This window comes from Malurus melanocephalus, unplaced genomic scaffold, assembly GCF_030028575.1.
Source record: "Malurus melanocephalus ecotype Western Australia unplaced genomic scaffold, MMel_1.1 scaffold_164, whole genome shotgun sequence".
Lineage (NCBI taxonomy): Eukaryota > Metazoa > Chordata > Aves > Passeriformes > Maluridae > Malurus > Malurus melanocephalus.
Window position 1 is genome coordinate 1,231,568 of NW_026623396.1, and position 72,089 is coordinate 1,303,656.

A 72,089-nucleotide genomic window follows, 5' to 3' on the forward strand; every position below is an offset into this window, starting at 1 on the left:
AGGGGAGCGAGCGGAGCGCGGGCGGCCGCGGGCGGGAGCGGAGCGGAGCGGGACGAGCTGCCCGAGGCYGGGGCTGCCCTGCCGGGCCATGGCGCGCCGGGACGGCGGCGGGACGGGGCTGCCGCGGCTGTGGCTGCTGCTCGGGCTGTGGCTGTGGGCGCTGAGCCCCGGCCCGGCCGCCGCCTGYAGCCCGCGCTGCCGGCACGGCGGGCTCTGCCTCGGCGACGGCTCCTGCCTGTGCTCCAAGGGCTACGAGGGGCAGCGCTGCCAGCACGGTAACGGCGGGGCGGGACACAAACAGTGCGGTCACTCTCTCGTGTCATCCCTCCGGGAATAGTCCCTCCGGGAAGGTGTGAGAACTCTGGTTTGGGTCTGGGCTGAGAGGCGGGTGGTGAGGTGCCGGGGAGGACCTAAAAAAGGCGAGTTGGAAGGAGAGTTAAGACGCCCTTTGTAAGATGAGGCAGTGCTAGCAAACTGATGGAGCACAGCCAAAAGCCAGCGGGAAGACCTCACGCAGGTGAGCGCACCCTGCGGGTTCCTAGAGAGCTTTTTGTCACTTGGACTTTGGGTAAGATGCAAGGCGTTTCATTCCTTCTATTGCTTTAACTKTGCGTGCTTAAACGCTTCCCTGGAAGTGTTTAAGGAGTCACAGAATCAGTCAGGTTGGAAGGGGCCACAGTGGGTCATCTGGTCCMGTATCCCTGCCCAAACAGGTTCTTTCAAACATCCTAGAGCATATGGTACAGGATTGCATTCAGATCGTTCTTGAATGCTTTAGAGTCTTGACAGCTTTCTATGCCTCAGCAACATTTAACTAATATTTCTAGGTGCAATTAGTTCAGGATAGCATTAACAAAAAGATCAAAAGAGTGTGTAGAAAGTATGTTATTTTCTGGATTTCCTTTTATTTAGAATATSTTATGCTTTTAAAAGTACTGTCGTTTACTTGGATGTTATCTGACCCACAGAGTCATTTGTATGTCCCATTTCAACATCAGGAGGAGTAAAGCTAGGGTGAATTGGAGTTCCTGTTGGTTTCCTTGGAGAGACAAAGTATTTTTGAAAATGCCACATAATATACAAGAGCAAACATCGTGGAGGAGAGTTCTGGTTTAAATCCTCTTCAAYTTAATATGTTAGATTTTTAAATCTCTTGTTTAAAAGTTTAACTAGAGCTTGTGGCTATTGCTAAAAAAATCACTCACTGTCMGTAGTTCCTTTGCATTGCACATTGTCCTATGTGAAGTGTCCAATATTTGCTCTACTTTTCAATGTCTCATTTAAAATATGTTGGACTTTAAGTCTGAGATGGGATGCTGAAAATTTCGTTCAGCGCTGTAATCATTCTTGGAGAGTTGTTTCATTTAGAGGCTGAGGCTAGCAGGTGGTGACAAATGATGTATAGCTAATGTGCTGTGTAGTGGAAATTAAAAACTATGCTGTATGAACTGTTCCAAACAACAGTTAGTTCCCAGACATTTTGGGGTGTAGGGCAGAGGTGAAATWTTTTTGGAGATGCAGATCAGTTCTTGAACTATAGAGATGAACTGCCTGGAATTGTTAGGGAAACGGCTGAATCCTTGTGCTCATAAGGTTGTCAGTGTAAYAGCTGGGTAAATGAAGCCTCATCCCTTGTTCAGTCAAGAAAACTGAACTGAAAACTGTGTCACAGAAAAATGACTGAAAAATGACACAGAAATAGAATTTTTCTTAAATTGGAAGTTCTTGTATGGCACTTCCAAAGAACTGAGCATCTGGTAAAAGTTAGGGAGAGCTGAGCACTGGCTTRTTCTTTCACATGTCTCTGTCCTTTATTTGCCTGCTAACACTCATTCTGCAGGTACTAATGTGAAAAGTCCTCTATTCTTTCATTGGGCTGCTTGAGAGTGCTATAAATATATGAGGACAAAATCAGSGTGGTGTTACTCACTGCTCATCTTTGCCCTTTTCTTTCCTCTGTTTCATACTTTTCATAYTGGACCCATCTCGTCAAAGGATAATTAGAGAACTCATCTCACAGAAGCAGCTAATTCAGATGAGACTCCCAGAAAATCACCTAAAATCTGTATGTGAATAAACAAGTGTTTTCTCAGACAGCAGTGTGGATTCAGGGATGATAGCAAAGAGTCTATGTAATAGGTAATTTATTTACAATCTGATTGTACATATCCAGAATTTTGCAAAATTGAGATTTTTATTTGAACCTTACCCAACCAGTCCAAGTTGTCAACAATTAAAAAGTTGCAGGCTCTGTGATGATCCTAGATGCTTTTCTCCCAGCAGATAATTACAGTTATGAGAAAAGTTACATTTATGTTTCTTGGATGGTTGCTAAACAAACACTTTATGTTCAGAAAGGTCTCTGAAAAGCCAGCTGAATGGAAAAAAAAAAAAAAGCATGGGAGAGAAGGAGATCCTGACTTACTTCAGGAAACATTTTGGAGAAGAAATATAAGGAATGGAGCATGTAGTTTTTCTGAAGAAAAAAGTAGGAATCCAGTAAAGAGTAAAAAAGTTTGATATTTTATCTTAAGAATCACAAGATGCCTCTCCAGTTGCAGCATCTTTTTATTAAAWAATTTCTTCTTATCACCTATTTTCTCACCTGTCATTTCTCCAYTTCAGTTATCAAAAGCTTTTTGGCAGTCCAGCTGTGTTTCTTTTTAATATGGTTCTTTTTTCTGCCTCTTCTGTCTGGGCCCAAAGCATTCCTTAGTTTAGAGAGCTMAAAATCTTAGTATGGTGGAGTGTTCCCCTTTCGGGGAAATAATTTCACCTTATCAGCAATGTAAGATGATATGGCAGATACATCTTAGAAAATATGAACGCAAAGTGATGAAAATATAATCATGTGCAAATTTCTTACATATTTAAGTAGTAATTTTGTTAAGATTCACCAATATTTATCCAACCTTTCTTCTGTTGTCTATCTTGCAGCTACATGTTATCCAAAATGCAAAAATGGTGGAGAATGCCTCCAACCTGGAAAATGCAGATGTCCACCTGGGTATGGGGGCAGATACTGTCATAAAGGTAAGGCCCATGCAAGCGGTGGCTTGGAAAGACAAGGAGTTTGAAAACAGACAAAATTCATTTGGGACTCCTCAAGTCCTGGATCTAATGCATTTTGAAATAATKACCTTAATTCTGTAAATCTCTGACCTTGCTGTCAAAACGCTGTCAAAACATGCATGGAYTAGAGGATTTGCATGCTTGCAGGAGGATGGGATGGAGTGCATGTACTGAAAGGTGACAATCTGAGTGAGTTTTTTTCCCTTGGAAAACACCCTGTTTATGTGCTACATACTCTACTTATCTCTATAACAGATTCTTTCTAAATAACTTACTGAGATGTTTTTATAGGTACGTATTTCTGCATTAAGTGGTTGAAACTTTTATGTTGTGGTTTTTTTGTGTTGTGCAAGATGAGGGCCACTGAAGATAYGTGTGGCAATGTATTGTTGAGAGGCAATGGGAGATGACAGATAAGCAGTAGCAAAGAGCAATTTTTATGATTTTGGGAAGCCTGTCAAATATATGCATGGATTGGAAAAGCCAATCCAAGAAAACACTGTTACATTGTACATGTACAAACTTGTGCTGTAAATCAATGCACTTTTATAGAATCTCACTGATATAGAATTACAGACTGGGCAAGGCTAGAGGGGACCTCTGAAGGCCATCATTTCCCAGCAGGGCTACCTAGAGACAGCTGCTGAGGGCCATGCCTAGATGGCTTTTGAATATCTCTGAGGACTCCACAAATCCCAGGGCAATCTGTACCAGTGTTTGGTCACCCTCACTGTGCAGACCTGATGATGATTTTCTTGTTCTTGATGTGGCTGGAAATGGTTTTCAGGATGAATTCTTGTGTTACCTCACCAGGGACTGAGGTGAGGCAGACCAGCCCGTAGTTCCCTGGGTCCCCCTTGCCCTTSTAGAAGACTGTAGTGATACTTGCTTTCATTTAGTTGTCATGCACTTGTCTCTGTCACCAGGATTGATCAAATACAATTAATATTAAATACATTAACTTATATTGTGTGACAAAGTAATACGCAAACAAGCTTTGAAGAGCTTTTCCTGCTGTGCTGGATTTGACTTCTTGTACGTCCTTGCATGTTCAGTATTTGTGCCAAAAATCTGTTAGCTGAAATKGGGCTCAAAACTTGTGGTTGAACAAGGGATTTGGACATTTTTTTCTACCAATTATCAAGCAAACATCCAAACTGTCCATCTTTATAATGAAGGATGGTTATTTCTCTTCAATACTGTGAAGGTGGTATATAATATACATTCATGCTTGTGAAAGGAAGCATTTGATTGCACAGACCAGTGATTGTGCTACTTTTCAAAGTTAGTGCTCACTGCAGTTGATACCAATCATATGTCTGGCTTAAATAACGCTTCATTAAAGAGGCCTTTGGGACTTTGATGTGTAGAACAATCCTGAAATGAGGAGGCTATCTTAAATATTTAGCCTGTGGGAAGGCACTGCTTAACTTTAGTCATGGTTTCATTTGTCTAAGTAATATTCTCCTCTTCCTCKTGTTTCATGTAGGTCCTCTCAGGTAAGGCAATAGATGAATCCTTTACCACGTTATTGGCTTACCAGCTGTGATTTGGCAAGTTTGATGTGAATATGCACGTTAGTAGTTCCTGTGGTGTAGCTGCTGAACAGTGGTGTTACTGGTGCAAAATTGGCTAACATTTGGGGAAGGAAGAGGCTGTGCCATAGCAACAATACACTCAGGCTAAATGCTCCATGAGCTTTTAAGCACATGCTTGATTTTAACTGCTTTTTGAGGTGTTCTATCATCCTCACTCAGTCCATACAGAACAGTGCCTTGCTCTGAACGATTGAAGTTTTAGTCTCTGCAAATGTGATAAAACAAGTAGTTAATGCCAGACCAGGTGTTTAAAGACAATTATTTTGAGTCTATGCTGCTTCTCAAWTGCACGCTGTATGCTGTCTTCCACAGTAAGCTGTGAAGGAGGCTGTCAGAATGGGGGGGAATGCGTCTCTGTCAATGGAGTGGTGAAGTGCCTTTGTGCTCCTGGCTGGACAGGATCAAGGTGCCAGGAAGGTGGGTATCTACATTGATGAAAATATTTATATTGTTCAATACTAAATTTGCAGTAACAAAAACATTTAAAAAGTGTCAAAAGACTAGTAAGTATGGAAATGTCATTGCATTATTACAGAAATAAATGACCTACATTATAGGTAAATAGATAAAATAGTGTGAAATTATTTTGCGTTAAGATGTACATCTGTTCCTATTCAAACCAAGATTCATAACACAGTACATATATTTGATTATTTTCATTTACATGGTCCTGGAAATGCTTTTGGAGTTTTACCAGTTGAATATCTGGCCTAGAAGAAAATGTGTTTTGCCATTTTGACTTGTATCATCCTGAATCTTTCAATTCTGTCAGGATGCTTTTACATCAGTTTTATAAATCCTGCTGACTTACCCCTTCTTTTTCTTGTAGCAATTTGTCCTCAAGGTTGTCGGAATAACGGAGCTTGTGTGGCTCCTGGGATTTGTAGCTGTCCAGCTGGATGGGTTGGTAGAGCGTGTCACTTAGGTAAATGGCTTCTGACATTTTTCGTTATTCTTTCCTCTGCTTGTTTGATTTACCAAWCAAAGTGTTCAAATCTTCAGTGCCTAACAAAGCTTCTAGGGARGTATCTTAGAATAACTTGAGAGCTGCTTTCACATACTAGGGCTCTTACATGTATGCATAAAGAGTAGATGGCTGTTCACTTTGGTCATAAACACAGAACTTCTCCACTTGGAAAGAGATTCAGATTTTGGTTGTCACCAAATTAATTACCTGGTATGTCTTGTAAACCAAAAATTACAGAAACATTATTGCTACTGGTGTGGGTCAGAAGCTTCATTAAATTTCATAGACATGAAAAATTGACACCTTTTTTCTTACTTTGTGAAYAAGCTGACAGAATCAACTCCAGGTGTTCTTAGAATGCTGAGTAAGAGAACGCTATCTGTAATCAGGATTAGTACTGACACTCTTGCTGAACAACCACTTCCATTTTCACAAACTTTGATTCACAAAAGCAGGTGATTATAAAGTCTTTAATCTATCCTTCTTGGGCCTTGTATGCTTGTAACTGCACTGCCCTGATGCTAAAGGCAATAATCCYGAGACTACAAAAGGAAAGGGTTTTTTGTTTGCTATCTGGGAGACTGAAGAAAAGCTCGKGTAAACATTGGTTTTGAACTGATCTCCAGATTAAGTCCTGTGCATCTGATATTTTGGCATGSCTGTGGGAATCTAAATCAGGTAGTGTTAGTTCTTCTACTATGTATAKGGTCAAGACAACATTAACAAGTAATATTTTGATGTTCCCATGGATCAAAATACTTGTCTTTTATATTCATCAGTATATTGAGATAGAGGGTGATATTAAAAGCCAAGTGTGGGAGTTGCAGAGAATTTAGAGAATGCTTAGCTCCATTCCCTGCAGCTGCGGTCATGGTGAAAGTGTTCAGATTCTTAATGATAAAATAATCACTGTTCCCACACTAACTAGATCTGTACCAAGTTTGACTTCTTTTGGTGTAGATGCTTATCAATAAATTGCAGCCCCTGGCTTGTCAACTGAACTGGTGGGTAGCAGGGGACAGCTGAAGCTGTGCCCTTGTGGGGGATGAGGAGGGCAGTGTGTGAGACACTGCTTGGGTATGGTGACTGTTTCCTCATGGGTGGGGATCTAAGAATTGTCTTGAAGAAGATTCAGCAGGAATTCTTACTGTTCTCTCACTTTTATGGGGGCATCCATCTCAAAAAAAGCTTGTGTCTTATAGAATAGAAGTTACAGTATTTTAAAAGGGAAATGAAGCATGAATAAGACTAGACATACTGTTCCTGTATTCCAGTGAAGGCCACARTGCCATAAATTGAGAGGCATTGCTTTTCAGTTCTTCCATTATGCTTGTATTTATACTGTCCCAGTGCAGTCACCAGGGAACAATTCTGCTACCACAGTGAGACAAAGAAGAAAAATGATCCTGTTYTGTGCTGAAGACATACTGTGTATCTGGTGTCTCATTTCAGCTGTATGTAAGCTGCCCTGCCAACATGGAGGCAAATGCATCGCTCCAAACGTGTGTCGATGTCGGCTGCCATACTCCGGGCCGCAGTGTACAAARAAAAGGAAGGAATGAAGCAACTTCAGCTGAGATAAGCTGCATTTTTTTTTTCATCCAGCTATACAGAGAGGAAGTCTGCAGCAGTGGGGGACCTTAAAATAAACATGGTGACTTGATTTCAGATAGCTTTTTGCCCTCAATATATTAAGTAAATGCTTTTCTRTATGAAAGGGAAGTATTGCTGATTGTAGCAAAGTTGTTATAAATATCCAACTGTGTGCACTGTATGACACAGGTTTTCTTCTGTTATTTTTTTTCATAAGCAGAAATATTATGTCTTGGTTGATACAGTTGACCTTGAAATAAAATTTTTCTTCAAATCAAGTACTTCAGAATAGGTCTACGCTCTTTTTGATTTTTCTCCCCTTTGACTAGACTTACTATGTTATATAGTTACATTTAAAAAAAAGCACATGAAACAAAAAGTCTTCAATTAAGATCATAAGAAGTGAATGTTAGTTCAAGTGTAATTTGCCTTCAATGAGACTAAACAGTTGCTAGAGGAAACTTGCAGGGTTTGCATCTTTCAGGAATATTACCAAATTGCAAAGCATCTTATTTAAATCATGGTTATCACTTTACGTCTACTTCCTGCCCCTCCCCCTAATCTGTTTTGGATCTCAATCAGCTAAACAGTACTTAAGAAAACCAAAGCAACCAACCACCCCCCATACTTGTTCAGACAATTCTGCTATTACTAATGATGTTCTGCTGTTACATTCTAAAAGCTTAATCCATGCTGATACTCTGAGAGTCCTTCTCTTGACTACTTCTACAGCCATAATATCTGATCATCTCTCAACTTCCGATTATTCTGATTATCTTCCTTATCCCAGTGGGACAGGGAAATGTGATTTTCTTCTGGATACATTGATAATTCTTTTCTATTCAAGAYTGTTGTTACAGGAGCAGTATAATGTGCAGCTACAAACTGCTTGTAAGGAAAAGCTGTGCCTGTCACAAATCAGGTGTGGAGGGTGTTGAGGCWTGTCTTCTGGAGGTGTTCCTATTTGGCTTCCTTTAGGTTTTGCAGCCTTTTGAATGGGCTGCAGATTGGACTGAGACTCCTCTGTTCATATCTCATTTGTGCTGTTGCTCAAATGCTGCAGTTGAGGAAGGTTTTGCCAAAACATGCAACTCGAATCAGTCAACTTTCCAAATGATGCTCAGAGCTTTTTTTTTTTTTTTTTTTTTTTTTTTTTTTTTTTTTTTGAGATATTGATTTTCTTCCAGATGAAACTGGAATCAGTTTTTTTGGGGGGAGAATTTTAGCTATGCATTACTTTAGTCCATTTGCTGGAACAATATTTGAATTGCCTATATACTCCCGTAGCAGAACATGGAGTTCTCATGGGCAGTGACTTATACAGACCTTTTTCTCCCGGGATTAGAAACCACTGAGCAAAGAGGCAAAGGTAATGGGGTCTTCTCAGTTGCCAATCTTCTGTACAAGAGAGAACCCAAACATCCAGAGGGCAATTGAAAGGCAATGGTGTAGTTCATGAGACTCCTGTTTCTGTTATGAGCCATTGCTTGTGTGGCATAGTTGAGCTTTCTCCTGCACTTGCTTTGGAGACTGTTGTCTTTGGTTCAGAGGAAGCCTGCTACAGAGATGTTGTGAAGGATTTCTTGCAGGGGCAGGGCACAACATAGGAGTAGTGCATGGATTTTGTGCTGCTTTTGCTGAGATAACACTGGCAATTTCACACCTGCTAGTGAAAAATGTGGTCCTCATGCATGGAACAAGACTATTTCATCAGTGGTTCTGAAGCAAGTTTGATGATGATGATAATGATGATGATGATGATGATGATGAAGTTCTGTCTCACAGTCCATTACATCATGCCATAATTTAGAAATTCAGGGGTTAGGTTGAATACCTTAGGTGACATACTGGTTGCAGGGAAATGAATGGTAAAAAAAATTACTTGCACTAGACCCAAAAGCGTAAATAATCAGAACTATGTAAATACAAAAAGGCATCATATCTCAGTATTATTCTGAAARAGACTGACTTATACTAGTAAAGACAAAAGTGACAGTAATAGTGACTAGATKCTGGAAGAGATATTGGCATTGTCAGGAGCAATAGACCAGGAGCAGTCATTGAGRGACCTGTAATTGGTGTTTCTGAGCAGGCCAAACCAAATGGTAATTTAAATAGTTTCCTGTTTAGAAATGATTGAAGTAAGCAGTAATTTGATGGCACACAATGCAATGGACTGTTTTCAGAACTACTTGAGTGTAGCACCATCTACTGGCTACAGGGTATTTTTTTTTTTTGGCTACAGGGTTTGCTTTTGAGAAATATTTCTTCTTACCATTCAATGAAATCTTAAGTGAGTTTAAAAGTGATTTTTCTAGTTAGTTAGAGTAGAACAGTCTTAGAATGTATTATTAATGACAAACAGTGTCCCCAGATTATTATTTCCACAGTTCAACATACAKTCACTAAAAGAACTGTCAGTAATTCTTGTCTTTTGTTTGTTTCCTGCTCGCTAGAGGATTGAACACACTAGATACAGCATGTAATTTTTGGAGATGGATGTGTCTTCCTGTGGGGAGCTAGTCATGCGTGCAGCTCAAAGGTCAAGGAAAGCAATACAGAACATGTTAGCGCCCTTATTCTGTAGAGCTGACTGTAACACCTCATACAGATACTCTGGTTTTCACTAAAACAACTGGAAAAATTTTAGGAGTATTGCACTGGTTGCATTTTTGATAGTCTGTCTTTCTAGAGCGTGCATGGAAAAAGGAGGTCTTTCTTCTCTTAAGTTTATCTGCGGGCACTTTTATGTTTTCTGCTCTAAGTGTTTCTGGCCAAGAATGGATTTACTTGGTTTAGCTGTRAATTATCATTTATTGGCTAAACTAAGCTATAGGAAGAAGTTGAGTAAAATGACCTGATACCAGCAAGTGACACTTTTATATGACTTCTAGTCATTAGTAAAACTTTTTAACCCCTACATTTGGGTTTGTATATGTACTCAGATGCCRTGTTTTTGGAATTTAAACTTTGGCTTTTTCCATTTGGACAAATAATGAAATGTGTGTAGCCWATTTGTCAAGTAGCTTCAGTTTGTATACCTAATTACTTAGGGTTTGTGCTGATTCTTTTTCATGAGTTTGATTTTGATAAATGGAAATGTTGACTTGTCTTCTCTGCCATAAAAAGATACAATTAACTTTTTTAACAAGAAAGAGCTTTCACATTGGGGGCCACTTGTGGTTTTATTTTTAAAATCATAGCCAGTGTGGCTATCTGTGGTATCTTCTGTGATACAAGYCCTTCCTTCTGGAAACATTAATTGTACTGAATTTTAAAGATCTTTTTGAGATYRGGGGCAAAAARTCAATGAGGACTTGGGAGAATTTCTGCTGGCCTGCAGAACGAACAGAGTTGTACAACCAGGTAGTGAATGGATGATGTACATAAGGTACCTTCCAGCACTCTTTAGGATCTAAAGAAACCATGCAAGAAGATTCAGTGAAGATACCAGTGTTCTGCATAGTGTGGTAAGAATCAATGCAAAATCTTCAGTTTAATACAAGCTGCCCTTCATTCCTTCAGAGTGGAACAGTGCCAACTCCAACCCTTCTCCCCACTCCAAAATCCCCTAACTCTTCTGGGCCTAATTTCAGGTTGCAATTCTAGCAGTTTGTTAACATCTGTACACAAGCCCTCTAYATGCTTCTGCATCTTGTTACACTGAGCAATTTTACTGCATTGTTGCCATRTGCTTTCTAATTACAGTGAATTCTGTTTCATGTGTATGATGAACAACGTAGTAACAAAATAATTTCAACTAATCACATAATTACTGGGCAGTTTTGAAGTAGCTATTTGGCATTTGGCACGTCCTAATTTTTCCGCACCATGTGCTTGCTGGAAAATAGCAAAAACAGCACAGCTTAGCACTGAGCATTTTTAGCTACTGTAGCAAAACTCTGGCTGTGCTTTTGTTCACACAGCTTGCATTTGGGAAATGTAAAAGAAATAATTTCTGTCTTTCAAAGCATTGAAAATAAATGGCAAATACTAACAGTTACGATAAAAAAAATCCCCTTTATTGTGCCTGAAATCCTGGAAATGCACATATATGTATGGATTAAGTTTTTGTGAAGGATATATGTATGGATTAAGTTTTTTAAGGATTGCACAAAGTCATTAATCAAAGTTCTATTAGCAGTGCTCCAGGCAGATGTTATCTTTTTTTTTTTGCACAGCACCTCTACAACTGAGACATGGAACAGCAGTGATTACAATATGAGATTCTGTGATATTGATGTGTTTTCACTTTAAAAATTTTTCCAGAACCACCTTAGGATGATTCAAACTATCATCCTGAGGCAGAAGTTCCAAGAGCTAGTCAGGTTTTGTTYATTGACATCTTTGTGAGGTGTGAGAAGGGAAATGGTCCAAGAGGAGTAGGTTTTAACTAATACAACAGTTCCCAGATAATCAGGTTATCAGCCACGTGGATACTTGATTGAAAGAAACTTATGGAAACACTTAAATTTAAAATGCAAGTGGGAAATTGGACATTTTTTAAATTCACCAATCAGGCACTTGGAAATCCAYCAGGTGTCATTCTGGAATGATGCTAACCTCTCAAAATGCTGGCTTACTTTCCAAAATAGCTTAAGAAGACTATCAAAAGGTGATGAGAAATGTAGGTGCAGAGCTGCTAACAGCTATGATTTGGCAATCAGCTTCCTAGAATGGCAGTAAATGGCAAAATTACCTCTGTTTTCTTTCTCTTCAGAATTAGAGTATATAAACTGAATATTTCTCAGGAGAACAGAAAGTCATGATGTTTATTTTTGGTTTAAAAAACCAATGCAGTAGACTTCAATGGCTTAGCTAAGGGRACGACTGTGTCTGTTACCAGAGCTCACTTTGTTATGGCAGGAACTGAAATGTCTTTCACAGTTTTAGGAGAAGATAGRCAGTCCCCTGTAGGCAACTTCAGAAAAACTGGAATTTTATTTTCTCAAAAACTATCTGGCAGCTGGTAGGTGCTAACAGTTCATTGGAGCAACAGATAATGATAAAGAAATCCTCTATGAAGTCTTTACAAATACTTTCTGATGTTATAAGGATGGATGGCATGACATACAACGAATTTCTCCTCTTATTAGTTGCTATTTTAAGATTCAGCATTACTGAAAGCATTGWTAAATTTCCCTAAGTGACTTGGGGACAAAATTTCCTTTTATTACTGACTGCCATTTTAGACAGGGACATAGAAGTCTTAGAGACACAGGAATAATTCAGTAGCTGGGTATTCAAAATTGTGGCTGTAATGAAATCAAAACAGAAAAAAATGGGATCTGGCTTCTAGCTGCAAAGGCTTGTCATAGATAAATCAGTCATTCTGCACCTAGCTGACTGTTAACAAGACAGGAGGCCTTGCCTTCATTGTTGGTAGCTCAGCCTCAGTTCAGGTTTCCCCCCTTCCTTGCTACTGGCTTGTCTTTATAACAAGACTCATGTAAATACAAAACAAAGAAATAGTTCTGCTTTTTCTTCTGTCCACAGCCAAATAATATGTATATTAACAATGCTTACAAACAGAATGGACCACTCACATGCACTGAAGTGCTGCCCTCCTTGCTAGAGTCACTCAGCAGCTGCTACAGTCTTGTTCCCTCAACAGAAATTCCATACATCCTCAAACAAACATCAACAAATGGCAGAATCTTGGGCTCAGTCCAGTAAAGATCTGCAAGTCTGTTGCAGCCAGTAAAGAGGCTGTGGGGCTTATGCATGAGGTAGCAAAAAATTRTAGAAACATATATATCTTTTAATGACTACAAGATGGTTGTTTTGAAGCTTGACAATATTTGTGACTAATACGAATCTTTTAAAATAAGGCTTTAGAATATTCCTTTCATTTAAATGAACACTGTAATTGCCTTCAACCCTTTTGCTATTTTCATGTCTCATACATCCATGCAGCGTTGCCACTGAATTGCCACACTTCTTCAACCATGATGTCTTTGTACCTTGGAGAGAGGAAAAAAAATATTAAAACCAGACTTTAATGATGCAACCCATTTTTATGATAAAGTTTATGAAACAATTTTAATGAATCTCTGCTTGCCTGATACACAGAAACACAACATTAACTTAAACTTGTGCATATAGGTTTTTTGTTTCCTTAAGGAAATGTGMCATTTTGATCAATATATGATGCAGCACTGTCTGACTGATCAACAATATATATTTTCYAGACTAAAAATACACTAACTCCATGCAGGACATATTTATGAAAACATTTAAATCAAAATTATTTCTGTCTTTGGGTCACATTTTGGAAATCCATATTGCAAACATTACAGTCTTATTGATGTAGGATGTGCAGTTTCATACTTTAATAATATGTTTAATAATATGCATTTCTTTGTTTCAATTGCTGAAACACATCTACCCCATCTCTCAATTCTGCTGGCACTAGAAACGTGTCTAAATGCACTGAAATTAAAAGATAAGAAACACCATATATGATGCAAGAAGAACAGAATGCTTTTACATCAGACATAAAAAAAAGTTAGTTTAACAAAATATTTAACTAAATTACTTCAGTGAGTGAGTGTCAGCACTCAAGCAAGGCAAACCAATAGAAAATTGCATGACAAAACAGAGAAATGGTCATCATTCCCTATGATACAAAAAAGTAAAGTTATTCCCAAGTTACACTTGGGGATAAGTCACATTTGTATAAAAAAAGGATGAACTGACTGGCAATGTAGTTAGTTGGGAAAAGATCAGGGCTTTACTTGATGCAAGCTGAGAAAGTCAGCTAAAATGGGGCCAGATGCTGAAAAAGAAAACAGTGGTTGTGAAGAGGATAGTTATCAATTCCTACTGCAYGACAAGAGACAATCAGCTTAATCTGAAACAAAGGAAGTTTTGTGTTCAGTGTTGAAAACAAATCTGTAAGTATGAGAAATTAAAAATTACTGGAATAGCTCTTAGGAATTTCATTAATTTTCCCTTGCTGCAGAACGAAAGGAAGCAATGAGACAAAATACACATTTGGCATATATCATGCTGYTTCATTGGACAAGGGTGGAATAGTTAGTTGACTCCCAAATCACTGTATTGTGATGGTGTCTTGACTCAACACGTACCTGAATTTTCTTCCCACAGAGGACTCCAGTATAACCTGGACGACAAGAACACATGTTGGGCAGTACACACTTGCCTCCAAACAGACACTTCTGGTYGCACACAGCTGAAACAGGAGAGGTACATATGTGGCTTTATTCGTGGACACACATTGGTGAAGGAAAAGTGGATGCTAACTCTCGATACTTATATATATATGTTTTCTTAGAGGAACTTGGAAGGTATTTTCACAGAGAAACACCCCTCAGTGTAAGGAGACTTAAAGGCCATGTAGAGCCAACAATGTTCTTACATCCATCCCATCCCCTTTTTGCTTTGATGCAGATGTAACATGAGAATGTAGCAAGGTTATGAAAAAGACTGAGCAAAGAACAAGAGTAAGGTGCTTTTTAGCACATCTGACTATTTCAAGCTACTGCAGTGRCCTCTGAGGGCTTGCAGCAGCAACAGCACTAGAGCAAGGCAACACATACTGCCATGGTCCCAGAGTGCCATCAGATCCTGGAGGGCTTCAGAAGGGGCAGAGCAAGCTCTACTCTTTATTCTGCCTTTGATGCAGACGTGGCTAAACTACAGCCAGGGTATGGGACTTCTGTGCGCTGCGTGTGGCTGAAGCGTTCTGAACTGGGCTGAAGGAAGAGGTCTGAGGTCACATCGTTCTTACGTGTTTGACACTGGATGCCTTCCCACTGTGGGGGACAGTGACAGGTACTCGGTCCAATACACTCCCCACCATTCTTACATTCCTGAAGACAGATTGCTGCACAAATATCATAACAAAACTTGGTTATATCCCATGTAGTTACATTGAGTTATTATTCACATTTCAGGATGCCCACAGGAGGGGGARTGCTTTTCATACACAAGAATCACATCATCCTCACTCAAATTACCATCTAAAACCAAAAGGATATTAAGAAGAGAGGCAACTAGAAACAAGAAGCCCTACAATCAAAACCCATATTGAGATATTTTGATGCATCACAGATTGCTACAAAACCCTGAAATACTGAATTAAATCAGCACCACTAAAGAGCTTTTTTCCAAATTTACCTTTCTAAAGCACATCTTGGTGAGAGATCKTTTGTGTCATGCAACTGATGAATCAGCTGATAAATATTTGATCCAATATTTGTTTATGAGACATTTGTCTGCACATTTGTCCCTGCTTATTAAGCTATGATCTATCCCACCATTATTTCCATTCATTTTTAGCTGACTATTTGATAATGAAATCTCTCTTCCACAGTGTTCAAGAATATCTCACCCCTGTACATACTGGTAGTATTTTTTAAAAAACAAAACAACCCCTTTCCAATAATTACAGAAAGTAATACAGGGAAATTTATTTTCCTCCATGCCACTAGATAGCTCATTGCCCACATCAGTTCTCAAACCTAGGATGGATACTATGACAGCCACTAACACTTAAGCTATGGGATTTCTACCAACCATCCTCATGCTGATTTTCATGCAGACTGTGCTATTATCCATGCTGACAACATTTATTTATGCACTATCAATRTCTCTATTAAGATATGTGACCCAGAGATGTGCAACCATTACAGTCCTATTTCTACCTGTCCTAAAGAGCTTGTGCCCATTGCACCTTTTATTCCCATCACTTCCAGCTGTTTCCAGTTTTCCAGTCTTTCACTGAACTTCTTTTTCTATTATATCTAGTTTTATATCCTAGAGCACAAGTTGTGTTTCTTCCACTTTTTTGACTCATCTCTTTGCAGAAATGCTGATGTCTCTTATTTAGACAAGAATTCAAAAAGAAACAAATAATATTTGCTATACGAGAATTTAACAGTTATTTTGGTCTCATGATTCAGCCTAAGAACTGCATGGTATTAATTCTCCATCCTAAATTTGGGTGCCACAATACTGACCACTATTTTTTCGATGTGTATATGTGTATATATTCTTAAGTTCTTTGGCCCTAGCTATGTATTACCTGAGTGGACAGAGTTGCCCTGAGTCATACATTATTTTAAGGTATGATTCTCCTGGTAACTGCAAGGTACTTACGAGTGTTGCATCTTTTCCCTCTCCATCCTGAAGGACAAGAGCAAACGTTTGGGCCTACACATCTGCCTCCATTCATACACCTTGGCTCACAGATACCTTAAAATCAAGAATATCTGCTGTTTAATACATTCCACTGATTACAGTGTAATCTGTTGGTTGTTTTTGGATCACAGAAAGATTTTAACACTGGCTTACTTTTTTCACATCTTCTGCCTGTGTACCCATCAGGACAAGTGCAGACATTATTTCTCATGCAATGACCACCATTCTTACAAGGTGGTCTGCAGACAGCTAAAAGATACAAAGGAAAAAGCTGTAATTTGCACTTTGTCTGACTTAGTGATAAACTTATAGGAAATAAGAGTGCAACACTAAGATTCTGACAGCTTGTATGGACATTCAGCACTATCAGGCCTACCTTGTAAAAATCATATAAATGATTTTTAAATATAAATCATATTGGTTCAAACATCAATARTAAAGACAAATTCAGATAGAAAGGGGTCAAGGATGGCAACTGTATGTGTACATGAGTATCCAGACCACACATAACATACAATAGAACTGGTTGGAAGCTGCTTAAATGTTGAATGGAATACTAGACTAATTTTGAGTCTTCATTCTCCTTGGACAGTTGTTGAATCAGCCAGAAAATCTAAAAAATAATGTAATCTCTGTTTTGCACCACTTCTCAGGTGCAAGACTTAATTGTTAATTTTGTGTCTTAATGTTTTCTCACRGATTTCCTCATAATGGCAACTAAGGAGTAGGGAAAATAAAAAAAGAAAATGTTACCATTCTGACAGCGGGCACCAAAGAATCCATGTGGACACAGGCAAACATCTGGCTTAGTACAGGAGCCACCATTGAGACACACAGGATTACACATTGCTGCAGAAACAGGGTCAGGAATAGTGGGAAGCATGACATCCAAAAAAAGTCTGAAAAATATGTTGTCTCTTTCAAGGAATCAAACAACTAAGATAACTGCAAGTAACATCATTTCCACAGAATTTTTATCCCAAATTAATGGATCACTATGACTTCCCAGAGGTGCTTCTGGATGACATGCAGAGACACAAGGGAGTGTAGGGGTTCTGCAGCAGTGAGCATCTGCCCATTGCTGCCACCTGAGCCACACAGTTCCAAATTTTGAACTCTGGGGGGTCCAATGGACACTCTCCCAGGAACATGGAAGTTGCAGGAGTGTTACCTGTACTGCAGGTAGGTCCGTACCACCCAGGTTTACACTGGCAGRTGTCAGGAGTGAGACATTCACCACCATTTTCACAGTGTCTGCTGCAAACCACTGCCATCCAAGAAGTTGGGCAAAAACATCAGAGAAGGCAGAGAAGGAGACAGGGAGAGTGGGAGAACATGAAAATGATAAGTTACAAATTATGCTTCACTTGTTTTTCAGTTCTTTCCMAAAAAWTAACACTGGGAATAACATACAATTCCACTAGCCAAAGAGGAATTGCTGAACAGAATAATCCAGTCTCAAACCCATAACAGCTAACACCGAATGGTAAAGGTAAATAAAATGTCTTTTCAAGCAAATAGCCATTAAAAAATCTAAACCAAATGGGAAAGGCAATACTAATAGACCAATGGACCATGTTACATGGTGCAAGTGAAGCTGCATGCACACAGTGACACAAGATGACAAAGATATTAAAATATCATGGCTGGGGAAAACCAGCCATGAATCACTTATTCAGGAAAGCATCTCATTCTCTTTAGTACTGCTTCACAAAGAGCAGCTTCTTTTTGTTGCAATTGAAACTAGAACAAGGAAAACTGAAAACCCAAAGTCCTGGGATCTGGAGAGGAGACAAATGTAGGACTTTCTGAATTCAGGGTCAATAATGCAATGGTGAATTCACATTCAGGTGAATYATATATAAGCAGCATGTCTACATTTGGACTCTTGGAAGGATAAAAATTACCTGTATAAAATTTACCCAAAATTTGGAGTTGCCAAATTGCTGCAAGTACAATTTGAAATACAAAAGCCAATTTATGTGAGATGAAGTAATTCCCATCTTTCAGCTATGATCACAGCAAATTKTTCAATTTTCAGGCCAGGTAAAAAGAAAAAGACATCATACTGTGGCTCTGAATTCAATTTTCCCATATCCCAGTCTTTCTGACACACCATTCACTGACACCAACTTCTGAATGTACCCCAGTATCTAGCCAGTCTGAGCTGATAGAATTTAAAAAGCTTCCAGGAAAAATGAAACATCTGTGGTTTTAGTATCACACAATGTACTCAATTTTTCCCTGCTTGAGAATCATAARTAATAAACTATTTGCAACTTTTATRGTGCATTATGTTTTCAAAGTTATGTGCAAATATTACCTGATGTACAAAAAGCCCAAGACTCTTCAAAGAGGCACAGGTATTATGTCATTTGCTAGCATTAGAGAGAAAGCATGAAAAATTTAAACCCCAATTTGCTTTCTTTCTCCTGAAGAACAGGAAAAACGCTATTTTTCTCTTATCTCTTTTGCTTACTTGTATCGCATCTTGGTCCCACAAAACCATACGGGCAGGTGCAGAGGTTTCTGGCCAAGCATGTGCCTCCATTTTGACACGGTGGTTTACAGTGTGCTGCAGATACAGAATTATGTTGTTCATGAAATCACCTCTAGAAAGATTCATGGACTGGTTATGCTTTATAGAAAAGGAAATGTTAATAACTGACAGTGAGCAAAAAATAACTGGAAATAAAGGAAATACGTGCAATGCCTTTTGACAAGGGCAAGTGATTTCAGTAGCAGTATGAAGTCCCAACTGCAATGGTCACCCTGAAGAAAAGAAAGCTGACACAATTTCCAGACAATGCTTCCCACTCTTCAGAAGTGTTTAGCTTAGAGGCAACTGCATTCACTGATGAACTGCTCTACTTACTAAAAGCTAATTTTAGGAATATCCAATCATAAGCAATATTTACCATGTATATCAAAAAAATCAGGATCTATACCAATATGTAACTCAAGAGTTCTGTTAAAGTGACAATAAAATGAACACACCTTTTTGCTGTCAGACGAACAGTCATGGGAGTTGCTCACAGCATCCTTTGGGTAGRTATGGATTTAAAAGCAAAAGCTACTATATTTACCTTCCTCGCAAGTGGAGCCACTGTATCCTGGCAAACACTCACAGACGTTGGGCTTTGTGCACTTGCCATGGTTCTTGCAATCAGGTCTGCATACAGCTGTACAAAAAAAAAATCTGCAGCACTCTGGAAATCACTAATTTGTGCATTTAAGTTACCACAGGCAAAATTAACATGCCATACTCACCAGCCAGACAGTTATAACCAGYGTAACCAGGCTTGCATTTACAAATATTGGGTGCCACACACTCCATATTTTTGCCACATGGTTGTCTACACCTTGCTGAAAGGCAATTAAGAAAGCAAAGAAAGGAGTAAGGGAAATTAAAGTGCCATTTCAGCACAATGTGTCTCATCTCATGTCGTGAACAAATCACAGAATCCACTATATCCCTACCCATAAATGGGGAGTCCCAGACACATCAGAAAAGTATTTTTAAGTACAGCCAAAGAACTAAAAGCCTGGAGGCTATGCCAATATTAATAATGAAAGTGAGAAAATTCAATACACCACACTTTCCACTGATTATACAGTAAMAATATACTTTCAAGTTACAAAGACATCTCAATATTCTTTTCTTCAAAGCATTTATGTGCAGTTATTTGTAATACCTCTGCAAGTGAAGCCATCTCCGTAATAACCGTAAGGACAACGACCACACTTGGCGCTTCCATCCTGACTTGGCTCACAGGATACGCCAGGAAAACAGGGTAAATCAGAACAGGTCACTGCTTTAGGAATCACTGTTTCACTCAGTTGTTCAGGAAGCATTTTTGGTGGGACGGTGGCTTCAGCAAGGGCAAAAGGTAAATGACTCAGTTTATGYTTAGCTAACAGGTGCAGAACTCTCTGAGCATTTCCACCTTTGAATGCTTTGTTTGGGAAAGAATGTCCTTTGCTTACACCTGCTCTGCTGCTAGGGGAAGTCTGCCTGCTGGTCTCAAAATAGCTGGAGGTCTCAAAATAGCTGGAGGCCTCAGCTTGTGCCCTTGTTTTCTTCTCAGATGATACAGCATGGCTGCTTGAAGACACAGTCATTACAGCATGTACTGAAGAACTGTTTTCTGTGTCAGCAATGTGACCACTGATGGTGCTCAGAGCATTAGCAATGTTTCCAGTAACCACAGGTTGTACAAAAGCACTGCTCTGAGAAGCAGGTGCCTTCCAGGCAGTGATTGCTTTTGCTGTGGAGGCTGGTGGCTTGCTGCTACTGACCATTTCTGGAGAAATAAATCTCTTTGGGACATCTGTTGAACTGGGAATATAACTTGATGTGCTTAAAACCTTCTCAAAGGATGATGGCTGAAAACCTGCAGTATGTTAAAAGAAAGCGGGGAGAAATATGTGAATACCATCAGACTCTTCCTTTTGAGGGAGGGCAATATTTTCTGAACAGATAAACATACAGCCCACTCATTCTGTGCTTCAGGAAGTCTCTCCTTGTGCTATRTGAGAATGTAAGTACACAGTAGAACCCACTGACAGAATTAGAGAAGATCAAGGTATTCTGACTATGACTTTTCTCATGGCCTTTTCTTGGCTAGAAGATAAGGAGAAAGCACCATTTATATGAGGCACACAGAAGAGATTTTCCCATATTAGGTCAATAAATAAATTTACTGCCAGAGCAGATTATCAGCTCCTTACACTGCTTTCAACTAGGTAACTGAAGGAATTTAAAGAAAAGATATTGCATATGGTTCATCAGGGTGTCTAAGCACTAGAAGCAGAGATGATAAATCCACAAGTACGTAGATGCTTATACAAACTGATACAAACCATGGACAGTATTCTAGGTGAATAAGCCATCAACTTGTAGCAAAAGTATTACCATGTTTTAGTCTCCAAACTTTTAAATCAATTTTCTAAACGTTTCTACATGGGTTTTAGTAGTGGGATGTTTTGACTGTTTAATAAACATCAGAGACTGACCCAGTCTCTCACTGAAAAGAGTGCAAAATTAATGATAAGTTCTTCATATTCTGACCAGGGAAAGTGTGTGGTTTGTGGAAAGGAGTACAGCACTGTGATCCCAGACTGGTAGACTACTGCATATGCAGTGTTAGCATTATGGAGCAGAGGCATGAAACCCTAACCCATTTATAATTASAAAATGGTCTACAAAATATTAACCTTTACTGAGTCGTATTAAAGTGTGGTCTCCACTGCTGAAAAGAAAACCATTTTGCAGCTGATGAAGAATTATCCAGCACTGGCASTGCAGTGACAGAGTCTTCATTTTCCCCCAACAACAATTCAGAGATAAAGGGAAAAGACCCTCGAGAATTGCCCGCAAAGAAACCCCCAGCAGGCACAGACCTGGAAATGCCAGCACCTGCATTTACAGGGTTTAGAAATAAAGACATTCACTTGTTTTCATTCACATATCCTTCACCTTTCCTTTGAGTTAAAGGAGGAAAATGGCATTCAACATAATGCCATAAACTTTTGCTTATCTCATATAACAGATGTCCCTATCCCCATGTTACCTATTTTATGTCACTGGTTAGTCACAAAAACAAAAGGCAACCGTAAGAGTGTCATATATCACACTGTTCATAAAATGACTTGAMTGACCTAAGGGATTTGTTGATATTGACATTTCAGTCTCATTTTTTCAGATCAGAATGCAACTCCAGTAATTAATAAATTGTGTCAAACTGAAAAATAAAGTGAATAGCATAAAACTGACTGGAACCTTTATTTGCCAGCTATTTTCTTATCAGTATGTGAATCAGAAATTCCATTTTCTTCATGAAAAAATCACCTTTATTTCCTCCAACTTCTCCTGTGGAATCCTTTCTTTCAACATCARTGTCTTCAAAGCTTTCTGAAAAGATGTGAAGGCCCATTAGTAGTGCACAGAGGTAGCTACGTTTGCTTAAATTTAAATAAATTACAAACAGAATTAAAGTTTTACTACACAAAAACAACTCAAAATTCAGAAAGCATATAAAAATTGAGAAATGTTTCTTAAAAGTTTTTTAACAGAGTACTTTAAAAATACAAGTTATTCAGTAATTGTATGTAAATGAATGCTTGGAACTGCCTTGATTAGGGTAAATAGTCCTATGTTAATTAACCTAATAGAGATATATTTTTCAATAACTTATTAATAAATTTTGATATTATGAAAATTAAGAAAAATGTAAAAAATATATTTAATTGTATTCTACTCTGATGTAAAAAAATGAGAGTGTGGTTTGTATCTGTTTTTTTCTACACTGGAAAAAGTGTTTTACAGTTGTGTTGACCCAGTGCAGTCTGATGTTGCCATCAGCAGAGACACAGCCCTGCTTTGCTGAGTGCTGAAAAGAGTTCTAATTTATTGTTGGAAACATGAAGCACAATCAAAGATATTTTATCTCAATGACAATTAGACAATAGCATTGTCTGAAAATTAAATAATTTTACCATGACATGACTTCCCGTCTCCTTGCAGATTATTTGGGCATGGACCACAATAGTAAGAACCAAAAGTATTGAAGCAAAATACTCCAGGGAAGCAAGGATTSGATGCACATTCATCAACATCTTCTTGACAATTTTTACCTGTATTGAAATACAGATTTAATTTTTTTGATAATATTGTGTCACTGGACTTTGATGGTGTGTTTAAAATATGCAATGTATGCAAGTGCTGAAATAAAAAATAAATGCAATAAAGCATTTCAGCACACCTAATAAGAACAGCTAATCAGGTTTGCTTATTGCAGAACATGGAGAAGACGGGCTATGGGGACTACATGTTTATCTCAYGTATTTCTACATGTTGCTGAATTTACCTTTGCAGACAAAAACAATGGAAATTAGCTTTCATAATGAACTAAAATAAACAACCATTATAGTCATGCAAGAAAAATCCTGAAGTAAGTCATATATCTGTACCACAAGTCCATTAAATTTCTTCGTAATGTAAGTTATTTACAGTGAAAAATTAAAAAAGGAAATTGTGGATATAAAAACACCTATTCATCACTAAAAATGATAAATGCATGTAAATAAAGTAACAATTTACCTTGAAGTTCGTGTGGACATTCACAGTAATAGCTGTTTATTCCATCCACACATCTGCCAATACCACACTGGTTAAGTTTACAGTCATCAGTATTCACTTGACAGAGATCACCTTCAAATCCAGCCACACACACACAAAGATATCTTCCACTTCCAGGTGGGAAATTAATGTTTGTCACACACGAGCCATTATTTAGGCAATCACATGATTTTACACTGACCTACAAGACACGCCCAATAAGACAGTTTTCTTTTTTTTTTAATGAACTAGCAATGAGGTCTGTAAATAAGTATCTTAAGCAATTTATTAGTAGGTGTTATTTTACTGTAATATTCATTACCTCTATTTCAACCTTAGTTGTTGCATTGCAGTCATCTGTCAAAGAAAATGTTAATTTATGCAGATTCATTGACACAGCTTTCCACACAAGGAGACCTGATGGGGAAAGACTGGCACCTTCTGGACCAGAATCCAATGTGAAATGAACAGCAGAGCCTTCTGCATCTGAAGCCAAAAACTGATACACAAAGTCTTCTCCAAAAAACGTCTGTAGTGTACCCTGAGAAGTTTCAAGCACCGGAGGCYGGTTATCTGTAAGAAAGGAGGTATTTTCCTCTTTTGAGCAAAAGCTTAAATATACTTATTAAAATTAAAAGCAACGTTTCTTTCTACTACATAAAACACAGGCATTTATTTCTCTTGAATTCTAATGTCATTCGAATGGCACAGGAAAAATACTTGATATTTTCAATACGAGTGAGTGACTGCTCCAAGCAGGAATCCACCCACAGTGACAAAAAACATGGAGGGAGAAGGTGGCATAATCAGTGTCTGCTAAATCCTATCCTTTTTCTGGCATCATCCTCCTTGCAGAAGAGGCTGTGTTCCCTARCATTGGAGCGTTGCCTCTGGATTACATTCTGTTCTCATTTCTGACTTTGGCAGTGTTRAGCTCCAGTCCATAACGCGTCTCTAACATGGAAATCCCTTGACTCCCTGCTGTATGAGTTTCATTTCATTGCTTTCATTCACGACTCATCCTTTTGGAACAGGAGGCTTGGTCAGCACAAGTCTGACCTGGGACAAATTCACCAAGACAGGCACCAGAAGTCCCAATCAGACAGGACCTTTCCTAATCAAGGCAGAGTCTTGACTTCATGAGTCTTTCACGCATGAAGACACTGATGAAATGTGTGGATTTGCAATGTTATGGACTTGGGTTGGCAGGACAAGCTGGATGATTAATATTAAAGTTCTCAGAAACATTCTATTTGATGAAGGGAGCAATATGCATATCCAAAGACTCAAATCTGAACCAAAAGAGCTAARACTTCTAGGTCAGAACTTTGTACTACAGAGAAGGAAAGTGAAAAATTTAGATTTAGCTGTCCCCTTTATAGTATGGTTTCTAAGTGGACTGAAGTAAAACAGTCTTGGATACACTTTCAAGTATTTAGGCCATATACATTTGCCATCGTGCAAATGATGCACATATATTAAGTGGCTAATAAATATGACATCATTTAATTCAGTTTGTGATCYCCACTTGTTTGTTATCAGAGTAATTCATTGAAAAATACCTGKTACACCTTTAAGTTGAAGACAACCATATGTGGATGTAGCTGTGCTAAATATCAAGACTCCAAAGTGYTAATTGGACTGAAAGTTGTTAATTTTCACTAGTTATTTTTAACAGCTACTGCAGGAGAKTCAGCAAAAGAAAATTAAAATATTACATGTATGGTCTGGAAAGGAAAATATAATTTTCAGAAACTAACAGAAATGTCACACACYTACCTTGTTAAACTTTAAACATCACTATTGCCAGAAATTTAAGAACTTAGCAGACTTTCAGCTTCTAGGTATTTAAAAAGAACTATTTAGAACTTACTTTCAACAACTGACCAGGTTAATTTTGATAAGTCAGGTCTGCACACTAGGCAAGGGCTGGTTGGATTTGTGTCTCCTTCACCGTAACAGAGTCCATTTATGTTGCATGTTTTCTCCTTTCAGAGAAATGAAAATGTGATTCATTACTGTTTTTGGTTATCAAACTGGTTATGAATTTGTAAAGTGTCAAATAAAAGCTAATCATTCTGCACTTCCAGTAAACAACTAAGCTTGATTTTAAATCTAAACAACTGACAGTATGTTTGGTTTTATTTGGTTATATAAAGTGCTTTTTTTACATTTAAAATTGCCTTCTATTTCTGTGCACTGAAAATCCCTGTTGGAAACAAGAACAGGGTATGTTCTGCTAATYTGTCTAGATTTTTTTTCCTACATGAAAATATGCACATTTTCATAATAGAGAGTAGTGAAACACATACCTTTAATGTACATAACCCAGATTCTTCTGGTTCACATGCCTGGCAAGCTCCATCATATAATATCATTGTTTTAGAGTTGCTATAAACAAATCCATCATTAGAAATCTGCAAGGTGAAYGGTAAAAATGGATTAACTGATACAGGTATAAATATGTCACCCCTGTTGTCTCCTAGCATAAGCTGCCACTCATTAATAGACAACTACMTGCAGGTAATTAAACTCTCACAAGAGTCATCAGAAATCTAATCAAACCTGCCAATGAGTCTAGGCAGATTTTGACCACACGCAGATGTCTACTTTAAGGTAAATTGAATTCTATGTAGGCTCTGTTGACCTTATCAACCCCATCAGTGTGACAGCTCAGATATCTGCTCACACAGGGATTTGTACATGAGGCTGAGCTCAACTCAATTCTACCAAAGATGGATTCAAGGTCATTTGACATACTTTTGGGTAACTAYCTGTYCTTTCACTTCTACTCTTGAAGAATRTAGGACCCAGGTAGTATCTACAAGCCCCCTTAGAGGAGAACATTGTCAAATGACACTCAACACATAAGCTTAGGTRACAAAACTGAGACTCCAAGTTAAGCAAGCTGACTTCTCCCTTTAGTACCATTAAATAAAGGATAATATGTCTATGATCTATTTTCATCTTAATAGGAGTATTTGCAAGTGAATATTTGAAATTTCTGTGAGTACCTTTATTTGCCATCTGGCAATGGGGTTATCATCAACCACATCCATGACATCAGACTGCTGGACATCATTTGGTAACTGGCAGTCGACAGTCCTGGCATCTTGGAAGGCAGCTGGCATAGTTAGAGGTTCTCCAGGAATCCATTGTCTATCGATATACTGAATGTTAAGACAGAAAATTTGTTTTTCACTGAAATACGTCATGAAAACATTTTTACCAAAGAACTCCCCATGTATGGCATAGTGTTTGAACAAGTCTAATGTCTCTGGATTAGGATGCAGTGGCAAAAAATTAGGTGATATTATTTGCACACAYAGATTTTTATCTAAGCCTGCTACCGTGCAAGAATAGGCAGAGAAATCTTTCCTGACCCAGTTCCTCTGGCACTGCATGGCCAAGGACAAACAGTTCTTATAGCTGGAAAGAAACAGGAGGGTGAAGCCCTTGGTGACCCTCAAACACCACTGATCTGACGTGAAAGTGCCTCTGTTCCACTCCATCCCTGCTCCCATGTGAGGACAGGCTTCAGTCAAARGAACAGATAAGGGTTTTGGCAGGGCTCAGGAATCATTCTGGGTGCTGGGGCAATACTGGCTTTTGGCCATTTAGCCATTGTWAAAAGCAATAGATTGTTCAGTAGAACAAGGCACCATTGACCTGCAGACTATTCTTCTACAGACTATTCTTCTAAACTGCTGTGAGGACAAGGCATCTGAGGATCCATTTTAAGAGTTCAAGAAAACAGAATAAGGGTGATAATGCTTTTTGACTGAAGTTTTGATGTGGAAGTAGGGATAAATATGGAAAATTAAAAAAAATTAGATGAAGTAAGAATCCAGGCAGACTAACAATCAAGAGAATAGCAAGCAAAAAGAATTTTGAGCTTGACTAGTTTTTACTGAGCTGGCATATCTTTTTAGCTACTGGAGTCAATCAAGACATTTATTCAATCTCAATCCACACATGCAGAGTTATCAGCTCTATATTCCTTGCCTCTTTTTTTTTAACAAATAAAATAAACACTTTTGCTAAAAAGACATATGTGTTACTTCTGTTCCAACCAAACTTTTTTTTTTCTTTTAACCTATACTCAGTTAAGGAATTTACAGCAAGGATAAGTATAAAAGCYAAATATTTCTAAATATGTAATTTTGAGAGCATTTAGTACTGTGACCTTTGAAATGTGATACAGTCTACTTCTCCAGAAATCTTTTGTAACTAGCTGGAGGCTAGTTCAGCTAATTTTTTCATAAACAGTTTAACCTTTCAAAAACCAATTAAAAAGCCTTCAGATCTATAAGCATTCCAGCTCATAAGGTTCATAGAAATTGGAGCTCAATGTAAAACAGAAGGAAATAAAACCATATTTTTGTTTTGCAGAGGTTAAACACACTCTCATCCTTTACATTTAAATTCTGCACTGCTGTAATCATAGGTTCCTGGCCAAGCCTGTACCAAGTATCTACCTAAATTGGATAAGACAGCCCAGGAACAACAGATTTAACATTTCAAAAATGAAAACATTGAAAAGAAAAATAAATTCTAAATTCTATCAAAATGCCTCTTCTACAAAATGTTGATCATTTCAGTTCAATCTTAAAATATGTGCAGCTCTAMACTGTTGCAAATCCACTGACATTTCTTTAAAGTCACTATTACTCCAGCCTGAAAAACTAAACAAAACAAAACAGTACACAAACTTCCTTTCTTTTCTATTCTCAAGGTAGAAATTTGCAGCTTTCTCCTCAACTGCACCTAACAGCGGTAAAATGACTCTTGCCGGTGAGCAGATCATCACTAAAAGTGACTAATAAGGAAGTTTTTATGTTGGGAGCCAAACACAACACCACCAAGAGAGATTTCAGATTATTTTGCCATGAGTTAAAACTGAGACATTWCAAATTGTGATAAGCGAACTCCCTATAATTGTCTTACTGTGAGCTTGGTCTAAAAGTGTTTTAATCTAATGGGAGTGTAGACTTACTCTCRACAATCATTTCTAGCCCACTTGAGTGGATACATGTTGAGTTTCACAAAWATCTATAGCCAGCATTGTTTAATCCATCAAAATAATTCCAGCATCTGCTGAAAATAGCTACAGGAACCTTCTGCCACAAAATTACCATTGAATGCTTCCCCTTTTGCCAGCTCTCACTCCCTCCATCATCACACCAATGAAACACAGTTTTACTTTTAGCCTTTTTTCTCATGTCTAACATGACATAAAAACTTGAAATTCATGATCATTTGTTCCAGGCTAGAACTTGTAAATTGCTTATATATTTGCCTTGAACAATTTTAAAAGTATGAGCAACAACGCTCTCTCTACACAAATTCCCCTTAAATTGACAGTGAAACATTTTTTAATCTCCTGTTCAAACATGACATATATTATTAAATAGCCATGGTATTCTACCTCAGGGAAATGGACAACATTATCRGAAACGCCTTTATCTTTTCCTAATAGATTTATTATGTTTATAAAAGGCGATTTCAAGCATTATATTTGAGACAGAAATCTAGTAATGGCTTTAACCTTGCTGTCCTTTTTCAAAGGAGTGGTACTTCAATTCCTCTCCATAAGCACTTAAAAATACAGCGATGTACTGGCTGTTACTAATAGGGCTGCCCTTGCCCTTTTCTGATGGATAGCTGTTCTATGCTGTTATCTCCTTCCCAGCTGCTGAACATTCCCATTATGTTTTGTATTTCTCTTATCGTGRAGGAAATGGCAATCTTGCAAAGTCTTGAGTGTTTGCTGCAAAGTGCTGAGTGCCTTTGCTTTTAGCTTCCACTAAAGCACTGGGACGTACCCACATCAATGAATAATATGTTTGACATTTTGTCCCTCGTTCTCTAAGAAGTTTAAAATGTAATTGTCACTATGCAGGGAGACCTACTTGCAGCTTGATGATTTCACATTTCAGATTCAATGAGTCCCTGAAGCCATGTCCAAAAGCTCTCACTGATGTGCAGTCATACTGTCGAATATCACACAGCCCACCATTCTCCAGCTCTGTAATTTCTGGAGCCTGGTCTTGGAAGTAGAGATTAGACAATAAATGCTTGTGTGTGAACTCATTCATATGCATTTACATTATGCAATATGTTTATTTTTCTATCCAACCATGACAACGATATAAACAAAAAAATCCGGACGCAGCAGATGGGAGCATAAACAGAAAGATTTTACATTGTTAAACTGAATCTTAAATTTAAAGCTAGGCTTCTGTCTTCTCTTGGAACCTGAGTGTCATGAAGCAGAGAAAATTCAGCTGATAACAAGCACTTGTGAATACATGCTTTACTTTCTTAACTATGGTTCCTCCCCACACTTCCAGAATAAAACTGAAATTAAACTAAGGTCTTAGAAATAAGAACTGAAAAAGATATAGTTATGCAACAATTTACATAGGGATTTTTTTTGTTAAAAACGAAACAAAAATATCTCAGATGGAAGTTATTTCAGAAAATTAACTGACAGATTAGAACACGCAAAAATAGTTTTTATTAAGTAAAATCACCTTATTTTATTCCTGTTTAAGTCAAATATTTTCTTTTTATTTTCTATTGTCTTTCTCTATTTGTTCTTAAATAAGTCACTAAAAGAAAAACACCATTGCAAACAAAAATGTGAATTTATATTACAATAATTTATTTTGAAATAATCTCAACTTTTGTAGTAGTGTTCATATTTTTCCAGTGCAATTGTTTAACTGATTTTTTAGTGAATATCTTACCGTCTGAAAATGAAGAAAAACCTTCCCAGCACTATTTGCTGTAACTCTTTTTTTTTTTTCCGCCATCAATTCTACTCTGATTCCATCTAACAGTGCTTACAGAGATGTAATATCACCAAAGAGAAAAAGCCCACACAGAGCTACTAAAGAGGATCACATAAACTATACAAGTCTAGAGAAGGGATGGAAGTGGCATATTTTCCCTGAAGATAGAATGTGCACACATTGCCAATCCTTGGGGCTATGCTCTGCATTGCAAACTGACTTTTTAAATCTGACATATTAGAAACTAAGCTCTTGTTTTGTGCATGGAAAAAAGAAAATAAGCATAGCTGTAGTAAACTGGAACTTAATAACTGAGAACCCTTGCCCATGTACAAAAGCAGGAGAGAAAGACAGCAAAACAAACACACATTGCACAAACATTGAGATCATTATTGAAACAAATCTCATTTTCCCCCCACTTACCCGATRGCACGCTGCAGTCATAGGAGCTGTAGCCTTGAAAACAGGCACAGCCCCATTCTGTGCATTCCCCATTCCCATTGCAGAGACTGGGACACTTCAAAGCAGTAAGYAGGCTCTCAACCGACTCTTCAAGCTCCTGTGGGTTGTAATATATTTCTTCTAAAATTCTTTTCTCACATTCGTTCTCCAGAAGAGCTAAGGAAGCTTCTGCCCAACGGAGGTCGTCTTTCAGCAGCAAATCCTTTATGCACATATCGACAGCATCCCCTGTTCTCCGGCCAAGGAGGGCACCACAGGACCTTCCTATGCTGGAATTAGCTACTGCCTGCTGGCACAGGAACAAAGCACTAGATTCAGTGAGGCCTGAAGGTGTTGGCCAAGAAGGAAGGAATGTTTGGTCTGTGTCAGTGRCATGGTCCTCTGGGAAAAAATAGCTATATCCCTCTAAATCTGTTTGGCTGAGACTTTGGAAGAGGAATACCGGATGGTATTCGTAATAATTTTGGCGCTTCCCTCTACTGTAATGGTGAGAATTTCTCCTAATGTCTAMGTTTCCTTCTCTTTCTGTACCAATATTTCCCACTGAGGYGGCAGAGTTTACTAGTGATGCTTTGTGAAGCTTGGTTTGATTATTCTGCWTTTGCAGAAGTGTAGATGAATCCATTTCATGTACAGATGAACGTTTCTTTAAGCCTCTGACAAGATCAACAGGACCAAGATACTCAGCAGTGACATCCAGTCCTGGTATCAAGGAAAGAAATCTACCATTTTCACTTTCTTTACAAGAGAGAGGAAGCTCTGATTGAGTAATTGTCTCCAGTTTGTTTACTGGTTGATAAAATCTGGCATCTTCAAGTGCACAGTCACAGAAGACAATTTTTCTAGAAGATGTTAAAGAAGCCGGGGTTTTGTCAAACAAGCTCTCTCCTGGTAAAATTCTAGTGAAGAAAGAAAAAGATTAAACTGCATCATCTGAACTATTTTCTTTGTGTTACTGAAGTATTAACTTTTTTTTGTTCTCRTTTCATAGTTCTACAGCATAGGTCACTGAATCTGCAGCACACAGCTATATTCAAACACCAGTTAAAACAAAAAACCTCAGGAGTAACTCATAAAAGAATTGAGATCAGTGGATCTTGATATTTTGTTCCAAAGCTAATCAAACTAATCTTACATTATAGTACTTAAGTATTTATTTGGCAATTCTGTTTCAATTTTCTCTTAAATTAATTATGGAATGTAATGATGACATTCTAACATGAACTTAAAAACTTAAGGAGATCTTTTATTATATTGACAAGTTTTTAAGAGTGGGAAGGAAAGGTAGAACCAAAAATGATGAAACTTGATTTATCAACAGAAGCATTTTGTTACCTCCATTCCTTAATGAAAGCRAAGGGAACATTAGCATGGTTTGGGATTTCCATCCCACTCGCWGTGTGATAGTCATTCTCTGCACTTCCATCAAAGGTGCCACAGAGTCCCACTGTGTGTCTGTAATCTGAACTGGGGGCCCGAAGAGTTATGCTCATTCCCCATTCACTCACATCAGCACGAACGAAAGCTCCAGAAGAAAACAAAACCTAGAAATAGATTGAAGACAGCCTMATGAGAAACATGTTTTTTTAATTTACTTATTCAGTATGCAATTATTTACCACTTACTGTTACTTTTCTTCCCAGATAGGATTCAGTGATTCTGACATTGCTTCCTGTTGTGTCTCTGTTTATCACAGATAAGTGTGGCTGTGACTCATGGAGCTGACCACTGCACATGTCAAATGCAATTATATCATTTCCTTCCTTAGCAACAAAACCACAGTTGCAYGATGCTGGGTAATGAAGACTTCCACAGTCCCACTGGCGAACATGAACTTCAAAATCTCGAGATGTACTCTTATATAGAACAAATGTTCCTGTTTTAAAATTGTCATAAACTCTGGAATGAAAAGAATAGAGTGTGGCATCACTTTGAAATAACTGCATCACTACATGTCAGCAACTTTATTTTCAAACAGATTTCTAATATTTGGTGAACTTTGATATTGAAACTCATTTTCCTGAGTCAGAAAAAGAGTACAGCCCTCAAACCAAAACACAGCTTTATCCTGAGCAAACTCCATCATATTCCTCTGTGCAGCTCTAAATTAAAAAAAAAAAAAATTAAACGTATTTTTACAGCAGAAAAAAAGGACCCTGAGTGGAACATATATAAACAATGGCTGTGATGGAAACATAAGCATGAAGCTTCCGCCATTCTTTGATTGTTTTTTTTAACAAAGCATATGGAGGGTACTTCTCAACCTTTGTATTTCTACAAGAGTACACCTATGCAGCAAGAGCAATAAGATGCATAGCARTGTGCATGTGGGGGCAGCTGCTGAAAACTGCACAAGTACCCTTGACAAAATGGTTTAGAAAATCACATCCCTCTAAAAAGGTCTGCTTTATCAAGATTGAGATGCGGAGTGCTTATTCCCAATGATTATTTAAGATGAAAACCATAAATAGCAACTTGCCTTTTTTTCCTTAGGGTTAGCCATCTGTCCCCTGAAGCAAGGTTAAAATAGCCAATTTAATGATTCAGTAGCAAGAAGAACAAAAAAAGAAAAAAAAGGAAAAACAAAAAGAAACCCCCCAAACTTTTGCTGTAAGTTTAATAGCCTCTTGGCTATAAATGGCATTTGACAGTTAATTGTAGACTGGCAATTTGCTTTGTGTATAATGGGMCAGCAGACAAACTGCAGATGGCTGCACTACCGGGACTGCGTTTTAGATTGTCCGTAACTCAGTGCAGACCGTTCATTTTCTCTTTGTTTCCTTGGTTTGTAAAATAAGGTAGCAACGTAATTTATCCTTAAAAAGAAAGTTCTTTCACTGCAGCATCATGCTGCCAGACAGGTCACACTGCAGTAAAACACTGAGCAAGCTTGATCACAATGCATCCATGGTTAAAATGCCCAGTTAAGACAYCCCTGTAATTCCACTGAAGGAGAAACTGCAGAATCAGGATAACCCCATTGCCTTTCTTAGTAGTAGCAGCCACAGTTCTAYCAGGGAACCAATCAAAACTTCTATTTCCCCTTCTGTTATCACACGTGGGCTGAACATCCGTATTTGGATGCAATATCCTCTTCTTCTCACCCTGCCACTTAAAGAAATGTGCTTCTACTGAACGAAGAATATAAAACTCCCAAGTGTGGAGTTGGTGTTTGTTCAGATATCTTTTGTGAATCAGAAACACCTTGAAAGAAAGAAGCACACCCGAACCAGTGGTGGCCAAGTGTTTTCACTTCAAAAGGAGGCCAGTGATGTGCAAGTGACAGCAGCAAATAAGTTGCTTTCAATGCCACTAGGAAATACAGCAAAATGCTATGCAGACAGCAAACAGCTTCCAGTAATTTGATCCTTACAAGGACTCAGATACTGACACACACAAACAGGGAAACTACGCTGCTGTTTGGAAACCCTTTTGTATAAAAGTCTTGCCTAATCAATCATTTTATCATGGTTCATATTTAATATATGAACATTTTTTTCTTTCATAGTCAAGAGATTGCACAACTACCACTCCTTTTGTCCATTTGCTTCATTCTCTTGCCACAACCCCAAAATCTCACTTTAGAAATGTAAATATAATAAACCTCATCATGGCTGGCAAACTTTTATGAACTAAGGCACATTTATCCTTACTGTCAAAACAAATAARTAAAACAYTCAGTGCAGTTGCAGGAAACTACARTTGACTTGTAGCACCAGCAGRGATTTAGAATAAATACACAAATAAATAAATTAATAAAACACAACCCCCCCCAAAGAAAAACCCCACCAATAAAAAATMCCAACACACTCAAAATTAAGAATAGCAAGCCAGTAATTACCTTCCATCAAATGTAATTATATGAGGATCAGTAAATGAGTAGCAGTAGGCTGTGGGTAGATCCTTAACTGTAATCTTCAAAACAAAGAAACAAATGGTAAGACATGTCAGACCAGGAAATAAATGGACTCGGGTACATTATTTATCTTATGATAGTAGTTTCCATTCTAATATTATATTATACTTTTAATCAACCTGAGTAGTTACATCAATATTAAAATGTGAACAAAAATACTTAATTCAAATGAAAACACAGAATTTCAAGAAAAAATAAACCAACTAAATTCAACCACTTAGAAATCCTGGTGTAAGTCAGCAAGTCACAATTGAAATAAAAGCTTCATTAACACTAGCCAYACTTCTGGCCAGTATAGAGAGCTTAACATGATGATTTTCAACCTGTGTGCTTTCTGGAACATAGCCATTCCACAGGAAATTCCCACTGGATATAGGTTCAACTGCAATTCTGGTAATTCTGTCTCCATCCTGCATGAAGTCGGTCACAGCAGTGAAATAAATTACAGCTTGACTACAGATTCCATCATTGCAGGRTTTCTGGAGAAGATCCACATGACAAGAAGAAAGAGCCAAGTTTAAACCTAACTGCTCTTTACCTGTTTTAAAGAAAATACATAATGAATGAGTTTTTCCTCTAAATAAGCCACATTCTGCATACTAATGTTAAATAGATACTAACTTATGTACACACATTTTCACAGATTAAAATAATTATGCATTTTTCTTGGGTCTGGTTTGGTCATGCAAAAACCCTCCTCTCCACCTCTTCATACACACACCCAAAATAATGTTTGTGAAGTTCCCAGTTTGACAGACAAATGAAAACCATGACAGGCTTGCTAATGAGACAAAAGACGGTTTTCTGCATTGGCAAGGCTCSTCCTGGTTCATAGGATTTGTGCTTGAGAAAATATTACAGAAAATGGCTATAATATTAAAAAGTGAGGACTTTGTGCCTGCATACATAATACCTGTAACACAACAGGTGAACAAAATKAACTGAATTATAAACTTTACATGTATTACAGTATTCTGTCTTTTYGAGTTAAAGAATGTGGCTCTGATATGTCTACCAAAAAGCACCTGCAAACTTCAACAAGTAATTCTTTCATATTTTCAGCAGCATTATACAGACTGTGGATACTTTACATTTTAGAAAGTCTCTAATTAGTGTAAGGATTTCTCTGAAGAAGGAAACCAGCACAGTATTCATAAAAATAAATTAAATATACAAAATGCAACAAATTAGGGTAATACTTACCTTCATCAACAATATATAATGCTAGTGAGATTTTGCAGTCACTTTCTAGCTGGGTAAACTCAGGACAAGGAATAGGAATGCTACTTTCTATTGTYAGTCTGTATTCCTTCCCATCTTCTGATACATCGTATGTTTCTGGGTGTATCTAGCACAGAAGAAACTGTACTTAAAATGCAATCTTTGTGAGTAAACTGAAGCACTGCTTCCTAAACAGCCAGGAGTGCTTATTTACATAAATAAGCTGAGGAGCAGCAGCATATCGAGGAGAAGGTGCAGACACAGTAGCCAGAGTCTTGAAGAGTTGGGGAAAGGAGCAAGGATAAGGAAAAGGCAAGAGTAAAGGTTAGCTAGAAGGGTAAGGAGTCAGCAATCACATTAACAACACAAAAATTAGTAACTCGTGGAAGCAAAGATGCAAAGAGTTTTGTGTACTGTTGGGGGTAGAGGGGGAAGGAAGTGGGAAGCKACCTACAGGTAACAATTCCTAAAGAATTTGGAAGCACCATATTTCCCCTGGGACTCTTCTCTGCAAGCTTACAATAGAGACCAAAAATGTATAATCAACAATTCAATTAGAGATTGATAGATCAGTGAYGGGGGCCTACAGCTGGGCTTGGTAGGCTGGGTGTAATCCTGAATGCAGCCTCCCAGGGAAACAAAGACAACAGAYTGCTGATTTGTAGGGAACACTGCAGAACTGCACTTCTACTAGACACACCGAGGCCCTGATCCTACAGAAACAAGCTCAGGCCAAGCCAGCAGGACTATACCCAACATGCAATGACATGCAGTWCATCTTTCTGGGACTGGGATCACATTCTTGGCCAACAAAAGGGTCTCTGTAGCTATACCCACACTGGGTGCCTGGCCTTGGACCAAACATGGCACAGCACAGCTCACCTCCCAGCTTCCYCTCTAAGCCCACACCAGGCTGGCTYAGGGCTGTGCCCTCAAACTCTTTGAGCACAGTGCCAGAGCTGGCTCCAGCTGCTGGAAACTAGTGCCTGTGTGTGCAAGGTGCCAATTCAGCACTCCTGCACCTTGAGTTCGTGGGCAGCACACAAACCACTGCATCTCTCCTGCTTTTGGACAAATTTAAGCACATCTCAGCCCACAACATGCTCCATTAATTCACAGTTAATACATTTTAGGTGCCTCCTAATCAGAGGACTGACTGCCGTAGCAATACTCAAGGATTCCTACTACATTATGGTCTTACAAAGTTACCTTAATTCCAGCAAAAAATTCCTTGCTCTCAACTGAAGAGCTTTGTACATYTGGCTTCTCCATGAAAAAAGCAGAACTGCTACAGTAGACCTGTAGGGCAAAACCAGAATAGAATACATTTTTGGTATGAAATGGTCACATRAAGACAAAGCTTGGCCACCATGGTCAGTTCAATAGACTCATCATGGCCAGTCTTCTTGCGTACCAGAAGGTACCCAATGCCAGAGGAAATTGGTAAGTACACCTCACAAAGAAAAAAATAGAAAAGCCTAAGCATCCTAAGACCTTTTCTGGGCACATACTACCAGTGGTACAGAGATTTCTTCTACTAATGGCTGCATACAAATCATACTTAATGAATACCTAAAAAAATAATTTCTGGAGCATTTCTCAAARCAATGACATCTTATGAAAATGTATTCTACACTTGTTTACATGAAATACACAACTTTTTCCTCATTTCAGGTTTTTGCCTTTTAATTTTGTTTAGTGACCATTAGATCTTAGATTATGTTTTTTCTGATGTTATAGATCTGGCTAATCTTTTCCAGGATGAGGGATTCAGTGTGATTTCCCTCCACTGAACTAGTTCCATGCCACTAGATACTGTGGGCTTGCTTTGGTTTTGTGTTTGTTTTGGGGTTTGCTTTTGTTTTGCTTCATTTTGAGATGTGTTGACCACACATGCAGTTATTTCCAATCCTGAAAAGAAAAAAAGATTCACAGCAGCAGGATGTAGCTTATGATTGTGCCTTTCCTTTTGACTGCCACCAAGCCAACATTGTCAGGCAAGTCTTCACGAAGTCCCCAAATGATTTTTGAGCATTAACAACTGCTCTTGCTGTCCATAAGTGACGCAAGTAGCCTGGCTTTTCCTTGATCATACATATGCACACCAACAGCATTTTTTTTATTTTCTCCAAGAAAAAWTAACCTATATTTTTGAATATATAAATAAAAGGTTTATTGATTTTTCCAGTGCTTAGGCTTCTCAGTTACCAAGAAGCCTGTTTTCGTTCTGGTATAATGGAATGTAGGGCAGGTATTCACACAGCTTTTGATGGCAGAGATTAAAACATACAAATCCTMGACACAAAACCAGTAAGCAGCAGCTCAACCAGAGAAAAAAATATCTATCTAATGCATCAACAACACAGCTTTCCACAGCCTCTGGCTCTTACAGCCTCTCACTGAGATGCAGTTGCATTGAAAAAGCCTCTTAATTTACATTATCAAATAAAAATTTACCTCCTGGAGGCACACTGCACTGTATTGAGACAAACTGTCTCAAAACCTTAAAGGCAGTGGTAGTTATTTATATTTCTGTGGTATTTACACTTCATATGGGCAGTTGGTGTAAACAAGTAGAGGCCWTAGGCTTCTGCCAAGGAAAGTTATACAGCAAGGCGCTGGACCTCTCTCTATAAAAACTCTTAGTGTCTACTGAGCCATATTCACAAATACACAAAAAAATAATGTTTTAACTTACTCTGTCTCCAAGTCTGACATTTATCCCATCTAGTTCTAGAAGTGAGAAGGTATGAACTGTGGTTTCACGTGTAAGTTCTTCTTTGATACCATCAGGAGAAARTCTTGACCAAGTTACAATGAATCCAACAGAGCTGTTTGCAAAAGGAATGCCAAAAGTACACCTTAGGTAGATGCTGCCTTTGATCAYCTCTGCTGCAACTTCAGGAACAGATGGAAGTGGCGGTGACACAGAGGGAGATGACGTAGAAGCCAGGTTACCTGGTCAAACAGAAGTGTGGTCTGTGCTTTTTATTCTGCACAAAATCAGTATTAGATATAATGACACTGACATATCTTTCACCAGTTAATACATGAATAATATTTACCTTTTTCATATGTGAGAATATTATACAGTTACTTAAGAGAATCAAAGTAAAATCTGTATCTTCCTTCTATTAATTACTAAATGGAGAAAAAAAAAATTTATGAGCTTTTGATTATATTCCAGCCAGTAGGAAGGTGCTAAAGAGGGAAAAAAAAAAAACCAAACCAAAAATATAAACAATAAAATACAATTAATTATTTTACCAGACAGGAGAGARCAACATGCAAAGGAATGTGCCTTACAGAAGAATAATTTCACTATTTATGAAGAGAGTGGGGATAAGAAAAAGGAAAAAGAAAAAGGCTATTTAGAAAGGCAAAGTATGAGCAACAGTATGATTTGTAGATTCCTCTTTTATTTTACTSCTGAAGAATCAAAGTAATCTGTCAGTCAGCATCATTATAATTACTTTTTGACATTTTGATACTCACTCAAAACATTCTGAGAAAGAACTTTTGTAATCCAAGTTTGTCTGAAATTGCCTTGAACTGCTCATTTTGCAACAAACCAAGCAATACTGTTGATAACATGGCCATATTTTTATTCAAGACAGAATATCACTAAATATTGACATAATTGGGTCACAGATGCCCAGAAAACCTTGAAAACCAAAACAAAATACTCACTGCTACAGACACCTTGAATTTCCATTCCCTCAGGATCACAGGTCTGTGGCCTTGCATCTGAAACAACTRTAATTTTTTTTTCACATTATATATTCACATACATACAGAGTAGGCACACCAGTGCTGTTAGATTATAGACCAAATGTCACAAAGGACTAATTAAGTGCAAATTTGCAGAATAGAAGCAATCTTTTAATCTGATCCATGTGCAGCTATGACAGCAGTGAGAACAAAGCCTTGTAGAAATCATCTAGGAGGAAGGGTGTAGAACATCCCACCACCTCTACAACTTTTACTGCCGAAATGCTCAGCCAATACTTATACATGGTGCTAGTGAATAAAAAGGAATTAAACTATTCTCTTGAATATATATTTTGCCTCTGTAAATTAACATCTGAATAKTTATTCTTTAACTGTAACTCTAGACAGCAAAACTCAGTCCAGACCTGCTTTGAAAAAAAATCACATTTGCTGCAGAGGCCTAAGAAAAAGTGCCCGTGCACTACAATTGCTTTGTATTTTGAATGCTATAGAAAAATAAGTGGAACTTGGCTTAGGCATGAAAATGCTATTTAGTCACTCTACTCAAACTACATCAGAAGGGCAGCAGCAACACTGGAAATYCCATTCACCAAAAAGAATGAAAAGCAGACTTTGCTGTTCCATGCTTCAGTGATATAATGTTTGAATTCCTTAGCATGCAGAGGACAGATTGAAAATTTGCATCAGGTGTTTACAGCTATCAAAGTGTTAAAGAGAAAATACAGTACACATGGTAGCCTAGATACAAAAAGCAGTACAATKTACATCACATGACAACACCATCTTAAATGAGTGCATTTGTACTCAAAATGTGTTTCATATTTACAGCATTCAGCAGAGGCAAAGAACAGTTAGGCTTTTTGCCTGCTGTTTTGTGGCAGTAAAAATTTGCCAGATCGCTGTCTAGCTTTGGTTTTATATCTTCTTTCCTCATCATGTACCAGGATCCAAAGTAAATGCAAGTCCTGTTGTGCAGGAGTTCTTCATTGTTTCATTCACATTCTTGCTGAACCCTTGGAGAATGTCTCAACAATTGGATCTAAAGGTATAATGAGGGTCAACAAAGCACCAGAAAGCCCACTGTTAAATTTGCTATTAAGCTTTTGAAAGCAGTCACTAATACAGAATATGACGCCGAGCAACAGAGCGTATGATGCATGAAAATATTGCTATTTTTTTCACAATGACGTATTATAGGACCTAGTAAGTATTTCCTATTATACTAATTTGTCACTRTTTCACAGTGTTTACAACTGTAAGGATTTAACCATGGCTTGCTTATTTGAAAAATCTGACATGAATAGTGAAATACTGAAGTTTTGAGCTGTGAGGACCAACACTTTTGCAATACAAGAGCCCAACACAGTGGGAAACATAGCAAAAGATCTCCCGCTCTTTCTCATAGTACTAATAAAATGTGTATCAAGAGAGCATTTCTGTGTTGAATTTCCTTCTAGCAACAACATRTATACTCTCCAGAAAGATGATAAAAGTTAAAACAAAAAAACATTCCTAACAATGCTAAACAATAATTGATATAAACACAGTTTGCTCGAGTTCTTAAGACAAAATTTTTTTCTGATACATAATTCTATGCATGTTCAGGAATGGGTATTTGCGAAGTCTGAGTGACATGAATTACATGGAATTGGTACACCAAATTTTGACTTCTACATGTGTCTTACAACCTCCTTATATGGGAAATTTCAATTCTTAAATTTCTGGGCATTGAAAATTGGTCAAATGCTATGTGTAAGTTAAATGTGAAATGAATGGGTGAAATGAAGCCACCTTGTAATTTCAGATAATTTCTTCTACCGTATCAATATTAAAAATAAGGATTGCAAAAAATTTTAGCAAAACTATTTCCTGGATTTCCACTCTGCCAGATATCAGAGAGATATAGATCAGAAACACAGYATAAAAACACACACTTAGCTGAGTTAGAGCATGCATTTTCTCACCTTCTGCACAATACCCCATGCATCCTTGGGTGGGCTGCAGTAAGTAAACAAAGAAATCTCCACAGTTCCTCACCCTGACAGGGATTCGGAAAAGACAGCAGTCTTTTGAAGTGCTGAAGAAAAACTGCCATGTAGCACAGGCTGTTAACTGTTTGATCTCACCAGGCCGAGGCATGGATTCTGACTCCCTCAGAGACAACCAGACAGGGGCTTGAGTCCCACAGTGATTCATCTTCAGCACCAGAGAAAAACATCAGAAAATGGTTAATGCTACCTCAAACTGTTGCTGTGCTTTAATGAAAGGTACATATGCAATTAATTTCTCACGTGAGCTTTTAGACAAGTTCAGACCATGTAACAGAGGGATCACTGACTTTCCTTCTCAAGGTTGAATACAAATATACACAAAAAGGACTGAAGTATTTTATTGAGCCTGCTAAATTTTCAAAAGACAGGCTATAATTTAGTGCCTGAAGAACTTCACTGGAAGTCACACCTGAGTGTTTTGCTCAAAAATGCCCACAGTTGTGTTACRGCTTAGTGAGCTGCTTTGCACTATTACCCTACAGTAAGAGACTGTGTGGATGCCATCACAGCACAGCAAACCCAGTGTAGAGCAAAAGGACACYGAGTACCAACTAAAGGTGTTGAAGCTGACATTGCTTATCCATCTTTTGCCATCAGCTGAAGGCTCAGCTACCCTTCTGGAGTTCTTCTATGAGATGTGGGCAGCTAATACAAGGTTACTAAGATTTTTGAGAGCAAAAAATGCAAAATGGCTGATAAGCCCTTTCTATTTCTAACTGCCCACAGTTAGAAATAAAAATGCTTGTTGCACCTTCRCAATAATTGCAGCGACTTTGTAGCAACCCTAAATACTTTAGTATTTGCAAAGCAGAGGGCTTCACACGGTCTGTGGTTCAGGTATGGATTCAACAGGTGATTTTAGCAGGGTTTTGCTCCCTCTTTTGCAAACAAAACCATTGCTCAGTGATTTCCTTCACRGAGTAAGAAGTGTGTAGTGGAACACTCCCCCTCACCACTGTGGTCATGCCAGGCCTTCAGGTCCAGAAAGATGCCCTGAAGGCCACAACACAGCTGCAGTACCAACCATGGGAACCAAAGCAAAAGTCTGATTTGACACACACCAGTTTGCCAGCAGAACACAGGAAAATGAATTCCTGGAAGAGGAGACAAAGAAGGAATCCCATCCATGGGTTACCATAATGAGTTACAGATTGACTMCTGGCTTTTGTGTGCTGCCGAAAGCAAACTGAAAAGAAGCACCCAGGACACAGTGTGTTACAGCCAGAATTTGGAAAACATGAAAACTGTAACTCTGAAATTGTGAGAATTTGAGAACTTCTCAAAGCACACATCACCTCAAGTACTCCCTTCTTTGACCTGATAGTGCAACAAGGTGTCGGACCAGCCTGCCTTTAGACCTCTTGGGTTAAGGCTACTGCAGAGTCTCTGAGTAATTACTTATCTCAAAAGCACACTTTTCCTCCTTAATCTAGAATCACTGAGCTCACCATCAATCCACCACAAAGACAGAATTAATAAGAAATAGACAGAAATGGGATGAATTGCTCAACATTCTGAATATTTCACAAAAATTAAATATACCTATAATAAAAGTTCTCCTAAAAGAAGGAARGGAGGAAACTTCCTAATCAATACATCCATTTAGCTTGGTTTTAATGTTTTGACTTGGAGATTTCAAAATAAATGTCTTGCTTCAAGAGATGCAACAAAGCAGATACCAATGAATAAATTTCATTTGCTTAATAAGCTTTGAATCAATCTCTTTCCAACTGTTATTATTTGAGCTCCTCTGTGTTAGATAGACAGCCTATTTTTAACAATATTTGCTAAGCACTGAGAACTTCWGGGAGATTTTCTAAAGCTTTCCTAAATGAGATGAGTGGGTATTTTACTAGTCTAAGCTATGTTCTGAAAAACACACTCGTTTTTCCCTGCTTTTCCCCTGCTGATTCTTTGCATGAAAGAATCCATTTTTGAGAAAATACAACCACTTAACATTTTTTTGGTATTAAATGTAACTGAAAGAAAGTCCTCCAGGAACCATACTTCTTGGCTTTTTTTCAGTATAAAACCTGGATAACAAGTAGCTTTTGCAACACAGCCCTCTTAATCCTTGAGTCAGCTGCACATTAGGAAAAGTCACTTAAGCAGCTTTATACAGCTGTAAAGATTTAACAAACAAATTTAATTAATAAATTTAATTGATTAATTAAAAAACAGGAGAGTATGCTGTAAACTCAATTCCATTTCAGTAGCATTTTTAACTCTTTTGTATTCATTTAAAAGCAMTTAATTGATGGAATTTTAATTTTTTTTCAAGAGACTGTGACAAGGAAACTTTAATTCATTAAAAAAATCATGGGTAAAATATTCTAATKATATTTTTAGGGTTTTTAAGGAAGAAAATGTTTTAAAAAGGGGAAACTAAAAGGAAGTATCTCCTCAGAATATAACAGGGCTTCAAAACAAAGCTCCAAAATAAAGAATTACACATGTGAAGTATCAAGTAATTCTTGCGGTTTTGGAGGCTTGCAAGTGACAAGGCAATGAATCTTCAGGTAGCTCTGTTAATTCAAGTCATTTTAGGAGTAATCYCATTTCTGTGGCATGGTGACTTTAAAAGCTCCACAATTACTGGACTCACGTGGCTGCAAGTCTTTACAGTGCTTTCACATGGCCTTCCGAACACACTGACCATCACAATTCCAGCTTTACAGATGTGATATCCCTGCTATTTCTTTAGCACTGAGTGGAAATTACAGTTTTTGAGTGCTCCAAAAGGGATTTAATTTACCATCTTCTGCTATTGCCCATGCAGTATAGAATTTTCAATGCTCAAGACTTAATTTTAATATAATCAAGTATTTAGAGAAAATAGGTACTTTGTWTTGCTCCACATCAGTCTCCATAATCATACTGGGATTTTTACACCTATCCTACTGAAAAACTTTTCACCAAAACCTATTTCTCAGAATCAAATGATTTGTAACAATACCTCCACGCACTTGGTTGGCATCTCAGCAGGCTTATCAAAAATCATGAAGCGATACCATCCTGGTGTTAGGGAATGGTCACAGATTAAATCCTGAATAGCTGATTGCTGGAGGTGGGATGAATCAAAATCCACACTTCGGTAAGGGCTCTGCAGGATCTGATGTCCACCAGGAGAGCATTCAAGAACTATGGAGCAAGAGTATTTTGAGCATCAGGGTAGAACGTCTAACAAGTATTTTAGAAAAGATGTTAAGTATTTTTAAGGGAAAATAAGGATATGCCGCAATATCTTGTGAAATTATATGAAAAAATATATTGAAGTGTTAGTAACAACAACTTAGCGTGTTAGCAATCTGAAATTTAATAGAATTAATTATGTCATAACTTCCCTTATTCTAGTGGACAATAAATTCAATAATAACCCACAGACATTTACTCTGGATGCAAAACTAGTGGGAAGGAATATGTTTACACATTCTACCTGGATTTTGATTTTCTAGTTCCACTGATGTTTATCAAACCTGAATGCAAATAGGGTGTCAGATATACATGAATATAACAGTATTACCTCAAGAGGAGTAAGGATTATCCAAAGGCCTTTCCAGAATAGACAACCACTTTACAGAACTCCTAGGCATGAAATTAATAATTCCCTCAAATGGATGAGATGATATAATTGGATACTTGCATGCAGTTTGCATGTATACATGCAGAACATAGCAAACAGGTTTGTCACTATTTGTCACATATTTTGCCTGGTATAATTGTGTCACTAATTAGAAACATATTTTAGTTCAAATCATGCAGTGAGGTACTACCTTCCACGTTTTTTCATGTCACTCTAGATAACTGCAATTATAAAACAGTTTCAAATTCAGGTAATTCCCTACCTTTAAATGGAGAAGATACCCTAGTGAAAGAATAGACTTAATCTCTTTCAGCACAGTATGAGAATCCCRAAGTCTTTCAAAGACTGAAGATTTAATCTGATGCAGCTTTAGGCTAGCCAGGCAGGTAACAATAGCTTTATCTTCTATCCTCTAAGGGCAGCTGGAAGTCACTGTGATTGACTGTGCCACCACTGCCTTTCTGAGCTGCTTGTAGTAGCCTGTAGGCTATTCGTGTCCATACAATTTGACCTTACAGGCAACTTACCCTTCACTGGAATTTARAGAAAAGCCCTTGAAGAATCACAGGTCAGTCATGTGTGTTATTGAAATGTTTTCCAAGCAAGCTACAGCACAAGCAGTTTAYGAACCATGATGGAAGTTTCTTCCTGTCCTCTATTTTTCACTGGAATTCTCCCTTTCATACAGCACCCTCATTAGTTTTCTTTCCTGTAATTGAGTCACTACTGAAACAATTAATATCTGTTACCTTCTCCATTAATAAATCAAGCTAGACATGAGACAAGTCTTTATTTTCTTTTCCTCCACACTTTAATTAGATCATCGTTTGATAGATCTTTAAAACAGCTGACTGTAGTCACTTGTAATAGGGTTATAAATCCTACTAAAGATCAARTTATAAGTTTCTTATTATTATGCATATCACTTTAAAATGCCATCCAGCTCTTTATTAATCCAGTGTATTCTTTTTTCCTTTCTAGAAGTATGCTAATATTTCCATAGTTTTTGTTTGGAAATCTTATGTTGTGTTACAGTGGGTGATTTTTCCTTTTTTTTTTTTCTTTTCTGTTCTGCAAAACAACTGAAAATTATTGTCATCATCAATAACACAAATAAAACCAACATTTTTACACACCTGAGTGTAACTGAAGTTCTGTCTAACCTCAGCAACAGCAGAAACAAATAAAATTATCATATTTCTGGACAGATACACAAATACTCTGCAAAAACAGTTACACCTGCAGACCAGATCTGCTCAAACCAGATGCATTTAAGGAGTTAGCTAAATTTTCCACTAAAACCATTATTTCCTTATTCAGGACACCTTAAATAAAAATAGATTTTGATATAAGCATTCTTTCAACTATTATTCTCGGAATGGTGAATGCTGACTTTGCTGTAATGCTCCAGAAAAACTTTGCCTGTGTCTAACACCCAGCAATTTTATAGAATCATAGAGTAGTTTGGGTTGGGAGGAAACTTCCTGATKATGCCAAGCCTGACAAAATTATAAGGAACTACAAACAGGTTCTGATAGCTTGAAAGTACTAAGGAAGGCTACCTAGAGAGCTGGCTTACSTTCCAGCTCTGTGTAATGTCTCTGAGGAACAATAAAGTATGGGAAGATGTCTGTGCTACTGGTGGCTTCATCCACATCACAAAATAYTCTAACATCTTCTGACACAAAATAGAAAACTCATGCAAGTTCTAACAAAATTTAATATTTAATCAGGATTATTCTTAAAGGAAATATTTCCACATCCATAYTATTCCCAGGGGGAAATATTATTTTTATTTATTTTTTGACCTTTAAATGTATTCGTGATTTCATAAATTTAATTTTAAATATTTGCTATAGAATAATGAAATTCTAATTATAAAATATACAAATGAATACTTGAGAAGTAAGACCACGAAATTCAGGCTCCTTTGTAGATTGTGTACCTCTGTCTTCATTTAAGCTAGAGGAGATACCAGCAATAGGTTATCAACGGGTTATTAAGAGACTTGTTTCTAGAAAGTCACAACTCTCYCATTCAGTTTGGAGGTCCAGACACTACACACTGTCTGCTGAAACAAAGCAATCCATCCTGGGGAAATTTGCATGTGTTTCCCTAGAATTTGAGTTTACTGATAATATTCTGTGCATCTTTCCACAAACACCCTATAATACTGCATATACCTTTCTACTGTTCTTCAACTTGTGCCTCTGTGCACCAGGAAGTATTTGATTCCATGTTTGCTTTTTCCTGCTTTTTCCTGTCTTCAGGATTAGTGCTGTAAGCTTTGCTTTGATCCATCCCAGAACACAAGAATAGCATTGTGCTGGGGGGTGAGCCTTTTGGGAGAGATASAGACAAAATCTCTGCAAACACATTGAAGTTTCTACCACGGCTGCCATAAACTGGGTAACGTAATAGGTCCTATGAACACCTTGACCAAAAATCAAAGAGGTTTCTGAAATCAACACAGGAGCTCATTTACCTCAAAGAGATATTAGGTTGCTCCTGATGACTATCTCTGAGGCACTCAGGTGGAAAATGAGTTCCACAAAGGAAGAGCTTTTCAACTTCCTGTTCACATCTCTATTCCATCCATGTGCAAAAAGGGATCAATGATTTTGCACCTGTTTATATTTCCAGTCAGGAATTGAGGACCGCCGGGTACAAACCAGAGTAGAGAAGGGGAAAGGAGTAACAGCAGAGTACAGACAAGGGCAGAGTGGCAGCACTGGTTCCTCAGGTACAAATAGCTTCGGTGTTTAAATCTCCTGCTGCCCAAAGGCTGGGGTCTGGCAAACGACCACTGATAAAAAGTGCCTTTAGTAAGTGCCCACTGTGAGTATGAATGTGCCCTACCGACTGCAAAGAATGCAGTGTACCAACATATCAAGGGAAAAATTAGAACTATGACTGAATTTAACAAAAGTGTTCAGCTTTATTTGGGGCTTTAAATTCTTCCAAAATAATACAATAGGAAAAAAGTTCACTTTTTGGAAGAAATTATCCTGGAACAACTATATAGAGTAATACTTTTAAAAGAAAATATAAATATTACTATAACTACCAAAAAAAGACAATTTTCTTTAATGTGACCTATAAAAGAACATGAGCAAAAATGTTATAGTAATGACARTACTGCAATCCCATGAAACAAGAACACAATGACTCCTATGCACAGACCAATGAAGAAAATCGAATTAACACACACAAATTAATACATCTTTATAAATAACCTCATTTGACTGGGTGTTAAAACACTTTTCAACCCCTTATGCTCACACGCTACAGGGCGCTTTGCAAAGACAGCAAATAACCGCATAAACTTTATGAAAGTGTAAAGCATATGTTTATAGAACGTTTTTTAGTAGTTCTCAGTGCAATACRTCATTACATCAACTCCTGATGTGGATTTTCTACCCGAAATTTGAAACAATACAGACACGGGTTTTGCAGAGGTCCCAGGTAAGGATGCTCCAGCACGCAGGCGAACAGCGCCACGAAGTGAGGGTGGGAGACCCGGCACTCCGGGTCTCGGAGTTGCTCTGGGCAGGTCTTTCCCGCGAGTGCGCTGTGACAAGGACAGTTCCTACTCTGGCAGGTATCAAGTTAAGCCTCTTCCAGTGACACTTGTGACACGCAGCCTCTGCGCTGGGAGGCGGGCGGTGCGCGGGCACAGCGGAGCACCCGGCGCTGCCCCTCTGCCCCGCAGCGGCCCCCGCCCGTTCACCTGCGGCCGCCGGTGCCTGTGCCCTGTGCCCTGTGTGCCCTGTGTGCCCTGTGTGCCCCGTGTTCCCCGTGCCCGGTGCCCGTGTCCCTTACCTCGCCGGCGGGCCCCGGCCGCCGCCAGCCAGCCGAGCGCGGCCGCGCAGAGCCAGAGGCGCGGTGCTGAGGGGGCGGCCCCCGCCATGGCCCCGCTGMTCCGCTCTGCTCCGCTCCGCTCCCGGCGCTCGCTGCCGGCCGGACCGCAGCTCCCAGCGCCTCCGGCCCCTCCGTGCGCCCACCCCGCTCCTCCGCAGCCCCTCCCTCAGGGGGACTCGGCCCGCCCCCCTGCCGGACCCGGCCCGGCCCCGCCGGGGTCGCTCGGGGGTGTCTGTGCCCCGGCCCGCTTGTGCCCGGCCCGCGGTGCGATCCCTGCCCGCGGCTCCCTCACGGGGATTCTCCGCGARAGAACGGACCAAAGAGTCGTTGCTTCTTGTCGGGGGCTCTGTGAAGATGCTTTTCCACGTCCCTAAAAGACCCAAAGCAGGTCGGCATCGTTAGCATTGCCTTATTGCCCTCTAAAGCAGAATTTTATTTATGTTCTAATGTATAGTAAAACGCTGAAGAAGAGCCGGCTTCAAATTGTCCCTTCGATAGATCACCAAGAGTGTTTTACATTTCTTTAACCTTTAGTATATGTAACCTTCATTACCACTAATGCAGACTGAGTTTAGCGAATATTTAACACTTCCAAGAGTTTCAAGACTTGCTTCTCTTCAGAGGTGTCTGCCAGAGGACAAATCTCAGCATTTAAGATTTGTCAGTGCTGGTATTTTCCATTGTAGGCCTGAGGTAGTGCAGCTATTGAACTACTTCGCACACATCAAACAGTACAGCAGGCCACCGAAATGTTTCACATTCTCTGTAGCATGTGTAGGCCTAAATCTAAAAAATAAARGTTGATGACACTAAAACACAGCTTATTGCTGTCCACTGAATGTCTGCCCTGCTACGATGGTCAGTGAGGACTGCTTCCATGGGGTACTGACCTGGGTGGCTCTTTGCAGAGCATGTTTCCCTGCAGGGAGAGGTATCAGGGCTTGGAGTCAAGGCAGAGGCACAGCAGCATWGTGGGGGTAACCTCAGTCCTCTTTTGCTCACATACCCTGAGATTCTTCASTGCAAGAAACAGTTCAGCTCCATGATGTCAGCGAGTTTTTAAAAAGAAGCCCTGCCACGGCCTGAGAGTTGAAATCTGGTGTCTTGGATTACTKTCAGTTCTCTAAGACATATACTTTTGTCACAAGGATTCAGGGAAATTTTAACGAGTTTTCTTAATTGTTTACCCAATTCTCTGGATTATTTGTTAGCAGATATGATAAACTTTATTCTGAAAAGCTGCATATATATTAAATTAGTTCAAGTTTTGTTTTTAATTTTTCCCAAACCACATGTTTATGAAGAAGACAAGAGGAAAGAGGTATTTTACAAAATAAGTTACAAARTCAGGACCTAGAAAGAGAGACGTGAGAAGTTTTGACAAAATTTAAACACTGAGCTACTTCTTTGACCCCCACTAGTCATGATGGAGTGGTATTTGCAGGAGGATTAACGCCTTTCGTCATGGATCATTCAGGGGATTGAAAGAGGTGGCAGTARTGGCTGCTGGAGTACATGCACCTTTAATCTTCTCTAGACTGGTTTTCCTCTGCCAGCTCCCTCTGTTACTATCAGCCTTGTAGCCTCTCACAGTGACAGAAGAGAAAGAGCATATTGTGGCTWAAAGAGCTGACAACTTGCCAAAAGTAATACTCTGCACTCATGGTGACAGAGGTATGTCAGTGACAGTGAATTTATGAAAAATTGAAGCAATTCTAAGGCAGTCTCATGCTTATAATGGGCTTTCCAGCAGGTTGAATTTCAGAAAGTTTTTGTCCCTAATTTCCATAGTTTTAATAAAATAAATCATAGGCTATGTAAAATAGGCTTGCACTACTGAGAATACCTCTTTCATTTACAATGGAATATGAAATYGAACTGCAGTTTTGTTTGTGTGAATTATTAAATAGCAGGATGTCATGGAGGAGAACCAAGATTGTCGAATGAAGAATTTAAGATGCTATAAATGGTTATGTAGTCCAAGTCATTACTGTTACAAACAATATAAAATTCAACTGAAAACATGGTACAGGGAGTGATGATATCAATTCTAGGGAGCATTTAGATATTGCAGCACAAAGCAGCATTTCCCAAAGTGGGTTTTATGATTAACAATGAAGAGASATTTAAGTTTGGTTGTGAAAATATTCCAAAGCTAATTTAGAGTTYAGTAATCTCAGCCTGTTCGGTAAAGCTTTTAAATATATATTTACTTTAAGGTGGACCCTAAAGTTCTGTCTACAAATAAATTAAATTAATTTTTTGAACAAAGCCTGAGCAGAAGTGCTTTTGCTGACTCAGGACATAAGGGAGGGAAGASCATAGTGATAAATCAAAGAAAAAAGACGTGTGGGATGACAAGGAGCATGACTCGGGGAATGCTGAAAATAGACTTGAAAAATCCAGATAACAAAGAGGTGGCTCTGCTGCTGCTAAATTCTTGGATCTGCAACCAGATTGCTCTGGTTTAATGGTTATCTGCATAAGTTCATGATTGTGCAGCTCTGACATGAGTGTGTGGGTAACAGGAATCCCAGAAAAAAAAGGTCAAAGGGAAAAAAGGGACTTTTCACATAAACACAGCCAACAGCAGCTTCGTCATCTGACACTTCCATTGCTAACATGCCAGTGGGATGTTTGTAGCAGTGCACCTTAGATCATTAACCTAATGTATACAAAATATGTATCTTACACAATATTTAACAAGATGTCATTATCTCACATTGCATTTGGGGAACAGTCCAGAGTGAGCAGCCAGCAAGTGGATAGCAGGTTGATTAAAGAGAATTTTAGATAACTAAGTTAAGAAGAACAGTGTTTGCCAAAATGTGTGCAAACTGGTGTGCATAGCTGCTCAGGTGTAAACTGGAAATTAAAAATCACTCTTGAGTTTTAAAAYCAGTTGTCTCCAGACAAAGCCACAAACCCTTTTTCTAGTTGTATCCAAATCTTCAGCTCTAAGGTAAGTAAGAGAATTACATACAAAAAAGGCAGTACTTGTGATAAGCTCCTTGGAATAGCAAGTAGTTGTGAATGGTAGGGCACAAGAGACGGGAAGCAGAGGCTGAGAGCTGAAGGCAGCTGGGTAGGTGAATGCTGTCCTGAACAAGGAATCCCTAKCTCTGACACTTAGAAGTTCTCAGCTATGTTTTGTAAATTCAGGTAAACATTTAGAGAAGAATCTGGTTAAGCTGAAGCTAAAATTSCCCACTATATCTAATTAATTGTAAGCCTTTTCTTTACAGCTGTGTAGCTAAGAGTACACATGGAAGTCTTTTTAAAGGAATCATTCGTGCTGAGCTTGTCTGTATTGTAAGGTAAGGTAAATCTSAATAAGCCCTTTAAATCTATGTTGCTGTATTTGTTATCTGTGCAAAGACAGAGCATGGATGATAACTCCAAATAAAGCTGTGAGCAGAACTTGGAAGCTGTGAGAAATTTCCCTGCAATCTTCAAAGGGTTATTGCAGTATTGCCAAGTGCTGAATGTTTGGAAAGAGCTGCCTTCAGCAGATAACACTCCTTCTGGAAGAAGCAGATGGCTGAGAGATAGCCTGCAGCCCTAGGCAGATCCAAAAGTATCAGAGAAGTTCTCTTTCATTTGCCCCTTAATATTTTTAGTTCTTTCTCTGTGTAAAAATAATTTCTTTTTGGTTGTGCCTGTTCATATATGTCAATGGTAAGTGAACTCAACCGTTCCAAAGCAATAAATTGTTAACATTCTTTGTCTAATCAATTCTGYCCTTAAAGTCAAATTCCAGTCTTCCCTTCAAATTGTAGGTTGTGTGACTTTTAACTTAGCTAAGGTTCATTTGATTTAAAAACATGGTTTAACAGCTCTGAAACTAATGTCCTGAAACATCTCTAAAATGTAGGAAGACACACTAAGACATATTGCTGGTTCCAGTTCAGAATGAGATATTTAATTCTATTCCCCTTCCCTATCTTTGACACCAAATAAATAGAGACAGAGAATCAGTAATAGTCATGTGCATTTATTTATTTTGGTCATTCTGTGGCTAACATTACAGCATCACAAGAGGTTAACTTCACTAATGTTTATTCTGCTGGCGGCTTTTTTAGAAAACTGAGGGGCTTTTGAGTGACATTTGTTTTCCAAAATGCTTTTAAAATTTGTAGAGGTTATTTTTAAAACTACCGTGTAAAGGTACTCAGCACTGACAGTCTGTTTAGCTTTCTGAAGTAATGACACCTTTAGTATGTTTTAGCCCCTAATACTCTTTTATATTTGGCCTCTTGTATATACTATACTTGACTTATGCAGTAAAGGACTTCAGTTTAAATGTCTAATGTAATTTGGGTTTGATAAGCAGTATAAATGTTAATGTAAATCAGAGGAAATCTGTCTCCAGGGGTTATTAAGAGTCAAATAAAGTCAGTGTTAGGCTTTCCATTAACTTCAATCCTCTTTGGATCAACCCCTTACTCTTTTATGGTTCTCAAGTGTTTTTATATTCTTAATTTGTGGTCTATCAGCTGTATTTACTCAGAATGTGCCAGAATATTTTGATGTCTGAGAAGTCCTTTGGCTAACAGAATATTAAAGAAATAATCTTTGTTTCATGTATACTGAACTGTGGCACAGACGTGTAATTACACTGGTAAGTTGAATATTATACAATTCTTAACTACTATTTCTTCTCTTTCTGCCTCCAGGCAGTTTGTTTTTGTATATGTACAGCTCACAAAGTAGCATTTTTTAAAATTTAGGACACTATAGAATTCACTCTTTATCCTATATAGAATAAATGCTACTTGAGTAAGGTGCAAAACATTGATCTTATAGTTAATGGTGTTCTTACTCAGTCTTACTGGCTTTCACCTATTTGATCTTGTACTACTCTTTTTTATATTAGTGAAATTTAAAGTAATGTTACTGGTTAAAAGTCTTAACTAAGCTATGTGGTCTTCTAAGWTGCAGATGAGAAAAAATATTCCTAAAATATATGACCTATGCAGATAATAAAAAAAAAAATAGAATATTTTTCTCAAATTCTTGAATTACCTTTGTTGATATCAAAGGCATTGTTTATATAGACACTAAAAGGTGTTTTAGTTAAATCCCACAAGAAGTAGGGGGATTTAAAATCTTCCAAACCCCACAGCCTAGTGCTAAAAGCTATGCTCTTTCTGGGCCTATCATTTCTCTTCCTGGTTTTCACTTTGTATGTGGAAACAGCTTAGTAGGTAGTGAGTTGGTAAGGCTGCTGAGCAGCCACCAAATAGAGACATGCATCCCTGATAAGGGACACATCCTACCCACATTTCATAGCTAAATTGCTATTTAGCAATTGATATTGCTAAATATAAAAATAAATAACCTGTGTCTGGTCTGGCAACAAAAAGATGCATTCAGCAAACCAGGAAAAGAACATTCTTTGCCTTTGTTTTATGAAAAGCTCTCTGTGGTATCTCAAGAAGAGAGTTCACAGCTGAGTATCATAAAAGGAAGCAAGCACATGTAAAGGGTTTCCTCAGCTTTTATTGCTGTGCTGAGTTAGGCTGAGACTTTCCCTGCATTGTGGAGAAAGACAATATTTATTGACTTAATATAGGATGGGATGGTAAGAACAGATGCACTCTAAAGGAGCAGAAGCACAGATTATCAATCAGCTTTATTGTGGGAGGTTCCACTGGTTTTTGCTGAGGGTTTCACCCAGCATGCCTGTTTTCATGTGTATCTTTATACACTAAGAAAAAACAGAAGTATCCTTGTAGAGGGAAGCAGATGTGATTTTTCCCCTCTCCCACTGGGCTTTGTTGAGGCTTTAAACATTTTGAGGAAAACAGAGTCCMCTGCCTCACTCCAATGCAAAATACGCTTCCTGTCTGCTCCCCATATAAAATTAGGTCTTTCTTATTGGATAGGACTAAGACATCTCACTTCACATAGAATTTTCTTGGCACACCAAACTATGAAAATGTTTTTTTATCTTCTGTAGGTTGAAGAAACTGGAATGACAATCTTTGCCTGGTGGCCTGTTAGCTTCCTTCTCTAATGGCTTGGACATCTAAATTTTTAGGTTAACATCATTGTTTTTTTATTATGCTTAAAAGAATAGAGCATGATTTAATCTCACAGAAGTCTATTGACTCAGGAACAAAGCACAGACCTCGTTTTGAAAAAGAAGTAAACAAAATATTCAAAAACTTTTACAAATTCATGTGAAGTAGTATTGCTAATTTGATTTCTAAACAAACCAAACAAACTGAAAATCCACTAAAATATTATTAATTCAGTAGTATACCAGATTTAAAAGCCTGGTGCTAAATTAATTACRCTGAACTGTTTTGAGGTCTGTTAATCTGAAGAATTGTTAAACATGAAAAAGTGTTGAACAAAGCTAAAACATCTGGCTCAGGAAAACCAAAGCATCAGACTGGACAAAAGTGAGAACAGGACAAGGAATTATTTCACTTGTGTGTTCTGTTGTCTCTAAGCAGGATTGTGTTGGTCCCTCTCAGGCTCTGGTACTGAGCAATACATAGTTTGATTTTTGTTATGTTCTTAATCCTTACTAAAGAGTAGAAATGCAAAAAAAAGGTTGCAAGGTAAACAGCTACTAAATCATTGCCAGATTTACATGGGAAACCTTAGCTGGCTTGTGAACCTRTACCTCAAATCTTGAAGTTAGCAATAGGAAGGAACAGAAATACTGTGAAAGGAAAGATATGCAGAGAGACACAGCAAAAAATAGTTTAAAATGTTAATTCTCATTGTATTGGTAGTATAAGTAGCTATGGTAAATGCTATGTAATKTTTTTAATTGCATGTCTTTCTGGCATCATGTTGATTTAAGTACTCTCTCAGCGTAACATGAAGGTTCTGTTTCACTATCTTTCTTCCTCTATCGTTAGGAATTTTGACGTGAACCGTGGGAGACAATTAAATGGCTTATGGAGACAGTGCTTTGAGTAAGGATAAAAAAAAAAARAACTTCTATATTCTGGCATTTAATATTGTTAATCATCTCAGTTTTGTCATTTTAGCAATAGATCACAAGTAGATCTGAGAGTGAAAGCCAGATGGTCAGTGGGGSAATAAATAAATCCTTATGGCATCACTTTTTTATGACACAAGTTTTGTTCCAATGATTACACAGGGCAAGAGTGAATAAAACAATAACTTCACCAGTAAAATCTAGACTGACACAGAACTACTAGTTAAAAAACCTGACAAACCAGATACTTCATTTCTCCAGCTAGCACAAGGCTGTAGTGAATCTGCTTCCCCCAAGTTGTTCTCTTCTAGAAAGGCAATCTGTAGACATTTGTCTTTGCCTTAATCCTTCCCCAAACCCTATGATTATAATATTTTTTGGGACTTTTTTTCCAGTTAAAAGTACACCTTTTCTGTACCATAGCTGTCTGGCTCCAGAGATGCTATGGGTACATCTATGCTCCTGACAAAGGGAAATCATGGCTGACTTGTTGCATTTGATAGTGTGTTGTTTGTGTTTGAGAAAATACATAAGCAGGGGAGTTAAGAGTGAGCTCCTTCTTTGCATTCCTTAAGCAAAGATTCATTCCAACCTGTTGGAGCAGCTTACTTCCTTTGCTGTAAAGAAGATAATACTTTTAACCTGAGTTTACAGGGGCTGCATAATTGCTAATGTCATCATACTAATTACAATATATATGTAGTATCATACAAATTCCTTCAAACTTGAGAATATTCAGAAGAGCGTGTGCTCTTTCTGATGAAGAAATGTGATTTTGACAAATAGCTGAAGATAGGTGACTAGAACAAAGACATAAGCTCTTGTGTCCTTTCAGTCAGCAGTAGAAAGGCCAGTGCTGCTGAAACACAGACATATTGCCTGCCAAACCTCAATTTTAAGCAAAATTCATCTGGAAGAGCTTGGAGCTGCAGTGCTTTAAGGAGCAACAGAATTAGTGTTACTGTAGCATCCTACTGCTGTTGGAATTCTAAGTGTTCATCTTTTGGAGCCTGAACTATGAAAATATAAAATTTTTAAAATGTGTCTTATTAATAATTATCTCCTCTTAGGCCTATTGCTTTGTAATATTGTTCAATTTTCAACTCCTTTTCTGTATAGCTCAGACACCACCCAGGGGCCTGGAGAATACTTTCAGTATGTCATTGCTGAAACTGTCTMATGAAATCAACATAAAAGATACCAGAAAAAAACATGTAAAAATCAAAGCCAAATTATACCGTTGAACTACATCAAAGTCTGATTGCAAGTTGAGGGAGAAAGGTTGAAAAGAACAGAAAATGTTGGTTGTTGTAACAACCAAAAGCAACCAAAAGCAATCTGGAAAAGGAATTGCCCTCCTGCACTGTTGGGCCCCACAGAATTACACGGCTTTGTGCTGATAAAATTTGGCTGCAGGATTTATCTGATTTTTATGCAGTTCCAATTATTGTGAAAAGAATTTGCATTACGTGGGTTTTCTTTCAGTCCTGCTTGTGTACTTTTAGCTTTCYATTGCATAAAATACTTTTGCAGAACCCACTATCATGAATTTAAAATACTGTCCACAAATATAAAAAGAAAAAACAAGRTAATGAAAAGCACCAGATAATAAAAGCGTGCATATCTTCAACAGCCCTCAAACACCTGTTAAAAATTTGTTTTATAATCGGCCCTGAAATGTGATGGAAATTAATGCTTACAAGTCCCTTGCGAAAATGTAAAATATCACAGTTTAAAGCTTCAGTACAGATTGACAGATAAAATGTATCCCTGTGTCACACATCTACTGTGTCCCTCCAGGACTATTCCAAACTGCTGCCCTCTGCATTCCAATGAAARGGATAATTATCCTGGTCAATGCTGTTCTTTGCCACAAAACAAATGTGATCTGTTTAGTTACTAGCCTACCGTGATTACCATTTAGAACTGAAGGTGTTTAGAAGTAAAAGCAATTGATACAATGAAATATTTCCTTTCATTAGGCTGTCTTTAGACTGGTCTATGCTTTCACATATTGCAAAGGAACAGGGTTTAAAATGTGTTCATTTTTCTCTGCTTGTTCACAGAAAAAGGGACTGTGAGTCAATAAGAAGAAATCTAATGTAGGGAAGGTTAAAAGATTATAATTTGCCTTGTATAGAGTGACAATCTTAGAACTAAGAACATGTTTTTAAGCAGATGTCCTCTGCAGCATTTCTTTCCCACCCATCCTTAATAACCTTCTTGGCTTCTCTTTTCAGAATACTGCCACATATGTAGAAGCCAGCTCATTTTGAGGATGAAGGGTGATTTCAAACCTCACAACCCATTAACAACATGTTTAATGATGTTAAAACATTCAGTCTCTAAGCCTTTCTGCAAAGGCAATCTAATCAGTGAGACCTTACTTCACATCTTTCCTCTTTGATGACACAGGCTTAATCTAGAGCTTTTACATTTGCTGATTTGCAAAACTGGGAATTCCCCTTCTACAGATCTGTGACTCTTTGTGGTGTTCTTACCTCCTTGTTTCCAGACTTGCTGCAATGCTAAGAACAGACATCCTGCTGTTCAACCAGAGTCTTAGCATTGTGTGTTTGAAGATAATCCCTAGACCACCAGCATCCTTTCGGCTTCTGTGAACATAAAGATTATGACAGTTGCCCCTTCTGACTGTAATCTTTGGTTTTACAAGAATTCTACTAAAAGATTTGCAAGCTGTGATTATCTCTTCCTGCTTTGTGTGGTACTGCTAAGAAAAAAAATTAGAAGTTTTAAAAGCATACATTCTGCTGTGTTTTAAAACCTTCAATTGCAACTAAATTATGTACTTAGCTTTGCACACTTGACTTCTTCAGACTATTTAACAGCTTACACTGCAGTACATGTTTAAGTGTTTGCAGGATCAAGATCCATATCTTCTCTGCACCATTAAATGCTTTTCAATTGAAGAGTGGCTAGATTCCCCAAGGGGATGTCTTTTATGTATGAATGGAGAACATCCATGCCTTGCATCTGGGATTTATCATCTTGTTTGAGTGATCTAATTTCTTTAGCGTGTACGTGTGTCCTCATGCACTCACATACGTAGACATGGTAATGACAAGAATAAGCTTGCTGGGGAAAAAAGCAATCTGGAAAAGGAATTGCCAAATATTCCTTAGAACATTCCCCCCCCCATTTTGTGGAAATTTTAGAACATTTTGTTTTCTGTCCAGCTCTACAAGCTATCCACTGCTTCCCTGTATTCTGTTCTGCCTAGAAAAGCTCCAGGCAATTTTCAATATTCCAGACCATTGATCAGTGTTTAGTTTACAAATTAGAAAATAGTTAAACCCACCAAATATTCMTTTTCCTTTTTTCTTCTCCTCTTAAATTCCATCCCTACTTCTCTGTGYCTCCATTTAGTGCTGGTCTGAAGCAGTTTATTGTAATTTACATGTGTGTGCATATATTTATAAATTCATATAAAGAATATACTTGTGTGTGTCTGTGTAAATGCACACACATGTACCTTTCACATAGAAAACACACCTGATGATATTGGTRGGTATAAGAGGTTTATTGTTTTGTCCTATGGTGTAACTGTAAATCTGCCTAAAGTAACTATGCACAGTTTTACTGCATTATACCATACACTTTCATGTTCAGCCTAAGTCACATTGCAGACAATAAATTTTAATATATATGGGGTGGGTTTTTTTTCATTCATGACCTGATACTATCAATTCTCTGCAAATATCTTTAATGTCTTCCATAAGAAAATTGCTGTGTTTTTTTTTCTCTGTGTAGCCTTTAAGAATCACAAAAAAGGTTACATGGATAGCTCTGGAAAGCATTGTCCAGTCTTACTACAGAACAGATGAAGGACCATGGAAGCAGCCCAATCTTCCTGTCCTTGTACATGGCAGGGAAGTTAGAACTAGGTGATCTGTAAGGTCACTTCCTACCCAGGCCATTATACAATTCTATAATTCTAAGATCAAAACCTACTGACATCCTTTGAAACATGAAGACCAGCCTGGTTCAGCAGCCTRTCTGGAAGACTCTGTTTCAGGATTGATTAAGTGAAATATATTTATGTTATTTACATGTAGATGTAATGTTAGACTGGTAGAAGCCCTAGTTGTTCCTGAGAACATTCTCTTTTTCCCTGTGTCTTGTTATGTGGCATCTTGCTTCTAAATGCAACCTCAGCTTTTGAACATAAATAAAACATGATTGTGATTTGTCACAGAGCTGGCATTTGGCAAAATCAAGACATTGCTATATCTGTTATTGACCCCTGCTCAACTGTAGAGCTGGGCAATTTGAGAGCTTTGAATTTAAGAACAGTAGACAGCAAATCATCACAGATGGAAGGGGTGTAGTGCCACTTTATCTTCTCCATGCCAACACATTCTTTGGATTCTGGAAATTCATGTATGAGCCMTATGAGTTTCAGTAAAAGATTCATCTGTACAGACAAACATTGCTTTCTTTTTTCCCTCCTCTTTGATGTGTATATGAGAAWTTTAGACCCTAATGCCCAGCACTTTCCAAGAAAATAAACATGACATTAAATGAAACCATAGTGAATGAGGTGTTTCTGCATAGCATGTTTCTTTCCTCCTCATTCAACAGCATGAACTGTATTGGCATCTATGACTGGTACACTAGAAAGCTTAAAATACTCTTTTAAAACTTGAAGTAGACAGTTATATTTCCACTTAAGAGAATCAAGGACTAATTTTATTTTCCTTGAGGAGAATAACTGATAATTTTTATAATGGTAGAATAGCCGTTCTGTTCATGCAGTATGGGATCTGAGGGATCAAAATAAATGTATTATATCTCTTATTTTTGTGATAGCACTTGTGTAAGTCGACTCCTTATGTTGTATTTTTTCTGTCAAGGTTACCTCACATATTACTAATTATACCTTTTAATAAAGTTACATTTTTAACTGTGTCATCAATCAATTCGGAGAAATTTAATTTTCTGTAAGAATGGCYTTWGGAAAGTAGCACCATCTACAGAGTAGCCATTAGCATATGTAAATGGAAAAACATGGAAAAGAAGATGAGACCTGTCTGTGGGCTCTGAAATGATCAATCTCTGAGACAAGATAAAAGAACAGCTCTCCTGTGGGAGACAGTGACTTACTTCTTCATGATAGTTATTTAATGTCAATGTACTTTATTCAGATAATAAATAAGAGGAGTTCCCCTGAGCCTGATTGCTTGTATAATGTGTTCTCATATATAATTACAAAGAGAATTAAAAGCCGTGCTGGTGTGTGAGCAGCAAACTAACTTTACCACCCACCAGTTCTTCCCATGTCATTGGCTGCTCACCTGGGAAATTGGCAATGCCTCTGTACCTGACAGATTTTTTATCAGCAGGCTGTATTTATGAMACATTTGTGAACTTCATTTCTCTAACAAAACCGTCTTAAATAACACAAACCATCAATTTGTTTTCTTATAGAAGGTGTTACTAGTACACTATAGGTACATAGTGCAATAACTCTGAATTCAGGAAAGTAAAAGAACCTTTAAGGACTGACCCTATGAGAGAATTAACTACAAATTAGATAGTCACCACTGCCTTCACCAGATTTCAAGTGGGATTAATTCTGCTTTAAGACAAGGAAAGAATAATCTTAATATCCCAAATCTGAAAGCCACATGGTACCAGATGTTTAAGACATACAAAAATAAATAAGATGCTAAAATCCCCAGAAGCTGTTTGACTTCCAGTGAAGAGCCAGGTATTTATTTAGCTAGAGATTCATAATTTTAATTAAGCCTGTTGCACAGTTCCCACTTTGTGAAAACCAGTACAAAGCCAGTGTATCATTTAAATCCTATTAAACCATCYATTCTAACTTTAAAAACTCCATGCTGACTTTTGCAGAAATTACTCATGCTGCATTCCTTCCCTTCTTACACTACTAAATAATGCAGGTACACATTGAATGTGCAAAAAAAGAGATTTGGAAATACAGGAAGGGGGAAAATAGCAAATAGCATTCAACATCTAAATCTAAGAGCCATAAATGTRGGAATGTTTTCCTAATTTTTCTCTTTTTTTGGTAAACATGCATGAGAAGGAGGTGTTATGACTAAGAAAAAGGTCATTTGCAAATATGAAGCCATCTCTGTTTCCAAGCGATCACCACTTTGTAGTGAAAACTGGACAGATTGGCAAAAGTGTTTTGATGTAACCTCCTAGTAATTTCCTAGGGATTTTGATGTCTGCAAAAATACTCTGTCTCCCTTAGAAAGCAATTATGATTTAAATGGCACTTGTTTTGTGGAATTCAAGGCCAAAAATCTTATTGCACAGGGGCTCATTGGGGTGGAGTTGATTATAGCARCCCATAGGAGCTGTGTTTTAGGTTTGTGTCCAAAACAGTGCTGCTGGCACATCAATATTTTGGCTATTGCTGAATAGCACTTGCACAATATCAAGGCTCTCCCTCCAGCTACCCCACCACTAGGCTGGGGGTGGGCAAAAAGTTATGGGGGAACACAGCTAGGACAGTTCTCCCCAGCTGGCCAGAAAGTCCATATAGTGTAMTGTTCAGCAACAAATTTTGGTGGGAGTCTCAGCAGCCTTTGCTCAGAGACTGGGCATCAGTCAGCTGGTGGAGAGTAATTGCTTTTACATCTCTTGCTTTTTTCCCTCTCTTTACTCTCAGGTTTTCTCACTTCTGCTCTGATTCTCTCCGCATCCTACTAGGGTAGGGTGTATCTGCCAGCTATAATAGTTCTGTACTTCTAACTTCACTGTTTCATTGTTTGGGATTCTTAGCCTCAGAAGAGATCATGATGAAGCTGTTGACAATCACAGGCTTGAGAGACTTAGTCTCCTAAGCAGCATACCCAACAAAAAAACCCCAAATTATTGCTTCACTGAAATTTCACACGAATTAAGGTATTTTTCATCAGGAAAACTATTTTGTTGAAAGTTTTGCCAACCTGCTCGAATTTGGAGTAGATTTTTCTTGTCCCATGCATTCACAGACCTCCTGGTAGGAAAAGGAAGGACTTGGAAACAGGCACAGTTGGAGACCTAATTACAGTGTAATTACAGACCTGTCCATGTTGATGTCTTGGGAAACCTTAGAATGAATACAGCATAGTTATCTCTACCTCACTGGAATTTTATGTCACTGGACTTTTATGTCATTCCCTCAGAATATTTTATCTGGCTTTATGGCCAATAAAATGGTGAGCCTACTGCCATCCCACCCACACCAGATAAGAAAGAACATGCAGTGATGTCCTGTGGTCTGGCTTTTCCCCTTTCAACCATTTCTGGATGTGAAAGGCAATAACAGTTCTAACAAAGGAGACTGCATATTATGCATCTCCTCATGAATCACATACAGCAACAATTAATAAAGCTCTTTTTCAAACAGAAATGCAAATGAGAATATGCACTCATTACTAATGAATATGACAGCAGAGGTATGTTTAAGATGATTGAGTAGAATTGAAAAAGCTGAGGTCAAAAATAGAACCAAAATATTTATTTCATAGACAGGGAACTATATACATATCTACAAAAAAAAGGTACCAATCAGGTTTCCATAAAGGTATTTTATTTTACTACAGTACTCAAAACCAGAGAGTTTTGGCTGAGTAGAGACCACAGAAATCTTTATAGTTGTTTCTGACCTTTAGCTATTTCCAGTCTCACTCCTAAGCCAATTTTTTGTTTGTTTTTTGCATGCATAAGATAGATAAAGATATATTTTGTATAACTTTGCATTTTCTTTCATCTATGTGTTTGTACGCCTGTGCCTTTTCGTCTGATACAGCAGATAAAGGACTTAACCTTCCCACTKATATTTTTAAAGTTATATTTGCTGCAAAATTCAAATTAAGTCTATCATGTCCTTCCATGGCACAACAGAAGAACAGTTTTGTTTTTTTTTAAGGGACTCCATAAAATGAAGAGGCAGAGATCACTACAATATATGGAATCCATTTACAAGGTTACCAGAGGCTGAACAAAATTTTGTCCCCAATAATTTCAGTTGCATCCTCATAAAGACAAAAAGTGGTCGAGGAGATTCACTTCCTTTTGAGTAATAAGAGCTGAATGGCAAGATAAGCTGTGAAGTAACACATTGCTTCATTCAGTAAGCAGGTTTGCCCATTTTTTGAGCCCTGTGTTACAAACCTCCATCAGCACACTGCTTTTCATCAGTCCTGGAAGTAAACTGCCCTTTAGTCTGTTTGTACTCTCAGGCCAAAAAAAAAGAGATGATCGGGAAAACATGTATCCTGGAGCAACATTCTGCATTTGAATTGGCCAAGAAAACAAGCCCATTTCAAAGCCATCATTAGTGTCTAAAGATCATCATTAAAGTTGTTTTTTAAATTGCATCCTTCACAAAAAGCTACTTGTGCTCCAAATGCTCACAGCATTCTTCACRCTTCCTGCATTTCTACTTAGTCCTATTTAGAAGAACATTTGTGAAAAGTTGTCAGGGAATTATTTTTTTAAGAATAAGGTTCTCAACTCATTAAATACTGACATCCAAGTAAAAGAATACTATAATGTGTAAGGAATGGTTTTCACATCTACCAAATATTCAGAATTTTACTCAAGTCACTTCCAATTAGAGAAATTATGGTTTTGCTTTCTAGGAAAAGGAAATCACTGTATGGGGTAATCTCCATGTTCAGTCATTGCTGTCACCTAGACCTAGTTTAGAAAGTCACACAACATTAGAGTGATTCCTATGCATATAATAAAAGAAGTCTTGTCTGAACATCATGTTCTTAAGCTGTCATAAGATTTCTTAAAAATTGTCTCACATATTTCAGAAAGATTTTTATTTAACATGATTTTTAGTTTGCAAGATTCTTTCAAATATCCCATTTTAAAAATTATGTAATACTTTACTCCATAATTGTTTACAGTGAAATAATCTAAGTAGTGGGGTGTGTGTGTGTGTGTGTTTATACTCTTCCAGGTTTGAGGCAGTTCTTAAAGAGCCTGAGGATCCTCCAGGAGACAGTGTATAGAAGGGAGGAAGAAATATTTTATGGCAGGATGTTGCTGCAGCTCTGTACACATGATTTACATGAATTGGAATGTTTGTAGTCAAAATGGTTTTTCTTACATTTTTGTAGAATTCTGGCTTAAAGCACTCAAGGTACTTGAGAAAACATGACACAATTGTCCTCAAGATGTTTTGTTTGCAAATGCTTCTAGAGACTACTAACCTTTCTGACTGAAAGTTTTTCTTATGTCCTACATTTTTAACAGAAAAATACACACAAGAGACAAACATTTTAAAAAGAGGAAAGTGCTATCTTACCAATAACACAGATATAGCTTTTATTTGCTTAATGCTATGAGAAATGGCAAATATCCAAGGGTTATGTTGTTTTGTTATGTTTTTCTGGAGACCATGCTTGAGAAACCTGTGATAGCAGACCTCTTACAGAAATAAACAGATGTTTGTATTTTCTAGTCCAAATGAGTCTCAGTGGCTTACAGCTATCTCATCTAGGATTTCTTGAATGTTTATTCAGTAAGCTTTTATGGAATACTTTTTACTGAAAACTGCCMCTGCAGCCAGCACTGAAATCACAACGAGCACGCACACACGCACACAGCTCTCCCTGTCCTGCAGAGCTGCAGTGARGGACATCTCCAGTCACAGCCCCAGTGCCAAGTGCTTGTGCTGCAGAGAGCACGGTGAGCACACAGCAAAGAGCAGAAAGCACGTCCTCRTGCTGAACTGCTGGCAAAACGTGCCGCTCCCAGGCAGCTGAGAAATGTTTTTCTACATAGTTTTGATGATATCTGTTAATCCCTTGACCCCCCTAGAGCCCTTGGATTACAGTCACAARAACTTCATGAGAAGGTAAAACATTATATTCTATGCACCCATACTATACTTTACAGTGAAAACCTGTAAAACCTACCTGCAGATTTATGATCAACTTGTTTAAAAATGAGCACTTTGAARGTATATTCTAGTACCTCATTTTCTCTCATTTTCTCTTTTCATGAAAATCTGCCTAGACAGTTATTGCTATTCTTCAAGATTTAATAAAAATCAGACTTTTACAAATTGTTAAAACTAAAATGAACTTATAGTTTTACATTAAGCTCACAGTAAATGACAAGCAATTCCTTGTCTTCATTGGAAGATGTGAATTTTTCCATGGAATGAGACACAAGGTCTTATACCTGAAGCTTAATTGTTGCATTTCCACACAGCAATGTTTTGCACAAATTTAAGTCACTAATACACCCCATTAGACTGGCAATATCTTGTTAAATATATTATATTTTTACTTAGGTAAAGTTTCCACAGACTGGAAAAGGAGTCTTAATATTTACTGTGCAGAGAATACATCCAATATGAAATCACACCTGAAAGRAAAGAACTTTGGAGAAACAGGTTTAATGTTTTTGTTCCTGTAGCAATGCAACTGCAAAGTTTGAAATTCTGAATATTTTTGTAGAAATCTGAAGACTTTTGTAGAACATTATTAAGACTGCTTTGCAACAACCGATAATTTTTTCTTTCTTTACTCAAGCTACTGTAAGGCCCAGAAATAAATGAAGAAACTATTGAAGATGCTGAATTTTCAAAATCCAACAAATAAAGCCAGTYGAATCATTTGGAATGAACTCTCTTTGGTAAAAAATCTTTGTCTAAAAGGAAGATTAGGTTAGGGTACATCTAAACAGACTGGACATAAATTTTTGAGACTGTGTGGAAAGCAGCCAGATGTGCTTAGGGAACTGGTCAGTGTCTTAATTATCTTTGAAATGTCATGGCCATCAGGGGAGGTTCCTGAGGCTGGGAAGAAATCAAATGTCTCTTCTGTGTCCAAAAAGTAGAGAAAGGAGGATCCAGAATCTGTAAGCTCATCAGCCTCATCTTGAACCTGGGGAAGGTGGTAAAACCAATCATCCCAGCAATCATTTCCAAAACCAGTAAGAGCAAGAAGGTGGCTGAACACAGGCAGCARGGATTTATGAAGGGGAAATTGTCCCTGACCAATCTAGTGTCTTTGCACAGCAAAATGATTGGTAGAGCAGAAAAAGGGAAAGAAAYTCAAAGGGAATCTCAACTTTGGCAAGGCTTTCAACACTGTCTGCTTTTACCTTCTCAGAGATAAAATGGTGAARTATGAGTTAGATAAACAGACTATGATGTAGATTTAAAACTGTCTGGACTGCTGGGCTCAAAGGACCCAGTGAACCAAAGTCCATCTGGAGGCCAGTGATTAGTGGTGAATCCCAGGGTTGCATATTGGGCCACCACTGTTAAATATCTTATTGATGTCCTGGATGATGGGACAGAGCACACTGTTACCAACTTTGCCACTGGGAAGGATTCTGGATGCACCCACGTGTTGTGCTGTCATTCAAAGCAAATGGCAACAGGCCGGAAAACAGGGGAAAGCAGGACGCTCAACTTCAACAAAGGGAAATGCAAAACCCCTGTCTCTGAGAAGAATAATCCCGTGAAGGGGTACAGAGTGGGGACAAACTGCTGAAAAGCAGCTTTGCAAAAAGGATATGGATAGTCCTGGTGGACARAAGGCTGGACATGAGCYGGCAATGTGTCCTTGTGRCAGAGGCAGTCAACAACCCACGGGCTGCACTAGGCAAAGYSTCACCAGCAGGCTGASGGAGGCAATCCTTCACTATTCAGCMCTTGCTGAAACAAACCTCGAGTGSTTGCCCACTTCTGTGCTCTSTGGTACAGCAAAGACACAGTCACAATGGATTCAGCCCAGTCAAAAAAAAGACAGGAAGATCATTAAGGGATTGGTGTGTCTGTCATGAGAGTCTGAGAGAGCTGGGTCACCTCAGTCTGGAGAAGGGAAGGCTCAGATGGAATCTCCAGGTCCTTTTCAATGGTGTTCATCTAAAGGACAAGAAGTAATTGAAACCCMGTAAGTTGACAGTGGTCAAACACTGAAAGAGTGCTGAAAGAGGAGCTTTTTCTACCCTTTGCTCAGCATGATAACTTTGTAAGTCTTTAGACTCTGGTTTCTGCAAAGGTATTTAAGTGAGCATTATCCCCTTCAAACCCAAGGATGCGGGAATCTTTCCAGAGTGAACAACCTTTGACAACATGTATAACAGATACAACATTATTGATTTTCAATACTTAAAGAAATATTCACTGGTTTTATAGACATWAAGTACAAAATAAGGACATTGCTTCATCTGGTACCTCAACCAAATACATTTGAGTGCCCTTTAATCATGACTTACCGTACTTACCATAATACCCAGTATTAGGAACGTGTATGTTTTAGTGCTCACAGGGTGGGATCCGTTCTTTGGAAAAGAGTTCTAGTTCTCTTACATGCACGTACGGCTTACAGACTTCACTAGGCTGCCAAACTAGATATAARGAAAGCTCAGCAGTCTCTAGGGGTTACAGGCTTGAACAAAAAGTCTCTTCAGCTCTTCAGTAGGGAAGCGAGTTCCCAGATCTTAAGATCATCCTCCACATCTTACTGAAGACAATATTTCTGATGTCTCTCTTCTGTGTCCAGGTATGAAAGAGTGCTGTGTATCCTCTTTAAAAAAGGTCTCTACTTTCACTTCCTGAAGCAAGAAATGAGAAACAAAAAAGTTAACTTTCAGAACCTGAGCTTTAGAGTCCTTCCACAAAAATTATGTAGAAAAGCTGTTAAATGAGACATTTTCAGGGTCCRAATTCCAAAGGTAGTTCTGCAGAAAACAATTTTTCTCAGCAGCTTTTCTCGAGGCAATTAAAGTCCCAGCACTTCACTGGATGACAAATGTCCTTTTGTCTCTGCTGGGGTAAGGMCATGTCTAAAAGTATTTTCTGGCTGCTGTAGTTTTTGCCTTGACGCAGCAGTTTGGATTGCAGTAATAAAGAAGTGTTCACTCAATCTCAGGTTCACTCAGAGTGAACCTAACAAAGCAATGACTATAAAATTGCTCCTGTCTATTCTGGATCTAATTTGGGAGTAAATGTCAGACTACATTGTAAATTAAAGAAGGAAGGAAACTCAGAGCCCACTGAGTTACTCATATTCCCAGATGCTGTGTGTCAACAGGTAAAATTTGTCGTAAGAGCTTAAGGCACTGTCTTTCTTGGTTATTCCTTTGTCTTTGTTAGTGACATGTGAGCAGTAGCAGAAGGGACACTCAGAGCTTTTTAAATAGATTTTCATAAAGGCATTTCTGTATTGTTTTCTTCAATTTTTTTTTTGAATGACTGCCAAAAGCCCAAAGGTTTGACAATGCAGGAGTACAARTGACTTTGTTCAAAGATATTGAGACAAAGTACTTGATAAAATGAGTTTAAATTGTTCATTTGCACTGTAATATACCCTATCTTAGGAAAAGAGCATATTGCAGATGAAAGTACACAAGACRTAGTTTTAAATCAGCATGCTAGTGTGTTTATGGAAAAGTTTATATATCCCTTCACAGTCTGAATTTTGTCATACCAATCAGATAAACCATTTGGATGTGCAACAAGTATTTTCTCAGATGTAAAAAGTGAAAATGGCCAAGAACTTGGTTATGCCAGAGCTGGGATGTATGTTTGGTAGAAACACTGAAAGCTGTGAAAATTATGGCTCTTTTATCTGTTCAGCAGAATCTCCCCTTCTGGTGATGTTGATACAATTAAAGTTGAGTGCTGTCACTAAAAGAAGTTTAATGCTTTTGCTGCATTGCAGTCATATGGTAAATTTTTATAGCTATAACTATTCCTGCTTTATCTGTTATCCCAGCAGGGCATGGATGAGATACAACAATATTGCACAGCAGGGCTGACTCTTTTCACAAAACATTTCATTGAGGCTTTTGCGCTTTCTCCTGCTAATCAGATTTCTCACTGAGGTGCCCACCCACCCAAATCAAGTGTGGTCAGTGGAACTGGCAGGTTACCACTTTTCAAACAGTTTAATGAATATCTACCCATTTATGTCTGCTTAAGAAAAACCAGCAGGGTGGCTTCATAGGGTGGGATTATTGCCTCTGCATCCTGATGTTCTTAACTGTAAATTTAATTCCTGCTTGTGCAATGAGTTGGTAATTGTAATCTGAGATAGTACATTTGATCTTGCTGCTCCTGGCAATGGAATCCCATTGAGTCACCTATTCCAAAACCATGTGCAGAGGTTTCTTATAAACCTAAATGTTGCCTGACATAATATAGCCTATATAACTGCAGAGCAACAGCTGGCATGCTGAGGATAYATTCATTTGTACCCTTCTGCACTGCCCCAAGCAGATAGTGCTGCATGCAAAAGAATTGGAAAATGACATTAAAAATATTATTTGCAGAGATGGTACTTGTTTCCACAGATGTTTTCAGTCCTCTTTTCTTGCTCATAGCATTCTACACTTCTTGTTCTCATTTCTCCAGCAGTACCTGTGATACCATTTTAAAGCTTTTGTAAACAATGTTGGTTGCAGAACCTTTCATGTAGAACTGTAATTTGCTTTATAACTGTTCCACTATAGATCATTAGTTACTTCTTCAGCATATTATGAGACAGCTTTCTTATCAGAAGTATTAATCAATTAAACTGAAAGCAGATGAAAAATGAATAGCAGATAACTTGTGTAAGTTCTGAAATATCAATTATTTTGCTGTCTGGTTTATGTCTTGCATGGAACAAGGCAGTGCAGAACTCAGTTTCATCTCTCTATATAATTATAATTATTTTTGATAGCTGTGTTCCATCAGCATTAAGGATTTAGTTCTGCAATTGCTTCTGAACAGAATTCCCATTTAAGTCCCTGAACATGCATTCATCATACAGAAAAAGTCTGTTGAATATCATTGCAAATACAGCTATAAACAATGGTTTGCTAAAAGAGACATACAAAAGAAGGCACTTAGCCTACAGCTTCCTGTAATACAATAAAAATCATATAGCTTACTGGCTTGCTTGCTTTTTTCCCCCCAGTCGGTGAGGTCTAATTACATTTACCTCCACTCTGTCTCTTATTGTGGGATTTGCAGGACATTTACAGGCACAGCTCACAGGCATCGCTTAGCACRTTGTCTCATGGAGAGAGAGTTTGCATGGTTTGTGATTAAATGAGTATATTACATTTTTCAATGTGACTCTCCTGACACAGCGTCTTGGACTTTTCAGAATGGAAAATGACTAAACATTCAAAAAAATAGAAGCAGGGGTTGATGGCATGCTGTTTTAGAAACTTCAGAACTGCACTACATGGCCCTGGAGCCCTGATGCAAGAAACAYTGATACTTCATGGAGAACAGCTCTGTCTCCTACAGCTGGTAAGATCTGCCTGAGCTCCTTCTCCAAGCTAAACAGTCCCAGCTCTCAGCCTCTTCTCACTGGATGCTCCAGTCCCCTGCTCATCTCCATGGGCATTCACTGGACTTGCTCCAGTGTGTCCATGTCTTTCCTGAATGGAGGAGCTCCTAAGTGGGCCCTGGGTTGTTTCACCACTAATAATTAGAAGGCAGATAGGAAAGAAAATATAACAGAAGCTCCAAAGCAACTTTTCAAAATGATCACATGCTACCAGCAAAATCAAACTACTACCAGAGCTGTAGTTTGAAGGCCTCAAAACTTACACACAAGCAACTCTGAAAAAATATTAAATATTTTCATATTTTCAGGGGTGTTTTTGGAGAAATCAATGCAATCCAGGAATCGACATTGGATACTTTGGATCATCTTTGCAACAGAAAGGTTTAGAAGTTGTATTATACTGTTGTGGTGCTGCTGGGAAAATATTTTAGTCAATCTTTTTTCTCAGTATTTTCCCTTTTCCATATGCAGTGGTTGAGGGGTGAAGACAATAGCTAACCTACTGTACTTCAGAAAGCAAAACCTGAGAGAGGAATAAAATGGACTTACTGAACTAGTTAATGAGTACACTGAAAGCATTCTGTGTTTAATTTTTTTAAGATGCTAATTAATTTTGATATGACAGAATGAATGAATGAATGAATGAATGAATGAATGAATGAATGAATGAATGAATGAATGGGAAAAACAC

The 72,089-nt window shown here is 38.1% G+C and overlaps 2 protein-coding genes across 2 annotated transcripts in view; one reads left to right on the forward strand and one right to left on the reverse strand.

Annotated features, from left to right (window-relative positions):
- LOC130577048 (von Willebrand factor D and EGF domain-containing protein-like) overlaps positions 1 to 7,531 on the forward strand; it is a 7,604-nt gene extending 73 nt beyond the window's left edge. Inside the window, exons 1-5 of the mRNA XM_057372139.1 lie at positions 1 to 275; positions 2,938 to 3,033; positions 4,983 to 5,087; positions 5,500 to 5,595; positions 7,090 to 7,531. The exon at positions 1 to 275 is cut by the window's left edge and continues 73 nt beyond it. Coding sequence (XP_057228122.1) covers positions 89 to 275; positions 2,938 to 3,033; positions 4,983 to 5,087; positions 5,500 to 5,595; positions 7,090 to 7,199 — 594 coding nt within the window. The 5' untranslated portion in view covers positions 1 to 88 and the 3' untranslated portion in view covers positions 7,200 to 7,531. The remainder of the gene's footprint in view (positions 276 to 2,937; positions 3,034 to 4,982; positions 5,088 to 5,499; positions 5,596 to 7,089) is intronic.
- Positions 7,532 to 12,947: 5,416 nt separating this feature from the next.
- On the reverse strand, positions 12,948 to 49,187 carry VWDE (von Willebrand factor D and EGF domains). Its single transcript, XM_057372135.1, has 31 exons — positions 49,100 to 49,187; positions 44,651 to 44,835; positions 41,608 to 41,839; positions 39,602 to 39,667; positions 38,610 to 38,869; positions 37,121 to 37,210; positions 35,894 to 36,038; positions 35,014 to 35,228; positions 34,616 to 34,689; positions 32,400 to 32,673; positions 32,110 to 32,318; positions 30,736 to 31,673; positions 29,428 to 29,564; positions 26,530 to 26,685; positions 25,828 to 25,932; positions 25,389 to 25,503; positions 23,838 to 24,088; positions 23,498 to 23,717; positions 22,894 to 23,031; positions 22,247 to 22,309; positions 20,091 to 20,789; positions 19,666 to 19,761; positions 19,482 to 19,577; positions 18,875 to 18,970; positions 17,567 to 17,662; positions 17,149 to 17,244; positions 16,549 to 16,644; positions 16,354 to 16,449; positions 14,984 to 15,079; positions 14,322 to 14,425; positions 12,948 to 13,193 (listed from the first exon to the last, which is right to left on the reverse strand). Exons 1-31 carry the CDS (start codon positions 49,185 to 49,187, stop codon positions 13,173 to 13,175), a joined length of 5,553 nt encoding a protein of 1,850 aa, XP_057228118.1. The 3' UTR covers positions 12,948 to 13,172.
- Positions 49,188 to 72,089: the final 22,902 nt, after the last annotated feature.